We start from the raw sequence: 71,863 nt of genomic DNA, 5'->3' as shown, positions 1-71,863 counted from the left end.
AGACTGGGGTCACTGACTGAAATTTAGTATACAATCTTGCTGATGTAACGGAGAGTTTTTCTGAAATGTCCCTGAAGCACTTGAATAAAACACAGTCGAAGTTTGTGTGGATAAAAGGGAGGAATAGGAGTAAATATGTACAAGGAACTGATGTGTTCAGTAGAAAGGGTTTTTCATCTGTTTTTTAGGGGGCTGCACTTTGGAAAGAGAGGATGTAGCAAATCCTCATTTCTTATATTGTTGCTTTGCTAGAAAATTGTAACAGGCGACTCTGATAGGTTCAAACCCATTCTTGAGTTCATTACTCTGGGGGGGAACAGGTCAAAAATATCACTCCCTTAGAGACCTTGGCTTTGTAGGGGTCTTTACCTAAAAGGCAGTTCTCTGCCAAAGAGACAGTTGCTGCCTGTGTTCATGGTACAAGCTGCTGAATATCTGGATCTTTGATAGCAACGTTTCTTTGAATGACAGCTCAAAACAATAGCACAGAGAGACAGCCAAAATAAAGCACTACCTGCAACGATCCCAGCTCTTTCACTTGACAATCTTACGCGCTTTACTGCTCCTCTCCCTCATGCGATTTCTTGCTCCCTGCGTCAGACCACTTACACTGCAATTTCCCGCGTGTTTCACCGAACACGGAGGGAGATGACATACCCTGGGAAACGCCCGTAGGGTCAGAGCCTTTTCCTATAAGCTATAGTAAGGGCCTTAATACTTGTTCCTAGGGTCAGCACACACCTAGGTAGGTCTTTAGGGCTGCTGCGAGGCTGAGCAGCGAGCACCATCACCCAGAGCAGAAAGGGCCACTGCTGGCCCTCAGCAGGTCACCAGCAGGGCTTTCTGCCTGCATAAAGCAAGGGGATGGGCGAGGAAAGGGGACTGGTGCAAACCCCGATGTCCCCTCAGTGTGGAGCCAGGAGAGGGCCAGCACCCAGAGCTGAGACCTCAGGCACACTCTTAGAGCTACTGGCCTAGAGTAATTGTAGTGTAGTCGGGAGAAAACTGTCTGTTAATCATAATCCAAATGACAAGGCTAGGGTTTTACAAGGCTCCAGCATGGTATGGGAACAGGACTTATAAAGGCTTCAATCTGTCTGTGCTGCAAGATTTAATCATACTTTTATTGCCTATTTTGTAAATGGTTTCTAGACAGTAGAGGTGAGACCTGGGAGATCCCCAAGAGCTTCTGCCTCCCTTCTCTAGCAGACCACTTTAAAGGAGAGGACTGTGTCTGGGACTGGAGGAAAAGGAAGAAAGCTCCTTTAAAGGTCCTGCCCTGTTGATCTGTGAGCAAGGAGGGGTGAGAGCAAAGGATCCCCCTGGGAGGCTGCCCTCAGCGGAGGAGCTCCCGACCCACCAGTGCCTGTGGGGTACATAAGCCCCTACATAAACTCTTCCCCCTCCAGTTCAATTTCCCCCCCACCAAGGCCCAAGTTCACAACTTTCCCCTCCCACCCTTGCAGTCAGAGTAAGCCCCAAGTATATTTTGGGCCTGGTTGCACAAGCAAAAGCTGCCTTTGTATGGGGAGCAAGGGTCCCTGCTCTTCTCTGGGTGGGTGCTCTCCTCCCCTTCCCCAGCAGCTGGGGACTGGCTCAGGAGAGCCAGGACTGACAGCGGTCGGGGGAGAGCTCTGGCAGGGCTGACTCACTCCCACAGAGGAACCTTTCCAAAATCAACCAGAATTTAAAGGTAGACCTACCAGTAGGAAGCCTCTAAAGGCAGTGAGGAGTGGGTTGGGGCACCTGGTATGTGACATCTGCCTGGTGCTTTGTGCAGCCTTTAATGCTCATCGCAAAGAAGGGCGGGGGGCCCAGCCATGGGCTGGGGGGGTCGGAGACTAAGGCGTCCCTCTGCCTTGTGGAGATGGTGATGAAATACTAGCGATCAGTACACTGCAAATAAGCTAAGGAAGCTGGAGCCTGATCACTCTGCGTTGCTTGTGTCGTGCCCCTCCGTTTCCCTGGGACCTCCATTTTGCTCTGTCCATGGCAGGATTTTTTCCTCTGACGACTTTGATTCTGAGCTACGTTCAATGCTTGCAGCATATTTTCCTAATGTGTCTGTAATGCAGCAGGGCTGTAGTAACACAGACAAGACCAAACCATTTTATACCTCGCTTAGCTCACTCTTACAGCTAAGCAAGACTCCTAACCGCAAGCGGCTCGGCAGCACGCCGGGAGCCAGCAGCTCACTTTTATACCCTGCTTGTAGTACTGGTTTTCAGTGAAAAAATACCCATACCAAACCACCTATTTCACCAATGCATTTTAAAACCTTAATAGAAGAAGCCCAGTGATAGCTGAGAGTGACCATCCTCTCTCCCTGCTTTCTGGAGAGCTCCCACTTGCTACAGCAGCACAGAGGCAGCAAACACTTCTGGCCCATACTGAGGCACTTTGGCAGTGATTTGTTTGACACCGAAAGGCGTATAAGCACTGCCTGGCAAGGTTTTACTAAAAGAGCTGCCTGTCTTGTGCAGTCGCTGGCTGCTAAAATGCCAGTGGAACAAACTACCCGCATGAATAGGTGAGAGCCTCTGCAACGACACCCCAATGCTTCAGCATTTTGTCACAAGAGGCTTTTCCACTCACTGTTCTTCCCTTCAGAAGGTCAGGACCTAAATCCATGGTGCTGACCACTTTGTTCTGCCGCCGAGAATTCAAAATATTTGTCTCCGGAACCGGCTGTTCTTTTGTTAAACTGATTTCAGTGCACCGGGACTACGGAAATCAGCAGTCAGCTTTTGAATGGCAGCGGTGCTCCGTCTTTAACTTCACTATTAAATGCTGATAGTATGGGTGTGGGGTTAAAAAAGTACAACAAGTAATTAAAATTAGAACCAAAATGCCTGGCGGGCCAGCATGGAAACTCCAGTTCCCTACACACCTGCAATTTAGGAAATGTAGGAATTGTAGGATTTGGTTGCTGCTGTTTGGGGTTAGGTCTAAGGAAAAAAAGTCAAAGCTTTGAAAAAGTTAGGCAGCTGAAAACAGAGAGGGTAAACACAGCTAAAAGAAGCAGAGAGCAAGTCCCCACAGATCTTCTCCTAGCACTCAGTCTGGAGGGTGTTGCCCTCCGACTCGGTCTCATCGCTGCAGGCATGAAACGCAGTCCCACCTCGGAAGGCGAAAGGTGCTTTCTTACTCACCGATCCCAGCAGATCCTCCGGCCAGCGACAGGGCAGAAAGCAGTGCGATGAGGTTTTGCTTTCGCATGTTACCTTGGCGGCGCTCCCACCCGAGGGGTGCTTCGGCTGGCTCCCTGCTTCACCCGAACATTTACATTTCCTGTTTCCTGCCGGGGTGCATCTGAGCTGCATTTCTTCAGGAGATGGACTCTCTTTGATGGGTTTTAGGAAGTGATGTAATTCCGTCTGGGCCTGTCAAGCAAGCAATGATTGCAAAAGAAAGAAGAAGAAAAAAAAAAGAAGTTGCTCTTCAAGCACTAACTCAGCTGAAGCACCTTTATGCTGTAGGTGAGCGAGCTCCTACTCTCCTCTACTTTTTTGACTCCCGACTTCACTACCACCTGTCTTCGTCTACCTGCAGTGTCATGGGGACAAACATCATACAAATACAAATCAGACACAAAATTTCATTTATGTGTGTTAGCAGGAAGGTTTTAAGTTGCTTTTCAGGGTGGTTGAGCAAGCAGATTTCAATAGTGCCTCCCCCCTGCCTTGGTTTTCAAGCTGCAATTCTCCCCCCCCAGCACGGTGGGACACTGCGTGCATTTATGACCCCAAAAGGCAACACCTAAGCGGGGCTGTCTCCAGCAAATGGGAAAAATGGCTGGTTCACTTGGCAGCCTGTAACTGAGTATTTTGGGCTGGTTTGAGCTGAGGAAGAGGAAAAAGCAGAAAACCACATCATTTTTTGTTAGGAGCAGGTGGCTTAGCTGGAAAGCACTCAGACACCAGTGTGACGATGGCTGTAGATGACAGGGGACAGAAGGTCTCGAGTCCCACCAGGATGCAGTGCCTGGCGTGGGGGTCCACGGTGCCATGGTTGATGGAGGTGGCGATGGGGCAGGTAACTCCTGCCTCCCTTCCTCCCTCCTCTTGATTTTCGCTCCTCCCCGGCGGTCTCTGGCTGGGTGTGCAGACCATGGGGCATGGCTGTGCCCCCCCACGCTGCCCCGTCCTCTGCCCCCACCGCCCCACCACTGCCCACTCACTCAGAAACACGCGAGGGTTGACAAGGGGCTTCCACGTATCGCCTGTCGCTGGATAAGAGCAACAGAGGAGCTCAACATTAAATGCAACATTTTCAGTCTTCTTGCTATACCGGGTGGGCCTAGCCAGGGCTCAGAATTTGGACCTGAATCTAAACCATACCTGTCCCCAAGCAGGGAGGGTGGTTGGACCATAGGTTTGGTTTGTTCCACTGTACAAATAAGTGCTAGGTCTAAAATTTATCCCTCTGAGTCCAGGAGAGTCTGCACCCCAGATTTTACTCTGGAGCATCCCAAGTTTGAGCCATTTTAAATACTTGCATAAATTTTTCCAGAAATAAACTAAGGAAGAAGAGACATATGCTGCCTGTGTAGCAGCTTCATGGTACTTCCCGGAGACATTAGTTTGTGTCAAAATGTGATTTCTGGTGGATTAGTTGAAGCTGGCATTGGTGAATCTTTCTGTTCAGATTGGTGGGAGCTGCTGAAGTGACCAATTATTGCTCTGCTTCTCCAGCTAATAATTTTTCTTAACACACTGATGCTTTTATAGGTCATCAGTTATAGTTTCTTAGCTTCAGTAGCTGAGAAATAGGTCAGTGATTCATTTAATGACCAGCTTGTTAATAGATTTAAAACACTTGAATGATTTAGTTAACTAAAAATCTGAACTGGTTGCTTAGTATCAGCAATGTATGTTTATACACTTCATAAGACAGTGGGGGGAAAAAGCAAAGCAAAGTTACAACATTGCAGCTACAAGAAGATAAAGAGGAGCTCTGAGTTATGAAACTGCTGACTGACTAATTAAATATTTCTAGGAGATATTCTTTAATATGATGTCATAGCGATACGTGATAACACCAGACAGAAGTGTCAGAGGTGAGACTTGCAAATGCTTTTAAGATTTTCCCATTAAAAAATTACAGAAGCTTCAAGTATTAGTAATAGTGTCTAATTGATATAGATGCTTTCAATTATGAAAGTCCAGAAATTGAGGCTACTCAGGCATCTCCTGTGTGCTCAGAGGCGCCGTGGCTTTGTCTAGTCCGCTGATAGGAAAACCGATAATAGGCCATCGGGCCAGCACGGGCAAAGACTGTCTGTGTTTTCATGAGCAGAGACTCAGGTCCTAAGGCTGTTACTATTGTCCAGCCTCAGCTTTTCTTTAACTTTAGTCAACAGTAGGCAAAGTCATACTTTTTAACAGTATTTTATTGCTTTAATGTATAAAGGATGTGCTATCCTCCTTTCCATTTCTTCCCCATCTCCTTCCCGAGTTTGCCACTCTCAGTCTTCCTAATACCATATGGGCTGCAAACGTGCTCTCCCACTTTATCCTGTCCTGCATATTTGGCTATTTTGCCCCATTCTGTAGACTTAGCCCAGCTCACTCATCCCTTACTAAAACATAAACCTAGATAGAAAGACTGGAAGGGAAAAGAGGAAAGGACTTGTTTTTGTTTTGTATCTTTGCTGCATTTTTATCTCATATTTCTAATGTACAAGACTATATCCTTTCCTCTTTTCCCTTCCAGTCTTTCTACATAGGTTGTAGCATTTCCCACTCGGATTCCCATCAACTATTTTTGACACACGTTTGGCTAACAATGTGTCGCTGCCCCTTGAGAGCAAGATAGCCACCCACTGGTGTGTACCCAATTAATGATTTCTAAGGCAAATTAAAGTTCAGGAAACGTGACTTTGTGCCACATTACATTTTAATTAAGACTTTAGAGTGATACAAAGGCAGCTTGGCACACATTTGACTATTTTTTTTTTTTTTTTTTTTTAAATTGTAGAGAAAGAGGAACGAGATATTTTGGATGCTGATGAATCGGACTGTCACAGAAGGGCAGTTACCTCGGTCCATCCCCACCAGCACCGCGATCGTGCTCCTCAGAAGCACTCCCAGCAGGCTCCCTTTTGCCTGCCTGGGAAGCAAGGTTTGTACCTTCACGTCAGTCATCGTCTTCAGCTGCGTGCTTCTCTTTTCACAGTAGAAATACGGAAACCAAAAGCTATAGTGACAACCTTGCTGCAAAACAAACTTGTGCATTTGGAAACCCAGGTGGCTTCAGCCACAGATGATTTTTGTTAGAGGGGTAGATTGTATCTGATCATTTCATAGGCCTTAGTGTATTTACTAGGATACACAGCGCACCTTAGCAAAAAGAAATGTCTTTTCACAGGTGAGACAACTAAGTTTCCTGGGTGTTTTCAACATATGTTACCCAGCTGGAAACATCTACGCATGCTTTTGGTACTATTTCATCAATTTTTACGTTATAAAGGGCATTTCTGAGCACCTAGCTAGGCTGTTTGTTAATGTTTTTCCCTAAGCAGAGAAGGGTTTGCATCACTGAGATTACAGGATGTCATCAGTGTGACATTTTCAGAAAAACAGAAATGTTTTGTAACACTGCAGCCACTTGACTCACGCTCTTGTTCCTTTTTCCTATGAAAACTCCAACAACAACAACAACAGCTAAACATTTGAGATGATAGATTGATGGAGCAAGTTGCTGGTTAGTTATAGGCCTTATATTATAAACTCCTGCTAGTGCAGCTTGTCTGCTGTAGATGTCAGCAGCTTGTCTGCCGTAGATGTCAGCAGCTAATCTGCCTGCTCTGAAGTGCAGGCAGGGGCTAGCGCCAGTCGAGTTCTGCTGGTCCCTTAATGACTTATTTCTGCCTCTGACATACGTTGGGAAAGGACAGATAAAATTTTCCCACAAGTCACTGTGAAAGAATGGGAAATTGCACTGTATTGCAATTCACTGCAACGTAAAAAAAATAAAAATAAAATCCCCAAAGCAAAGGAGGATGTGCAAAGCCCACAGGGATCTTCTCAAGCCAGCCTGAGCGCCGGCTGCAATGGTGCTTCTGCGGGCTGCCGAGGTAAGTAAGAGTTGCAGAATCAAGGCTAAAATCCACAGCATCCTTGTGTAGAAACCTCACGTGGATCTGGAACCGCATCCATGGTTGCACTTGTTTCAAAGCAAGCTTTGCCTGGGTGAGTTGCAGAAGATAGACCTCTCTCTCTGGTAAACTCTCTCAATTCTGGATTATATGAAAAGACAAGTTACATTTTATTTCAGCTGCAGAGGTGCTCAAGAAAAAGATTTATGCCTTTCTGAAACCAGTGCCACCAGGATAAATTAGAACAATGCTTAGAACAGTGAGATATTGTCCCTAACTGGGTATCATAAAATAACATAACTAAAATGCAAGTGACAATAAAAGCATAAAAACAAGTACCTGCCAGTTTTAAGTACCTCTTTGCTTAACTGGGCTTGTGAATTTCTGCTTTCTTTTATTGTCTTTTTCTTTATTTTCTTCCTTACGCACAACACAGGCTGTTAAATCATGGCTATAATATTTTGGAAACTTCAATAGGAACAGAAAGAAAATACAAAACTATACTTGAAAATATCCAAATGTTTGTATCTAAGTTTCCTTTAACAAAATGAAAAATGGATTCAAAGAGAGACTTCTAACATCGAAAAACTCCCCTGAAATGAAAAAGGCTGCAGGGTGCAGCTAGGGCACTGGCGGACTTACATTGAAGTGTAGCTGGACACTTTGTTTCTACTTGTTTTTGGAAAGGGGTACATGGATTATAAATTTTGCACGTGCCAAAAGCTTCCTAAGTTATTTGTAACTCGTGTAAAATCCTAAAATAGATGATGCCTGTATTCTGTTGTAGTACTGACTGTGTTTTGAAATTTGCTTCCCCCTGGGGGCTCAGCTTTACTTCGGGCAAAATGCACAGCTGAAGACTGCACTTCTGAAAGGGCGATGCCTGGTCAGCAAAGCCATCTTGTTATTTGACCGCCAGAGAAACACAGCGTCACTATGTGATGTAGGCAGACCCAAGCAGTGCCTCCATCTAGCCTAGTGCGGGGTTTGCCCATGAAATTCTTCACCCGTGATCTTCCAAGACTCCTACCATTGAAATCTCGGCAAGACTCCATGAGGTCCAGCTTTGTCTCAATGCAAGCTGGATAAAGGTGGGATGAACACCCCAAAGTACAGCTTCAGGGTCTGTTTTTCAGGAAAGCCTGCACTTATCTCGGTGCTACCAGCTTCACATTCCCTTCGGTGGCTAAATAATAAGGGCTCTGTCCTAACTTTGCAACTTCTGAGCGCTCCTGAGCTCCAGCAGCAGCAGCGCCCTTTTCTGCCCCCAAAACTGCCTGTCTTAACATGGAAAACCAAGGTGGTTGGGTCAGGAGGATGTGCCCCACTTGATTTCAAAACTATGCAGAGCACCCTCATAAGACATGAAGCCATGAGCATCTCAGACAAGCAGCCAAGGTCTGTGCAATGCAATTCTGAGAATCGAGTTTTCAGGCACTTTTATTAATTCTAACAGTATCGCTATTGTGACAGAAATTTACAATTTATTAATCTTTTCTATTTGGATCCTTCAAGGCCAGTGATGGAATGAAACTGAAATAAAATGCAGCAGTTTTTAAAAGGGGTTGGGTCACTTTCCTGATCTTTTATGTATGAATAAATCAGGTTTTCACTTCTTTGCGGAGCAGCACAGGGAATTATTAGCTAAAGGTTTGTCTCATTCTTTGAAAATAATTATGTAATTGTCGTATTACAATGCTTAGGGTCTAAGCTGGAATTAGAGACTGAAATGATTTAAATATAAATTTTCCGCAGGGTTGCAGTGTATCCCAAACTTGTATTGTAAGCGCACATTTGGTATAAACAGTCCAAGATAAACTAATTTAAGGAACAAGTGGTTCATCGGGGCACTGCAATTCTGTTGGCAGGAGAGGGTCCCCTTCCACTCCCCGTCAGAGGTTTGGGAAGACATCTGACCAGAAGTGGACCCCAAAAGTAGAGTCGCGTAATAAGCTAGGAGGAACAAATTGCTTGAGATGCCTCGCAGCGGGACGTGACTGTGCTCAAATGCCTGTTCAGAACAGGAGCTGACTGCAGTCTCCAGTATCAGGAATAAAGCCTTTTCGTATGGAAACGACTGTGCAGGGACAGGAGGGGAGCAGACCTCGCAGTACAGACAGGTACAGGATGGACAATACAATTGTAATGCTAAAAAGAGTATCTGTGCAATTTGGAAAAACACTTCAGAGAACAGAAATTCTCTGTGGCTGCTCCTGGGAGCAAGAGAAGAAACACTGCCTGGGTGTCCGGCGCAAGGATCAGAGCTTGTCTGGCCACAGGCTTTCATGTGCCAGCTCAGTTAATAGATGCGCAGTCAGCAACTTAAATGGGGGAAAAGCCGTCGGCTGGTGAATTATCTTTACATGAAACATCAGCACTGCGTGTCTTACACGGAGGTGCCTACTCATTAATCGTCACTTTCAAGTCAACGTTAGCTTAAGATCTGGCTTGAACAAAACCCACAGTGCTCTATAGAAATTGAAACGTTTCTCTTAAAGAGGTAATAAAAAGTGAGACTGATGAAGTAAAGGATTGAAAAACAAACATAAATCTGTCTCAGGTATAATCATTAGTGAATTTAGTAAAATGAAGAGTAGAGAAACAAGGTACTTGAGGGAAACAAAACTACATTTTTTAAACCCTTCTTATTTTTATTTCTAGGGTGCTTCAGCTGACTGTTTGAAAGTATTTTCTCAGCTGTGAAAAATTCATAGGAAGAGAATAAAATCTGAAAAGCACATTCCTTCTGTAATACTCAACCATAAAAAAACACACCAGCACATCCAAACTGTAATGTGAAATTTTTCCAGCCACACCTTAAGTATCTGAAGATAAACTTTGATGTCCTAAAATAATGCTGCTTAAATGTTGCTTGATACTTTTTCAGGCTGTGGCAGCTCTCATTTGATCCTCCCATCTAAGTCCCTTTCTCTATTCTTGAATTAAAACGTTCTCTTCTTTTTCCTTTGCATATTTTCACTGTAATTACTAAACTTTACTTCACAAATAGTTAATATAGAGTCCAGACTCTAAAGAAACATTAAAGACAAGCTTTTTTAAAGCTACTCAGGTACCTAAAGATGCAAATAAGCACTAACTACTTTCAAGAGTATGGATATCTGATCTGGGGCAAGTTTGGTTCCTAGATACTTGAAAAAGTGTATTTTCCTAGTTGATCGTTTAAATATCTTTAAAGGATCTAACCCAAGTGCCCAGTTCTAGTCTAGTGTTATGAGCCACCCTTTAAAATCATGGAGGCAGCCTCCAGTCCTGTCTTAGTCCAGCTCTGCAGAAGGTGTGCACATATTTAAGCATGTAAATAGTCCGAGTAGAATCAAAGAGATGGCGTCCGGCTGAAAACCAGACAGATATTAAAGGAAAAAAGTGTGACAGTCTGTAGAGAGATTGTATTTATAGTGTGTCTACAAGCAAGAGGCTAAATTAAGGCTGTTTGGATGGCTTTCAGCCTGCGTTTCAAGCATGTACCTTTTTAACTTCAGGCCCCTGTACAGAAAAGTGTCAATGCTCCTGAAGGCACTTTGCCCGCTCTTCTATGCCAGTGGAAACTAAGACTAAAGCATAGGTGGTTATTTTAAAATGGACCAAAGTATATTTTTGAAACATGATTTAAAAAAAAAATGCAATTAAAGTATTTTCTGTGGCACTATACTGTTAATACTGGTTTGACCGTCACAGATGCTAATATGTGATACGTCCCTTTGTCAGTGTGATCGATCATATTAAGCACACAGATTGCTAACTCTATGAGTTTTCTACAGTCTTTGCAATGCCAAGGACGCTATTTCAGGAATTTGTAAACTTCTGCCTAGTATCTGAAATCATTCGGACGCCATGCTGAAATGTGGAAAATCACGTACCTGCACCCTCATTTTCAGTAGGCAATGTGAGTAGTATCTTGCCTACAATTCTTATTTCTCTGAAAACAGTGTCCTGTCCCACCACGTGGTGTATTTAATCACTGACCAGGTCTTCATGCAGGTGACAATATTTTTTTTTTGTGATATTTTACTCATCCAAAATGTCATCAGTCACAACCCAGGGAGGGATATGCTGAGTGGAGTTATGGCAGAAAGCACCACTTCTCAGCACCCTGTGTTTAAATCTCACTTTCAGTTCAGTATAGCAGTCTGTAGTGCTGCAAGACTACCTGAAAAAAAAAAAAAATCAGAAATTTTGCCTTATGTCTTTTCTGGTACTTTATTTTTGGTTCTTTCTCTCTCAAATATGCCTTTCTTTATTCCCCATGAGAAACTATGCCAGTTTATTACATGGTTAAAAGTAAGTTTATGTGTTTATTCACTTCATTTTGTCTGAATATACAGAATGGCTTCCTATTTAAGTTGCGATATAGCTGTCACTTAGTGAAACCTTAAGAATTTGATAAAGTTGTGCAAGTCCTGAGCTTACCAAAATGTCACTTAGTGAAACCTCATGAATTTGGATAAATTGTAGAAATGTTGAGTTTGCCAAAATACAAGCAGCTGTCTATGTCCTCTTCCTCCTGCTTGAGTCTGGTATGGGGAGAAATCCTTTCCAAACAGCTGGGTGAGATGTGCTGTAGCTCATTTTCAGGTGGATCCATGTTTTGACCGGTATCTGTGACAGCAGTGCAAGTCAGCATACCTTCATTATTAGATTTTCTTTGGTTGCTGTAGAGAGCTGTGACAGTGAAATATACTTCAGTATGGGCTAGCAGCCCAATTACATATCCTAATAGCAGTATACAAACGGATACCCCTTGACTCTTATGGCTCCTTTTCTATGTACCTATCCATGCCACAGTCACACCTCCGTGCCAAAGTGTAGGTGCACCAAGTGTGGTGTGAAGTGAGAAGTTCCTGGGTCTGACAGGCTGCTACATTGCCTACATGCTGCTCTCTGAAGATTGATCTACTGTCAGAAGGTACCATTTTTATACTTAGGCGTACCCTGTGTACGAGGTAAGCAATATTAAAATTCTGCTAGAATTGGCATTCGTCCAGTTACAGGCAGAGGCGTCAAGAGTAAAAGACGTCAATGCTAATGGATGGTAATGAAACCCACGATGGAAAGAATTGTAGATATGATCCTATAGGAAACAGAGGCTTCCTGGAAGCGAATGTATAATTCCTCTTTTAATCTATTTTGGTTCCAAGTACTTAATTGTGAAGTTTTACGTCTTCTACCATGACTGTAAAGGTCAATCCACACACAGCCTGAGTCTACAACCCCCTTGAAAGTCAGTAAGGGCAGGTCTCCGCATGGTATAAATTCTTATAATTGTATCTCCACATGGAGAGAGAAACGTGGAGTTCATTTGAGGTCCACAACTCATTCTTTTCCCATTAGAGCTGGAAATGCTTTTAGAGAATGCAAATATCTGGTGCACAAAAAAAGCAAAAAGATGCCTGCCAAATATAGGAGCTATATTTAAAGCCTGTAAATCAGGCCGGTGGATGGCACAGAACTATCCCAGGTTTCCGAACTGGGGGACTGATCGGATCGGGCAGGCGGCTGACGGGGAATTTTTAATCCCTGAGGAACTGGAACGACAGACAGGAAGGAGAGTGCAGGATGAATGATGAAAAGCAAACCAGTACCTGCACTTCTGCTTTTGGAAGATGTAATCTCACAAATATGTGCCTGGGGAGTCGGCATCCTAGTCAGAGGCTGGCTCAACCCACTTGGGAGGCAGAGCAGCAGTTACACCTCCCGCTGGCTGGAGCATAAGGGCTGTTTTCCATATGTCGCAAAATTTCCTCCTAATTCTTGCTGACTAATATGCTGGCGAACACTAGCAGCCACAAAGAAGGCTGTTCAAAATGATCACACTACCCCCTGTGAGACTGCACCAGTGCAAGCCACTGGGTTCTCCCCTTTCTGAGATGAGGTGAGAGGATGAAGAAATCCAAAGGAAGTTTTAAATTCATAAAGCTCCCTAATCCTCATTCTAAATAATCCCTTAGGAAGCTTACATTAATGTAAATTTCATATAATCTCATTGTCCAGGATGCTATCTGCCATCCCAGTATTAGTCCTCAACAGATCAACACTGAGAATGCAGGCATTTAAAGAGGAATACAAGTTTGGAGTTGCACATGTGCATTAAGGCTGAGTATAGATAATGGTATAGGTATTGTTAGGGAATGATCAAATTCTTTTATTTTCCTAAAGCTATTTAACCATGAATATTTAAGATGAAATTGCAAGGTGGTTTCTAACCATTGAAGCATTAAGTTTGCCAAATGCTGTCCTGTTAGCTGTAGTGGGCAAGTTGCTCGCATTAAATTAGATTTTGACAAATCTTTGAAGGTGCTGTATGACTTAGGGCACCTAACTCTACATGGGCTGAGTGAAGGTCAGGTGAGAATGGGACATAAAAACCTACACGCTTCATTATGCATTACTTCAGCTTTACCTTTTGTAGTTCTGGTTTCTGCTGCCAAGTTCTACATGCTACAAGGGTATGAAGCACGACACTGCCAAATTGGCAAGAAATTATCAAATCTTAAATCTCTTTCAGTTCATAAGAGGATTTCTTTTGCTTTTTGACAAAATTGGGTTGGTAATGGGACATGTAGAGAAAGTCCTTCTGATGGGGCATAGGACGGTCCTTTGTAGTCATTCAACAAGCAGTGCCGAGAGCCTGTAGCTCTGTCTGCCTGTACCTGTCTTTTCTGTCTCGCTGTTGCATGTCTACAGTGTATACTACGTCTGCTCCTGCTTCTCTGCAGACGGTCACCATATAATGCACTGAGTCTGGTCACCCTCAGCTCTCACAGGGAATTAAGGGTTTGTCTCTGCTAGTATTTGCAATGTAATGTTTCTCTGTGCCATGTGTTGAATGTACGTGTAATGCTCTTTGCCACTTTTTCTCAGAGGAGTAAAATTGATATCCATCAAGCCAGCTTTTCAAAAATAGTTCAGTAGTTGTTGGGAACTGCACGTAATAAGTATCTCTCTAACTCAGATCCCAAGTCCGTACTACAAAGTGTCTCTCCATAACTTCTGAAATGCCATGCCAATTTTCAAGCTCATCTGACTCTTCCTGCGACTTCTAGACTCTACAGAAATACTGCCCTTTTACACAGAAATGCCGTTTCAGCGTTGCCTTGTCTCTAGGCAAATTTGTATTTGCTTACGGAACGCAGATGAGCCCTGGGCAGTGCAGTGACATACAATTTACGTAGATCATGTCTACGTAAACATTAGCTCGGGGAAAAAAAAAAAACGTTGTGTCAATTAATTTTGAAGTAGAGCTGAATTATGGGTGGCCATTTCTTGCCATCCTAAATTCGGACAACCTGCAGTGTTATCTCTCGTATCAATTTCTGTGGCTAATTTCTGTATGGATGTGGACTTTCAGAGGACTCTGAATATTGATTTTGAATAAAAAGTTCTGTTTAACCTGACTTACAAGTTGTCCTCAAGTTCCTGCAGGGGAATCTCAATGGACCAGGCCCTCGCCTTTTAACTCCTCCTTTTTTATGATCTACCTGCTTTTCTACACGATCTCAGGCCATATGGGCTGGCTACAAAGACAAACAGGGCATAAATACCTGAAATGTCACAAACAACTACTGAAATAATAGGAAAAATCAGAGTGAAAATAAACAACAAAAAATGTAAATTCAAATTAAAAACCTTGATAGAAACTAGCTAATGTCTGAGTTGGCTTTCAATCTGATTTATTTTATGCAACATTGTAACACGGTTAGCTATGTAAACAAATAGCCCCAAACTCTTTCTTTGTGCAGGTTTTGTTTGTGGGTTTATTTTTTTACAAGCTTAAAAAATGAATCAAATTCATGCTGGTTACCAGCAGTGCAAAAGAAAGGCTCAAACAAAGGAAAGACTTGAAAGTGCTAAGCATAAAGAATGGGAGAAAACAAAATGCAAGGAGGTAAATTTAGGGAAAATAACATATTTTTAATTCTTACATAATCTTTGATCCAAGGGTATCATGAAGACATGCCAAGTAAAATAGAAAGTAAAAAAATGGTTGTCTCTGGAAAGAGTTCTCTAGAATTTGTTTTTGGAGAAGAGAAACAGACATCAAATCATGGAAAGGAGGAAAAGGGAGTTTGAAATGTAGTTTAAACATTAGATGGGGCCAGTAAGGGAAGAAAGGAGGAGGAAGGAAGAAAGATCCAAAGAGCTGAGTTTAGGGGTATGATATTTAGAAATGGAAATGTAAAAGTGAACTGTGGCAAGGACGCTATACAGGCAGATAAGGGTAAGAGGTGAAAGAGAAAAGGGAATGGTTTAGATGAAGATACTAAATGTCAAATCGAGAATCTCAAAAGTACAGATCAGAAGGGACCACTGACAGAAGGAAAAAATGGAGACACCTGAAAGGAGAGAAAGATTACATGTTTTACTACCAATTCTCTCAGACATCCCAGGTGACTGCTGGAAAAAGCACTGCTCACCCTCCTGTACAAAAAGAAAAGATAAAAAGAAATATGGACATACTAAATGTTCTTGGCTAAATGAAGAAAGTTTTTGGGAAGGCCACTAAATACAGCAATGGAGAAATTAGGGCCTGAGCTCATGAGCACGTGTACCAAGAGGGTGATACTAGCTGATACATGAGATGATTCAAAAATACCACCTGCAAAAGATCATATTAGAAATAGGGAGAGGAAGGAGAAAAGCAGCTTGCCAGAAGGTTGTGCCAATGATCCTAACATTAACACTACAATTAGCAGGATATCAATGAATATAAAATGATAGAAAGCAATGGATGAAAAAAGGTGGAAGAGGAAATAAATATAATTTTGAATAGCAAAATATCATATTGCATTATTTATACAGCTTAGAAGTATGAGGCACCAACACCAGAAGAAAAGCAGTGGTTTCAGTAAGTTGTCTCCCTGTATGCGTGATACGGTGGCAGCCCCACAGCACATGTCTCAAGAGAAGTGGATGACTTCAGATGAGAAATCCAGCAACTAGTTATGACACGTTGAAGTAATCCTTCTTGAATAGCGAGTGTTTTGCAAGAACTTCTCCAGAGAGTAGAGCTCTTCAGCTTTGCTATTGAGCAGGGGCCAGGAGAGCTGAGACCTCTTACCGCCCTCCTGGGATGCCTCTATTGGCAATCCCGGGTCCTGCAGCGTTTTCAAACCGCCAATCAATATATTACGACTGGTGTTTCATTTGGCATTTGGGGTGAGGTTGCACCATCCCATCGGACCACAACTTTCTCAGACAGATGAGTCACTACCCCGGTGATTATAACCAAGCGCTCGCACAGGCACACAAAGCAACACAAACGCCAAAGTGGAGGATGCAAACCAACTCTGGAGCTCACCTCCCCGATGACGTGGCCGATGACCTGCGTGCAGGCTGACAATTCGCACAGATTGTAGCTACATGCGCGGTGAGGGGATTGACCTGTTCCCCTTGGTGCTATTCACACACAAGGCTGGAAAGTTGCGCCAGAGGTAGGATGGCATGAAAGCTTAGGAAGAACGTGGCTCTCAGCTGAAATATTGTAAAACACAGTAAGGCATTTTAAAAATTGTTGTAAATATGGCATCTTCTCACTCAGCAGAGCCGGTAATTCAGTGTGGTATTCGTTCACTTTTTACTGATCACAGTAATTTGTAATTTACACTTTTCCATTCCGCTCAAGGAGCAGAGGTGGCACAGCTATGAAAAAGTTAGCAAGACACGACTGGTTTTCCCACTCTGCCTTAACCCAGAACTTGTATGGTTTTAACTAGACCAATGCAGTTAAACAGCTACGCCTGTAAGAGAGAAAATACATCTCAAATGGAGTAACTGTACTAGCAAGAAGGGCAATGAGCTACACTTGAATTACTAATTGTATAAAACAATGATGTGGTTATACCACAGTGCGCTTCTATCAGTAAAAGGGAATCACGTGTCTATGCAACACTGCTTTACCAATATAAAAGCTATGTGTAAAAACAGGCTGTCAGACATAAAATTGTTGACGTAAACTTCCGTAAGTAAACTGATGTAAAATTATCTTTTCATCTGTTGCAAAGATTTTTCTATTGTTAATGAATGTATTCATAAAGTACACTGTCACTCATCACATGGCAAAAATTTCAATTAATTAGATTTGTTTGCTTATGAATTGACTGGGTTTGGTTCTGATTTTCAAGGAAGGAACCCCCAAAATAGGTGTATTAAAGCATCTAGGTACAAATACTGACTTCCTTGCTTAAATATAAAAACTCTTCTCTGGCGACAGCACCACTCAGTTCCCAATAAGAACTTTGCAAAGTCTTCCTTTAACAATTGCCTCCCCAAAATAGGAAGCACCAGCTTTTACTGATATTAAAGGAAGGAAATAATGTGAAACGCTGTCACTGCATGCCATGGTTGCCCAGTCACCCCACGTTTTACTTAAGTGTTGAGTAGGCCAATATTCACTCTACCATTTCAATGAACACAACCACCAAAAAAATCTTGAAGGTATTTTACTAATATTTTAATGTTATAATTTAATTTACATTTATGAAAATATTGCAGTTAAAATTTAAAATCACTGAAGATTCTGTGTGTTTGAGACTATTATTCTCAAGATTTACATAATAATGAGAAACCATCGACTTATTTACTCCCTCAATTACTTAGCTATGAAAATGTCATAAATCTTGGGTATACAGGCACGTATGGATTGCTCTTCTATAAATCCCCAACTGCTCCCTCTCTTCTGTTTTTGCCTAAGGATGCAAAAACTTGTTAAAGTAATTTCCTTTTACCATTAGCGTGAGTAATGTTCCTTTGAGTAACAGTTTTAAAAGGAGATGTAGTTTTATAGATCTGAAAGGTATCCAGAACTGCACACAACAGTAACACACACACAAAAATCAGAAACAGTGTAATATTTATTAAATTTTTCAAATGCAGATGTATTTTGAAAAGCATACTTAATTTTACATATGACTTGTCTCAAGAATGACTCCGAAGATGCTTTTGATTATTTCAAACATACTTTCCAAATATTTTTTTCTCTTTTGGCCTTGTTTGGAAGTCAGTTACATTTTTAAAACTTCATATTTTCAGTTCACACTTCTAGAAGTCACTTTGGGTTACTGAAAGTGACCTCACTGACTTGACGCCAAAGCACATAATTATTATCTAACCACAGCATAAAGTAGAAAAGCATACAGAAAAAAGCACACAGTTGTCCAAACTAATAGCTGAAGTATTAAAGCAAATGAGAGCCTTAGTAACCTGCCTTTTGTAGAAAAGGTTCTTCTTTTTCAATATGGTGCCGCCTAAAGCAACATTCTTCCTCTCCCTCCAAAAGATACCACCCCATACTTAAAAAGCCAGTGTGCTGGGGGTTTACCTAGACAATGCAAAAAAATCTCTAGCTCAAACTGTGTGCACAGGCTAAAATGACTAACATTTACATAGTGTACCACTTCCTTCTTCACTGCTAGCATTTCGGATCTGAGGAGCCTGCATCTGCCCGTGAACAAACACCTGAAATAGCAACAAGCTTCAAAATGGGTTTCATGTTCTCTGTTTGACTATAAATGTGACCAAAATCCAAGTGAAGAGAAATATTTAGGCTCCTAAATAATTCTGAAAGCTACAGTGTTAGAATATAAAGTGTCTGACCTAAAGAAACAGTTTCAGTGAGTGCATTTTAGCTTGGGTTCTCAGAATGAACTAGAAGGCTAGGAAAAAGTCATATATTCTCTAAAGAGATGGGATTTCAACGGGTTGTGTTTTTTAAAGCAAGCTCCACAATTCACCTTCAAAGTCCGGGCCAAATTAGTAAATCCTTCCTGTTGTTTTCATGAGGGAGTATGACAGCACTCTGTAATTTACCTCCTTCATTACCAGCTAATGACATTATTTCCTCTCTCCTGATTTTCTAAGCCTCATCTTGCAAAGATTACACTTCTTGTAGATCGAACCCTTGTTTAACCAAGATTTGCTGCTTACTTACGCAAGTCTTTCTCGCTCAGATCCAACACTTCTACACTCAGAATTCTCTTAGAAGGAAACAGAGAGTCTCCTTATCTGGATCCCAGGCCAATGAGGTCCACACGGAGTCCAATCTTAAAGAATATACACATTTACTATATGGATAACAGAAACTTTTTCCTACACTTGCCTTTAGCAGGAGAAGCTGTTGCAAAGAAAACCATAGATTTTAAATCAAAAGATTACTATAGGAAAATTATCCATAGGGCTCTGTGGGATTTATATGAACTTCAAATAAGCTTAGCCAAAGTAAAAAGTACTTTTCATAAGCTTGTTCTAAAGTATTTAAGAAAGCAAAATGTGTTGATTTATTTGACAGAGCTTCCGAATTTAAAAGACTTTGCATCTGTATTTTAAAATAATAAATAGTTAAAAGAGATAATGGAGAGGGGTAGCTCTTTCACAGAATCTATAAATCTCTGTGTGGGACTTAATTTATTGGAATCTCAAGAGAAATTTCTTATTTAATCAGAATATCCTTTGGATGGAATTCACATCAGCTATTTTATAACAAGAAACCAGAAGTTTGTGGGGTTTTTTTGTAGGGGTTCTAGTAAAACATTCATATAGTTTAGCCATAGGCATTTTCTCACCAACACCCGCCCCCCAATATTTTCACTGGCTTCCAACAATTTGATACATTTTCTGAAATGCTTTTAACAAATGGATAAACTGTCCTCCACCAGAAAGAACAGTAATCAAAGCTTTAGCCAAACTATTTATTGAAAACTGAAGATTCAAATAAGCAAGAGATTGTTTCTCATGGTTTAATTATAGGCACCATAATAATTCTTTATTACACAGGTTTCCTACAGGGCTTCCATAAAATATTTTCTTCTTCCTCTAAATTAGAAAAATTATCTCTAACTTTTGAAAAAATTATAATTGATAAATATGGAAAATACTTAAAACAGGTTTTCAAAAAAGACACAAGCAGTGTGTCTCCTATAAATGGAGATTTTTCACTCTGGTATGATTACATTGCTTGAAACACATACTTGAAGACGTGTAAATGTACTGTGATTTACTCAACTTCACACTGCATTCATGCAAACAGCACCCCTGTTAATGGTACTTATAATAATAAACCACATTGGTGCATTGAATCCTACAGCAAAGCCTTCAAGTATAGTAAATAAAACAAGAGTTCAGTAAGGTTTTGAGTGCAGATACTGCATAAGCTGATTTTTTTCTGTATTTACTGTAGAAATACATGGAGTTGCACAGAAGGACCTACATCAAATCCAAATACAAAAAAGGCAGAAAGGGAGAGAACGACGTTCCTTTTTGACCTCTTCAAAGACCAAGTAAAGGTTGGTTTGTCTTCTGACTCTCGGATAAATGATTATGCCATTCGTGTGTATCCACACATGAGCAGCTTTAAGAAAACAAAACACATCCAAAGCTGCTAACTTTCTGCTGTTTGTCATCTGCTGCAAGAATAAACTATGGCCAGAATTCCTGAACAAGGACAAAAAAGTTTTATTTTAAAACCCCCTTAGTTCTCAGAACTTAAGCATGTATTTTCTGTTATTCAATTTCTTGTTTAAGTATCAAAAGCACCAAGCTGATAAATATTTACTGTTCCGCTGTCAACAATACCAAAGACACCAGTGAAATTATCAATGTAAAGAAGTGCTAATCTCTTCTTGAAGAAAGAATTCCAAGTGGGCACCAGTTTATCCTGAGTGCACCAAACTGCTCAAAGAATTGCTTTTGCCTCCACTGTACTTACTAGAGTTATCATTTTAAAGGGTCAACTTATTTCCTCTCTCCACCCCAAATTTTGCGTTCTTTCCTCCTGATTTTGTGGAAAACTTCAGTTCACAGCCCTTTCTCATAATTTCCAATTTCTTTCATTATGTACATCTAGGCACCTGAGCAAGACACACTAGAGAACATTGCAGCAACACTTGTTATTAAACTGCCTATTTTTGTTTACTTATATAATTCCTTTTTTTCAATTACACGCTTTCACACTTTGCTGAAATACTTATTTACATGCTACATGTTGAATAAAATTCTCCAGGTCAGCTAGGGAATCGTGAAGAGAATCATTCGTGTCTTGACTTCTGAGAAACTTTCGAAGGGTATCTAAAGCACTCAAAGCCTCATTTTTTGATGGTAAAGGTTGTTCAGCTCCCTGAAATCGATCACCTTCATCCTCATCACCAACAAATGTCCCAGCCTTATCTGAGGCGCTTTCTTTGGCACACATCCTTTCGTTATTTGTGGGCATTTCGTAAGTTACCAAGCCATCATCTAGAGCTGCATATTCCTCCAAAGATAAACCTTCTGGAAACTCCACTCCAGCTGCCTGTGCATGTGCAATCAAATCAAAATCACTTTCAACCGCTGTGTCGTTACCATTTACCTTGGTTTCTAATTTGAATCCTGCTTCATTATAACTTTTTACAATAGTTTCTGCTGTTACTTCCCTCCAGCACAGGTACAACATTTCAATTGCATCAAGAAGAGTCAGCATGAACTCTTTATTACCTTCTACGCAGTCAACAAATCTCTTGATAAGACAGTGCCTATATTTAACCTTCAGACTTCTGATAACCCCTTGTTTTGTAGCGATACATGAAGAAGAGTCTGGAGGAGAGAACACTAATTTGACAGACTTCAGGTTCTTTACTTCTGTGTGAGCTGGGAGAGAATCAACAAGAATAACTACTCGTCGCTGCTGTGCTTGAAATCTGTCATCAAGTTTATGCATCCACTGTTCAAACACTTCCGAAGTCATCCATGCCATATCATTTGCTTCATAATCCACAGGTAGCGACTTCACATCTTTGAAAGAGGGTGGACTTTTGTTTTTTCCTATAACAAGCAAAGGAAGTTTCTCGGAGCCATCCATATTTGTACCCACCACTACGGTTATTCTCTCTTTGCTTAGTTTACCTACAGAACAAGTTTCCCCTTTAAATGCAAATGTGTTATGTGGTAACATCTGATACAACAATCCGGTCTCCTGTATATAAAACATGTTTTTTGGCTGATAATATTTTAAATAATAAGGAAGAACATTTTGGTACCAAACAGTTGGAGCATCCACTGCAGTAGCAGCAGCTGCTTCTACAGGCTGAGCTCTGAAAACTAAACCATACCTTGACTTGAAACGATCGAGCCAGCCATTACTGCATTTAAAATCACTATGTCCAAGCTTCTGGGCAAAATCATTAGCCTTGAGGCGCAACATAGGACCGTTTACCGGCACATTCAAGCACTGAGCAATTCTGTACCACTTCATCAATGCCTCCTCCAGGTCGGTATAAAAAGCAGTCCTTAGTCTTTTTCTTTTAGGATCAAATCGTAAAGATTCAAAGGCTTCCAAAACTTTTTCTTTATTCTTCATAATTGAAGACAAGGAATTCTTCTTTATGCCATACTTGGCTGCGACGTCTGCCTTTTTCTTGCCACTCTCCACAGCACTTATGATGTCAACTTTTTCCTCAATAGATATGCTTTTTTTCCTCCTCACTATGGGTTCGGGCGGAGGACTCCCCGAAGCCTCTGCCATGGTACTGAGCGCCGTCTTCCAGGCACGCACATCCACACCCGGGCGGGCACGCTCCTGCTCTGCCGCTTTCGGCTGCGGGCGCCTTCGATGAGGCCGGTTTTCAAGACCGCACTCTGATCTCACGGGCATGGCACTTGGCAGGGGCTGCAGCAGCCGCCCGATTGCAGCTGGCACACACACGCCAGGGCCGCAAGGCCTAATTCTGCGAACGCCTTGGCTGGGGAGCCGGCTCCACAGACTAGGGCCGCCGCCAACGCTGAGCAGCGGGCCCAGAAGCGCACCTCAGGCCTGACGAGGAGAGAGCCTGCCCGCACACACGCTGACGGCCGGACACGGCCGCCACCACCGCAGTGACCGGTGTACCCCCACACACCCACCCCCGTCACCGTGGTCGCCCCTGAGGGAAGCCGCCGCCTCCCCCCGCCCCGCCAGCGGAGGGGCGTGAGAAGCCCCTCGCCGCCGCCGCCACCTCCCCGCCTCTGGGCACCCCCTCGGCCCCCCCCCCCCCGACCCGGGCCGCCTTTCTAGAGGCCTCCGCCGGGCGGTAGTAAAATACAAGCGCCGGCAGAAGAGGAGGTGCGGGCAGGGCGGGCAGGGCGGGCGCCGCTGCCGGCGGGTGAGGAGCGGCGGCCCCGGCTCTGGTTGCTATGGCTACGGCTCGGCGGGGCAGCGACCATAGACACGCACGCCGCAGCCTAGAGCGGCCGCTGCCCGCCGCACCTCCCCGGCGAGGCCGCCGTCAGCCGCCTTTCCGGCCAAGCGCTTCCGGCCCCTGCTGGTACCGGAGAAGGAAGAGAATAAAGCTAGAGAGGGGGCACCGGCACCGGCGCCGCCCCGCTTTCTCCTTCCCCCCCCTCCCTCCCTCCCTCCCTCCGTCCTGTCCTCCCTCCCCCCTCAGCACGACGCCCCCGGGGCCGCAGCAGCGCCGCCGGCAGGTGAGGGACGGGCCAGGCCGGGGCGAGGCCGAATGCCGGGGCAGGCCTTTGGGCCCTGGGTTCGGGTCGGGCCCGGCCCGGCCCGGCCCAGCCCGGCGCCGGGGTCGCTGCGGCGGGGCGGGGAGGGCCGCATCTCACCTCCCGCTCCGTCCAGTCCTACGTGTCGCACCGCGGGAGCGGCCTCCGCTTCTCCGGCCTCCCTGGTAGCCCGTGGGTGCCGGCAGCGGGCGGCTGGGCCTGTCGGCGGCGTGGGGGGAGCCTGCAGCCCCTAGCGGGGCCCACCTGGGGGGCTGCCCCCGCCCGCTTCGTCCCGCCCGCCGCCCCAGGTGCCGGCGGCTAGACGGGTGCCCTATGCCGTAGGGGTCGGGAGTGCGGTGCGGGTTGGGGTCTGCCCATCTCCTCGCCTGTCTGCGGGGTTCACGGCAGGGTCCCCGCTCCGGGGGGTGGTGGGCACCCGGAGGGGGCGGGCAGAGCCTGAGCTTGGTAGAAGGCGGGTTTCACGAGAGAGGAAGGGAACCTGTTTGTTGGCGGAGGAAGAAAACTCTAGATGCTGCATAAATTTCGTGCCCCTGGGACTTATTCCACGCCCCGACAATTATTTTCTTAAGTGTTCCAATTTGTCTTTTGCAGCTGGCTTACTATTCTTAAAACATGGAAACACACTGGTGTTGTGTGACAAGCAGGTGTTGCATCTGGTATTGTTACAAACTATAAGCAATTCTTCTAGTATTGCTTATAGTACATCTCTGATCTATCGTTTTTAGCTGAAACCCCCTCATAGCCTTTCATGTTGCATAGCCTGAACTGGATGTAGTTTCAGTGTCTAATGTGTGCTTTTTATGCATGGTGGAACCGGTAACAAGTAGTTAGCACTTGCAGTTAGTGGCTTCGTTATCTAAGTGTTGATTCTCTAGAAAAGATAACAGAAGGGTTCTTTTGCAGGGCTGGAGAAGGATGTCATTTGATCAGTGCGACTCCAAAACTGAACGGCTGTCTGAATCATGTATATGTTTATGTGTATATGTATGTACACATAGACAGTTCAAATGTAAGGAATAAGTAATACAGAAGAACATTAGATTGGAAACATTGGAAGCTGAGGCAATATCTTGATCAGCTGCTTCTTTCTGTTTTGGTAGAAGTTGCAACCATAATGGGAGCCCATGTCTTAGCTAATCTGGAGAGGAGCAGAGCATTAAAGCACTTAGGGGCAGGTTGACCTAGAGTAGGGAGCGTGGAAGTTAGTGGCAGCTCTGTTCTCCAGTCCTTATCTCCATCATGTCTTGTAACTTTCAAGCATAATTAGATCTTGCAAGTGGAGCAGCCGAGGAATTCAAGAGCATAAAGAGGAAACTATGGTTTGACTGCAGCAGAAAATGTTTAATACAGTTCTTTAAATTCTTTTTGAAAAGCAATTGATCTTGATCTTGACAAGAATTAGTGATAGTGTTCTTAGAAATTGAAATTAAGAAAATATGCATTAAATCATTATTTTCCACCAGCATTTGTGTTTTCTGCAGTCTTACAAAAACTTTTATTGCTTATCTATGCAGTGCAGTAATGAGATAACAATAAAAGCGTGTAATAAACTTTATTTGGACAGAAGATATCTTGCTTTTACCTATTGGCAATTAATTTAAGAGAAAAACTTAAGTGAAGGAGCTGGTGCATTCTGCTTAGAAAAGCAGATGTAATTGTTGAGAATCCCATGGTTCTTGTTTCTGAGACCATAAGTCATTTACTTAAGTAATGTAACTATGTTAAGAATAAACCCCTTATTCAAAATGAATTTATTGTTGATGATGTTTAATTCATATTTGCATGAATAAGCAAATACGAATTTGCCTTTTTAATGAAAAGTCCATAAGCATGCTCTTACAACCACTAATTATAATTGGTTAAATGTCTCTGAAGTCTTCATCCTAGAGGAAGCTTAGTATGTTGTTTATAAGTTTTTGCTTTGCTTTTTACTTTGCCAGTTGAAGAAATAATATATAAATCCCCAGGACTTAAAAATTGTGCGGTGTTATTTGTGGTGAGCAGAACTTAAAATGACTGAGGTTGTAATCTGATACGCATTTAAGGTGGCTTTGCCATGGGGCGAAGATTCTCAGTCTACTCTGTCTCTTGTATTCTACTCTGGTGCAGTAGTTGTGTGGATTTGCAGAATTGGTCTAGTGGGGAAAAAAAAAAGAAAATCCAGAGGGGCAGGAGTGATGAGGGCAGGGTTTTGGGCTTAAATTCATGTCAGAATATGGATCACGCATGTATTTCCAAGTAGAACATCTCTGAATTGTAATTGCAGCTGATGGTAACAAATGTCCTGGTACACTGAACAGGCACCTAGCATGTTCTAAAGTCGTGGCTGCTTTAATGAAAAAATAATCGATAATGCAGAATTCATACTGTACTGAAGATTAGCAAGCTCTTATAGAGAACATCCCTTTCTCTGACACCTGCAAGAGGAAACCGGGAACTACTGAGATACAAAAGTCTATATGCATTTCTGTAATGGAACCTTAAATATAAGTAATATATGTATGTAAGTGCCATGTTTGCCATAATTTCACATGAATGTCTTAACTTATGAACCTTTGTAAACATGTAGAAAGTTTTCATCCTTACATCTAGCATTTGATGTTTACATCCCCGTTTTTTTTACTATAGAAGCAGTCATCAGGGAATTCTGTAGTTAAACTAGAAAGTGCAGTTAACCTTTTTACAAAAACCACCTTTAATGTACAGTTTTCCCCTTCTCATGTTTTAAAGTTGGTCAGTGTGATCGTGCAGAGCTGTGTTGAAAGTGTTGATACTGCTTGCAGGAAAAGAGTACTATACAAAAAATTGGTGATGGGGGAGGTTGTAACACAAATGGTGAATTAATTTGGATTTTTAAAAATTAATTATTTGTCTTTGCGCAGTGTCTTCTACATGAGTTTGTGAGATGGTTCGTGCCTCTAGATTAGGTCATTAAGAGTTCTTAAGCCTATCAAGAAATTATTTTTGCTGCTTATAGCGTTTAATAGTTTTAAACAGTGTTACCGCAGTATGTAAGTATGTATGTGAGGTACAAACATAACTCCAGGATCACTAATGTGGTAAAACTGAGGTACAGATTGTCTTAACCAAGACTGCACTACAAGATGAATTTAGCTTCTTGTTTAACCAGGAGAGCAAAGAAATCACACTTATTCTTCTAGTCCATAATGGAAATTTTTTATATACTCAGAAATAGGCTGTTGAGCAGGGAGATTGTTTTCAACCACAAGCAGAGTTTGGACAGGACTTTGTGGGAAAACAGCGCCTCTGCTGTACGGTCTTTCATATTCAAAAGAATTATAGAAAATTAAGAAAGTTATATAAAGAAGTTATACTTTCTTAATTACTTTGAAAGGAATTTTGTATTGGTTGGAGAAAAATCCAACTTCATTCAGTGATAGCCCTGAATGAATTGTTTTTCTGGAGAAAATCTCTTATTTTACGTGTTTGGTTTTCCAAAGTAAAGTAATAGGTTATCCAGTGTAATATGATCTAGATGATTCAGTTTCTCAGCCTTTGTGTCCTTATTTTATTTCCTTTGTCATGCAAGCTGCTTACCTTATTAATTATTTGCTTTAATTAAAATGTTTTATAGCTTGGGAAATTGAAATGCAATATAAATATAAATAGTGATCTCTGTAATTTTTCTTCATCTGGTATGTGGCTGAACATGTATAAAATGGTGCAAGACTAAATGAACTGAAGTCATGTGTGATTATATTCAATACTGACAGACTCTGTTTAATTTTTGATGATTGGTTGTCTCCTGCTTTCAAACAGCTGAGTGAATTGCAGTGTCACCTGTAGTTACCAGCTATTTGAAATCAAACTTAGATACTTTTCTTATTTAAACTATGTTAGGTATGTAACTTATCTTTCATGATCACTGTACTCACAGAGCTGATTTCTTGTGCATGTGCTCAGTGTTATCAACTTTCTTTGCCTTTGTAGGTGAGGCTTTTTGAGAATAAAATGAAAGGGATTCTGTTTCTAGTTAGGCATAACAGACTGAACAGCTTACTAGGTTCCAGTGGCTTAGCATCAATATAAACTTGCAACATGTGGATAAATCTCACATCTTAACAAAATTGTGATCTTTGCAATGGTAGGATACAGTCAGTGTATTCTTGCAGGTGACAGTAAATATCAGCTGAAGAACCTTGTTTGACTTCCTGAGTTTTACGTTGCAAGCTTAGCCGTCTGTGTGGGGAAGGTTGCTTTGGCAATGGAAGCTTATGCTAGACTGTATTTCTAATCTTGGTTAGATTTTGGAGAGCTAAAGACCTGATTATCATCAAAAAAGGGAGGTTTCTCTTTGCTTTAGCAGAATAATGTTTTCTGAATGTAAAATAAATGTTTTCTGAAAGCCTACTTAGGTTTCTGTAAGGTGCAACATCCAGCTCCTTTCACATCCATTAATGCATGCCAAACCTATTTTATTTTCAGGTATGTCAGAACACAGCAATGAATCCACAGCACTTGATGAATCTCATCCAGCTGCAGAAGAGGTCCAGTCTGACTCTGAGGTGATTGGGTGATAGTTATATTAGTGTAAAATCAACCAATCCCAGCAACAGTTTCAGACTGCCAAAAATTCTGTTATACATAGCACAGTGAAGTTAGTATGGGGATATGAGTTCATGCACATTATCTTGAATGGGTGGGGTTGGTTTCGAGACACTATTAAGAACAATCCAATTAATTCATAACAAAAGATTACTTCAACCAGTAGTTTATTGCTGTGCTGTGGTATTTCTTTTGGAACTTGAATAGATTTAGGCATGGTAGAGTCTGAAATGTGTAAGTACTGCAGGAAGAAAGGGTTGATATTTAAAAGGCAGCAATCTTTGTGTAACCTCACTATAACAAGGCATTCTGTCTGCTGCTGGAGTGGTGAATTTTTTTTTTCCTGGGAGCAGATACAGCTTTTACCTTCTTTGTGGAGAAGTCTGTGACTTTTTAAAATTATGAAAAAATTCCTAAGGTTCCCAATAATATTTAGTCAATCAGATGTGTTTGGGAGGCTGTTTCAGAAATGTAAAGAGTAAACGTTTCCCTGACTGTTCTAGAGTAAGAATGAAAAAAGGTGATGCTGACTTTATCACTATTAGAGTTTCAGTGCCAGTGAATTGTTTTTAAACTTTTTATAAAAACAGAATAGTGATTCCACAGATATTTAGCGTATCTCCAAATCTGATATTTGTAAACAGAGATATGTGAAGAAAATAGTGATTAAGTTACTAAAGGATGACTATATTTTTTTCTAAATAAAATGTCCAGCAGAAACTTCATGATTTTCTGTAGTGCTTATGTCATTCATGCCTAATACAGAAATACAAATTTAGGAACTTCTTTAGATTTACTTTAGGCTATTCCTACATATGATAAATTTTCTTCTGAGGATTCAATTTCTTTATATACTTAGGTTAAATCAGCTGTGGGCTGCACTTGCGAAAGGGACACTTAATTCAGCAATCATACTCACTGTTTCAACAGAAATAGTGTTGTGGTTTGGTGGTTTAGTTTTCTCTCAGATCGGTAAGCTTACCATGATTGTGTGAGGTTGCAGGAACATGCATCCAGAGATAAAGAGAAATGGCTGCTGGTTTTGACAGTAGCCTACAGTTGGAGTAAGTATTTTGAGATGCTGCACTGCTGAGTAAGCTGATGCTGTGGCTGAGAGCATTCCTTCATTCTCAGTAGTTTCTTACTGCATTATTACCCCCTCTGTTTCATCAGCAGAAGTGTTGGAGCTGTGTGATGAACTGTTTTGGAGAACCAATTTGAGTGGAAAAATTACCCATCCCCTTTTTGGGCATAGGTCACCTTCTTTTAACCTGCAGTGTTTCCGCAATCTTGTTTGCTGTACAAATACATTGTTCTGGCCCAGGAAAGAGGTGGGGGAATGGGGAAAGCTGATGGGGGGAAGAGTTAGGGGTAAAGGGCAGAAAAAAGGGCAAGGACTTGTTCTTGGCAGCAGTGCTAGCTTAGACTGTTGACTAAAATGCAGGCGGTGATTTCTTGTTATGGCTGAGCAAAATTAGCAGTTTATCCCACTTCCAGTTTTCAGCTGCTCATTTCATATCTTTGGTGCTCGTCTGACCTCCTGGCAAACTGAGTCAACTCACTGAAACTGGAAAATTAACCTGGTGAAAAGGTCTATTGCCAGGCTAGTGAGTTCAGTGTGTTTACTGTGCAGTCAGGTGAGTGGTTGGGAAATGGGACACTGTGTGGCTCACAGTAGGGACTGGAAAAGCAGAGCGGTGAAACGTCCTCCTTTCAGCAATGGAAAATGGTGTTTTAGTTCAGATGTAACATGAAACTGAAGTTATCAAGTCATTTTTTTGCTTTCTCTGAACTTGATACATAGGTTTGACTCAAGTAGGAATGCCTAAAAAATAGATTAATTGCTTCTAGGTCATCTTAGATTTCAAAAGTTGTCCAGAGAAGCTGATGAATTTTTGTTTTCTAATACATGTATTTACTAGAGACATGTATGCATATGCGTGAGTGTGTATATCTCTGAATAAATGCATAAACATATATCAATGTACAATATTAGCAAAACTATTTGAGATTCTTGATGAAAAGCATCCAAGCCAAGTATTTGTTTTGCCTTTAATTAAATTTGGAGATGCGGTTTTTGCAATCCCTGCCAAACAAAGTGTATCCCTTATGGTACAGGACTTCCCCTTGACACTGCATTTTCTGACAATTTGCAGAAAGAAGACCGAAAATAGCTATGTTAGCCTATGCTAACATTGCAGTATTGTGCAGGTAGCTGTGACAGGCCAAGCAATTTGAAAAATACCTCACTTTACCATGTCAAGTAGCAGTTTAGTTCCTAGCAGTCTTGGAGTTAAGCAGATGCGAGATTTGAGCAAGCTTAAGAAGCTCGAGCTATTGGACAGGTACGGCAGGTAACTAGAACGTTTGATCTAACGGTGTTGTATAGCAGCTCCGTGCGAGGAGCAAGGAGTTGGACTCAGTGATCCTTATGGGTCCCTTCCAACTCGAGATATTCTATATTCTATGAAATTAAACAAATTACTGTTTTAAAAGTACTCTTAAAATAAACAGAGACCTTTTGGTGTGCTTCAATATTTTCATTTACTTAAAGGCTACAAGTTTTGAGTTTGTTCTGTTGTATGAAGAATGACCCAAAAAAAAGCTGTTCTGTATTCTAGTTGTGTTTGAAGACTGGACCATATGGAGAATTTGGTGTGCTAGACCAATGTGAATATATGGCATGTGAGCTACTCCTTCCCAGTGCTGAAAGAAGGCACTTACTGGTTCCTAAATGAGAGGAATTGATGGGGTAAGTTAGTGTGTTATAAAGTCACTTTTTCTTGAATTTATAGCACACTGACTTTTTCTTAAATTATTTGAAATCTGTTCTCCATGTATTTAGAATTTTTTCAAAAGCTGTGCCTAAATGTTTAGCTTCTCATTTTAGAGAAGTGTTTCATAAAGCACTATTTTTGAAAGAGCAGCTTTCAATTCAGTTTTGCTAAGTTAGTTGCAGAGAAAGTCTTGATCCTCAAAAGGGGAAAATGTATCACCTCAGATGGTATTTTATGGGTGTACATCCACGGACCATAGTTCACACATACGGTTATTAGAGTAGCTTGTCCTTTACCTTTTTCTTTCTCTTCTCCGTATGGGTAAAAGGCAGCATTTACTCAGAACTTGATGGACTTCTGGTGGTGTTTTATGCTGCTAATTGAAGAAGCTTATTAAATTTTCAGAAATGTAAATCAGATTTTATAGATACCAAATAAAGTTTGAGTAGTGAGCTCTGCTTCAAAAGACCAACAGTGGTGAAGTCTCAGTAATTCAGAATCTTTGGAAGAAGTTATGGTAACATAGCTTTGAAAGCGATCTGGAGTGAGAGGAGCGTGTTTATTGGACCCCACAGACAGTGACTAGTTAGAAAAAAAACTTGGGAGGCCTCAAAGCTTACTAAGGAAATCAAACTCACTAATGTAAACGAAGTGGTGATAGGTAAAAGTGGGGGACATATTAGCAATGGGGTATGACAGAAGATGTTGCTAGTTAAGAATGATGCAGGTGATCCTGAGTCAGTACCAGTAAAATCTTTGTGTTACATGGATATCCTGTGAAAGCTTCACGTGTGGTTGGAGAAGCTGCTGGTACATCAGCCTGATCTCAGACTGGGCCTCTTCCTGACCCTTTGACTGAAAAGAGCTGGTTCAGTTTGATGATGTAGGAGCTTTACAGGAAGAAAGCACCTATTCTCAAGTACCCATTGATGGTGTACCATGTCTTGCCAGTCTTGTACAGGTGCATGGACTGGTTTGAAGACTTTAGACAACTTTTATGTAAGTAATTGAACAAACACTGCTTTGGTTGTGTGTTGATTTCTCTACTGTTTGCGCTTTAGTTGACTAATGAAGCTGTCTTGCAGAGTTAGGGGTAGCTTTTTGGGAGGGCCGAAACTTTCAGTTTCTCTTAGTTTTGGAGAGTGTTAGGGTGCCATTCCCTTTTCAGGTGCTTGTAAACGATGTGCATTTCTTCTGGAAATGTCTCTTCTAGGTTATACCTTAGGTCATTCTTGAAAGCAGTGGTTTCACAGCTGCTGCTACTGTTCATAACGCAGCTGCATTTTGAAATTAACTTTGGTTCTTGAATTGCATTAGGGCTTTTAAGTTCTTGTTTCTGCATTTCACTTTAGATTTACTGCTGTTGACTGAATGAGAGTTGCATACCAACAGTTTAGTCAGAAGGTGGCACTATATTATGATAAAATAAGAAGCAAGTTAAACTATTTAAAGTTTGGAATCATTACTTTTCTTTTTCTAACACATGATTAAACTCATTGCACTTCTCTAATATTTCTTGCTTATCGTTAGCTAGTACAATTTTTTTTTTAGTCAAGCTCACCTTTTTTATAGTTTGAGATACATAAACTACTCTAAGGGTCAAATGTGCATAGAAAATATTTGTCTGGCCCCATATGTCTCATTTGTGTCTGACACCCCCCCATCCCCCATATCAATGGGTTAAATTTTAGTGTTTCTTTTCTCTTAGATCTCGAAGCTTTAAATTACTTCTGTCTGAGCTGTGCTAGCATATTAATGTGATTTGGGTATGTGATTAAATGAATGTATACAGACCTAGTATATCAGATTATTACCAATAGGAGTTTAAAATAAAATCAACTGTTATGAAACCTGTACGTCAAGTATTTTCATATAGATCACTCTATGGAAATTTAAGACAAATGCTAACCTGTTTCTTCTTGTACTATAGGAAGGTGCAATGGCTCAAGAGTCTCCCAAAAATTCAGCAGCAGAAATTCCTGTGACTAGCAATGGACAGCTGGAAGATTCTCACGAGCATAGCTTTAACAGGGTAAGAATTTTCTTTGCTGTCTAACAAGGTACCATTATCAGAAATGCTAAAGTTACAATGCAATGCATAGCAGACTTCACTTGACATAGTTTTCTAGAGCTTTAATGGGAAAAACTCCTTTGAAGCTCATAAATTATTGTTAAAGCTGACATAACATAATGTGATTCCACATTGCAGTAACCTTTTTGTATAAAAGGCATGTTAGTAGTGGCAAATATTTCTGAACAAGAAACAGTGTAAAGAATTGGGTGCTCTGTAATGCACAGTCAAGTGTATATGCTTCTACATTCTTGTCTGTGATCCTTGAGGATACTGATTTTTAATCTGACAATTTTATTCATAAAACAGGACAACAAGCATTTTTAAAATATGAGACTTAACAAGTCGTGTGAATTCAGGCTACCAAATCCTAAATTTTTTTATGAAGAAGGATCAAATTGTTCAAGGCAAGCTACTTCTAAGGGGTATTAACTTTGGAGGCAACATGCCTGAAAGTAAAGATAGTCATGTTCTGATTTGAAGTTGTAAACAGGAGAGAAGTAATTTTTCTTGTGTTGAAACTGAAAAATTACTACTGTATTGCTGTATGCTATATAGATGAAATTATCAGAATCCATCTTATTTTTTGTATGTTGAAAAAAAGTTATACTTCCATAATCATCTGTATCCAATTTTGAGTTCTTTCCCTTAACCTTGATATATTTTACTATCTGTTCGTCTTGTGTTTGGCTGTCCAGCAGAGGGTGCTATGGTATAGTTTATGGAATTTGGGGTTGGTTTTCTTTACTTTTATTTTTATTTTGCTTTTCAGTTGGAAATATGAAGCCTAGTTAATTATCCACATGTATTTGATATCTGTTGAGACTTAGATTTTAAGGAAATCTCTAAGCGTTAACAGTCCCATGCTGACTTGCAGTGCAGGATTATTTCTAAAAGAAATACTGAGCAGAACTTCAACATTTTATTCTGTCCTACTAAAATGCTGATTAGAGGGGGGAACCTTCATAAGTTTAAAAACAAATTACATGTACATCCTGTATATTGGTAAAATAAGCATCTATCTAATTTTGTCTTCTGATTTTAGCTTTAATGGAAAAACTTCTTCAAAGCTGATAAACTATTGTTAAAGTTGACTAAAAAACCAAAGCAGATACTGCACATTGCAATAACTTTTTTGTATGAAAGATATATTAGTAGTGGCAATTTTTTTTCTGAATGTTAAATAGTGTAAAGTATTGGGTGCTCTGTAATGTACAATCAAGTGTATACATTTCTAATTATTGATTCTAAGCCTTGAGGATACTGATTTTTAATCCAGCAATTTTATTCATAAAACAGGAAAACAGGCATTTAAATATATATTAAAAGTATAATTTTAAACATGTATTTATTATATTATCATTATAAATAAAATGTTATTTAAATATGGAAAAATATGTATTTTTTAAAATATTAAAAAATAAAATACATCCTGAAAACAACATCTGAGACCATTTGACTATGATTGCAGGGTAGCTGTATAGTGAGCATGGCTGTCAAAAAAAGTATAAAACTTTATGAGATGGAAATGCATCCATATTAGAGCTCCTGTTAAAAAATACTGCACTTATTACTGGGCATTTTTTCTACTTCTGCTGAAAGGGCCATGATTTTTTTTTTATGAATAGCGCTGCAATGAGGGAAGGCTTATGTTTCTTAAGATTTGTCATTCAACTAAGATCTACCAGTAACATAATGTAAAAATTAGGATGATGTTTAATGAAATAAAGTTAAAACTAAATTTCAATAAAGATGTACCTATGTTTAGGGGGGACAACAAAAATACACCTTGAAGTGGTAATGAATTTGGGTTCACCTGGAAGTAGAGAAACAGATTTACTATTTTTTAAGCCTGATGACCTTGATGCTGTTGTGACTTGACTGCTGTCTAAGTTCTCTTTTCCTTACGTAATAATTGCTTCTTCAGTGTAGTGCATCCAATACTTATTTATTAGTTACAGTAAATGGAACTTGCACTCTTGTTGACTGGGTTAGAGCCCTTGTTCAGTCAAAATATAATCATTTTCTATGGAATGTTGAAATGTTAAAGTAGTTTTTGTCTTTGGCCATATACAAAAGTTGAAGTAGGTTTTTGCTGGCATGCTAATTATTTTGCTGGCTTGGAGTCAACTATATTTCAAAACTTCCACAAAAATGGGTCAAATATTTGGTTGAGTTGCAGAAAATTTATACTATGCAAGCATAGTTGACTTTGCTGCTGTAATTATTTTCACAATGCTTATTCTGAGATCAATGAAGATGAAGTGCACTTCAAATATTTTTTTGAACTGTCTTGCACAAGTTAACACCTGTCTGTGTGACCTAAACTCAGAATAAGTGATAATCGGGGCTTGTTATAAACAAAACAAAGAAAACAAACTTCTTGGAATTAACATCTAGGTCTGTTTACTAATCTGTTAGTCTCAAATTCTAATATTTAGCTTCTATTCATCTTGCTTTGTGTTTGTTATTTCTAATGCTTAATGCTATGCTTTCTCTTTTTTTCCTTGCCAGGTAATTTTTTGTTTTAACCTAAAGCAATATGCATTGCATCACAGAATTTCTGTGCCAACTTTTCAGGGGTCTTTTTTCCTATTGACTTACGGAAATGACAAGCCAAGTACTGACTTCTAGGAGGTCGCTTAAGAAAGGGACAAGAAACCATTACCACTTTAAGTTGTAATGTTACCACAGTGCTTGGTAAGAGTATGTGACCACAGTAGAGTTTAGAGTACTCAAACTCCATTATACTGATTTCAATTACGCCTTGTTGGGAAGCTAGGGAACAAGGTTATTTTAGTTTCTTGTTTTCTTGTTGTTATGATCAGGGAACCGTTCATCTAGATGTTGTACAATTCAGATGTAAACAATAAAACATCATTTATCCTGCATTTTTTATTTGGTCTTGTGCAGCTATTTTGCGACAAACACTTGACTGAGTAAAGAGGTAGTTGTACAACCTTTTCTTCATGGTTCTTTAATTACAAAACTAAACTTTCTTCTAGACTCGCATTCTATTTAGCATTTCCATCAGACCTCATCCATAAGCTGCTCAGGCATGAAAATGCACATTTATTTTCCACCAAATGCAGTATTTGTATGTACTCAAGCATGAGAAGTATTTCATTTTGCAAGGCAATGCAGTGCAAATGTATTTACCTGGAAATGGCAAGTAGGGTTGCTCCTTCTTTGAAGAAAAAAAGCCATTAGTTTTGCAGAACATCAGACAGCATAGATTGCCATAATATCACTTCAGAAGGAAGCATATTAGTTCCAGTCTTGTGGGAATGTGATATAGCACTACTTGATGCATCTTCTTGGTTCCTTTTTTTTTAAGAAAAAGAATGAAAAGCATATTTATAAAGTAACTTAAATGTTTGCCTAACTGTAAAGTCTCATTCAGAAATATGCTGCTACATTCTAATTCTGTCTTGTTTGTAATAATAAGAGATGCCTGTGGAATTCTGACAAGTTTTGTCCTGCCTGTATGATGGATGGGAACTTTTTTTAACTAAAAGAGAGTGCAGCTTCAGTCATCATTGGATGAAATATCTAATGTCCTTTCATTACGAAAAAGCTTGACCCAGTGCTTTTCAGCTCTCCAAGCTCTGTTGGAACTCAGTTAAGCTTTAAGAACTTGGTGTATAGAACTGTTTGCCAATGTTTGGATGTTTGTTAGTCTGTCTTAATAACAGAGGACTTCAGCATTTCCTAATCAAACATGTTTTTCTTACTACTTTGTACAAGAAAACTCAACATATAAGAAAGCCTTGCCGGTTTATATTCTTCACTAGTTTATTTCACTTATCCCTGACTTCTAGAACACAGTTTTCCTCCCATGCTATTATAATTATGTGATTAGAATAGTGGTGTTTTAACATCACTGAGGGGATTGGGAGCTGAGGACTGTGGGAAGGAGTGAGGAAGTATATTATTCCTAATTCAATAACATGCCATATAGTGTGAAAGCTGCATAGGAATAAATTAAATTAATCAAAAAGCCGTTTGGACTGCCTGTAAAGGTATTCAGGCAGCTGTAAGCTATTTGTTATGTTTAAACTATTGTACAAAATCTGTATGAAGTTTTTATCAGTCTTAGTCTATGAAATTGTTGTTCCAATTGTTTCCTTTCATTTTCAGTATAGACTCTCTTCTCCTGGCTGTTTTTGTACTCTTATGGGGACAAAACCGTTATTAAACATGTGTATATAATACCAATAATAAACTTTAGGCTGCAAAAGATAAATTAACTTTGTTGTGAGTCTTCAATTTATCTTATTAGAATTAAGAAATAAGCTCTGGGATCTGATGAATCTGAGTGCATGTGTTCAGTATCTTGTTCTGTAATTCTATTGCAAAACTGCACAAATAGATAAGGTCAATTCTTTTTTGTCTTTTGCCTTCTGAAAAAAATGCCAGCCTTGTCACTCCCATTCTACCTGAAACATCTGAGTTCATCTCTCAGGTTTTGCTATGTTGACTGGCATAGTTAGATTTTACTTTGGGCAATTATATTTTAATTAATGTAGACTGATTTAAAATATATTTCTGTGTGTCAGTTCTAGAAAACTGTTTTTAGGAGATGAAACAAAAAAGACCAGTTTTTCTTTTTGTTGCCAAGTGGTCTGCTTCATACAGTTTTAAAAACCAAAAATATGAATGTTAATGATAAGAGTAGAAGGGAAACTAATTTAAAACTGGATTGTAGTATGACATTAGGTAAGTCAAAAGGGATGTAGTAGAAGAAAGGGTCTTCTGAGTGAAGAGCAACGTATTGGAGAACAGAAGAAATGTGTCAGTCCATGTTGTTTGCCACTTCAGCATAGATTAAAGTCTTCAGCTCTCCTCCCGTTTATTTTTGTGCTTGAATTTATATTGGTGTGAGTATCTAGTGGCTTAATTCATGGAAAACAGGAGCCAAGTGATACAATACACAAATTAGGGTAAGAAGTTAAAGCTCAGACCCAGTTATCTTACTGGATAGATGTTATGTCTATCTATGTAACATTTTGTTTCATGGGACTTGTAATCTTTAAAACTTTGAACTGTGAACTTTACAATAAGATATGTTGCAAATTTTTCCTGAAGGTAACTTGAGTAGTTTTATTTAAAATGTCATCCATCATTAAAAAATAAACGAGCATGTGATTGTTCCCAGTTTAGTTGCTCCACTTTTAATGGACTCCTTGAACTATCTAATAATGTAGAGGTTTTAAAATACCTTTATTCAAGGTAAAGGCAAGTAAAACCGTATCTGTTAAACTTACTGTTGGTACTAAGCAAAAGATAATGCTTAGTCATGCATTAATAATGGACTGACATAACTAAGAAGTTAATACAACTAATACTTGCTCCTTAGTTTCGAGCAAGCTTGTACTGAGTGAGCTGGTTTCGACTGGTGGAGAAACAATACAGTTCTGGTATCTTTCCTCTCTTCATTTTAGATTATTATGGATGGGAAGTATCTTTTTGGAAATAGTCTTGTAATTCAGCCAACGTTTCTTCATGAAGATGCAGTGAGTGACTGCTGTGTCTACTGTCTCAACAGAATTGATATGTCAAAAATTCATACTGGTTCATCTGGATGATCTGTATAATAAATTGATGAATATCCCTGTTAGTCACGTAAATAAGGCTAACCTTACTAAAATGTTTAGTTTAATATGGTGATTTGAACTAATTAAAATGGGATTTTAACAAAGGGTTAAAGTGGTTTAAATGCTCTATACAATATAGGTTTGCACTGTCTTGACTAGACCTAATTAAGCTGGTGCAGCTGTTCTGTGTACCTGTATTTCATGCTTTTGCTTCTTTGAGCCTTTAGCATGCTAAATGGCTGAGAATGGGATAGGTAATCCAACCTTTTGACTTCTTGGGAATCTTCTGATATGTAGGGGTTTTATACCTCTAGCTCTGGGTCGCAGTGAAGTTACAATATTAAAATACTTCTGCTAGATGATAATTGCATAAACATGCAATGGTTTTCAGCCTCATACAATTGAAAATTATGAATGAAGCATCTTTTTTTTTTTTGTGATGGTGATCCCTTAACAGATTTGTTGTTTTGAAATGTATCAACAAATTTTGATGAATTCTAAAGACTTGATTTCCCTTTTACGAAGAAGGGGGGGAATCACTTATGAGTTTGAAAGCAGATCTTCTGATCATCAAAATCTTCCTCTTAGCTAGAAGAGCAATATGTAGTCAAAATATAATCACCTTATGGTAGTACGGGAATCTGTCCTTACTTCCCATGTTGTAACAGCAAACCTACATTTGGTGGGAACAAAAATGCAAGTGATTTATGTTGCCTTCTTACCACTCCAAAATCTCCTTAAGTACTGTCATACCTTCTCTTAAATGTGAAGTTTTGTGCATGTCTTTTCGTACTCTAAGGCTGTTTCTAAATTATCCTTCTTTGTAAATTGTTGAAGGGATAAATTGCTTTGTCAGAATGATTACAGATTTTTGGGTAGCTTTTTTGTTTATCAACACTTGTGTAAAAAATAAAAAAGCAAGCACAGTCGGTTGCAAGAATGACATGTTAAAAATTGAAGTTTACATGCAGAAGTGTGTCTCCATTGAACAGTAATTTTCATGTTTATAAACAACAAAAAGGTAGTGTTTTGATGATCACTGACTTTTTGATGACAATTCTGATCATGTATAAATCAACAAATGGTAAATCTTTCTTTTAAATTCATATGCAAGGATATCTTTCTTCAGCAGGATATATTTCAACTGGTTAATATAGGTGTTTAAAAACAGGTGTGAATGCAGTTCTTTACACTGAACTTTGCCTTTTTGCTAATGAAAAAAGTGTAGATATCTTCAAACAAATATGTGTTTGTGTACATATACGTACATATGTATATATTTATGTAAAAAAAACCTGATGGGTATATATGCACAATTGTAGATCTTAAGAATTTTCATGATCCAAATATCAGGTTTTTATTTAAGAGAAGGATGTGTTGTAATATTCTGATTTATTTAACTCTGTAGTTTGTTCAGCCTGTGTTTACCTTCAAATTAGAATTAAGTTGAATGTACAGAGGTAGTACAATTGCTTAAGTTTAGATATAAACTTTTGTCTTTACAAAGCAGATGTTCTGCATTTTAACCTTAAATACAGATGATTGCTTAGATTCCTATTGCAAACATGCTTAAGCAGGTTAGCTGTCTACATTTGTTTGGCTACAGATTCAGATATTTCTGAAAACTATACAACGTGCCAAGGTGCCTTCAGGAAGAAAAAAATTGATGCCGTGTCCTTTTTGTTAAATCAGTGCATCTTCTCCTCTGCAATCTGGTTATCCTTTTTCAAGTCTCTCTGCTTTTTCAGCTCCTAGTGACTTGCTACATTTTGAGTTAAATGGACTCTGTCTATTAGCTAAACTAAGTTGAAGCAAAGGCTTTCCAGAATACCACCAACTGCGAGTACTTAAATGGAAGCACCAATGTTAAGTCAGTTGTGAAGACTGAAAACAGTATGTATCCAATGTTGTGATATGCTTAATTTGTGAGATCAGGTTCTGCATGTGACTACTATTTGTTGTTCATGCTGTTTATTTTTCCTTTTTTTTTTTTTTGGTATAATGCTTCAGATATACACAAATATAGCATAATCTGTTATTAAATAGCTAGTTCATGTGAGTGAAAGTATGGCTATAGGAATTGGTTACTCTGACTGCAGTAACATCCTGGGTTTTCGATGTCAACAAGGTTTCTGTTCTGCTGAAATTCATATGTTTGTAGCTCTTCCGTTTTTCCTCCTCCCAGGAGTTTGTCTTAAACTAAGGGCAACTACCTAAATCTGTGGGGACATGATCCAAAGCCACTTCTTGGCATTCTGAGCCTCTAGGCAGTATCATTCTTATGTGCTAGCTTGCTTCTGGTTTGTGGATTGAGCGACTACAGTAATATGTTAAACATGGATTGGATTTTAAAGGTTGTGTTTTCTTTGTAATCAGAAGCATTGCATGTGTCATGAATAGTTACTGCACATGTCCAGACACTGACATCTTAAAGCTATGTATAGTTTTTCTCTGCAAATTTCACTATTGCTCCTCTATACTTTTTCATCTTTTTTGCCTCTCTATGGAAGCAGAGGGGATGCAAAAGAGTACCTGACTCCAGAAACTGCCAGTTTTCCAATTTCTTGATGCTTAATTTTTTGTAAGTGTATTTTACCTTTTTGCTTTCACTTCCAGAGTAGCTTTTCACCCACTTTTTACGAATTAGTTGTTTTAAATTGCTTTGAATACCTGAACTTTTTTTAAAGCACTAAGTATATTCCATAACACCAGAGGCTTAAACTTCAATCAGATGGCTGGACGTATAGTCCAGGAAACCTTTGGGAGCTATTTGTAGAGATGGGTAAGATAGCAAAAATGGACAGTAGGATGGTATGTGAATTATGGTGTATGAATTCATAGTTCAGTAATAGGCCTGTATTGGGTTTCTGTGAAGACTTCAGATGCCTGAAAGTTGATTGTAGTAGTTAATCTAGCTCTCAGAAGTTATACAAGGTGATCTCAGGCAATTTTAAATCAATGAGTTTCAAAAGCAAACAGAAGTAAATGGCAACTTTGTTCTGTGAGCACTTGTGATGTAGAGTAAGTGCTCAGAAGGAAGTTGTTGAAGTGATGCCTTTCTGGATGTTTCTCCCATGTCAAATATTAGAGATTTCATGTGCTATTTGTAGAAATTAAGGATGCTGTGACTTTTAAAGCTATTTCTTGCTTAGAGTGAAATATTTTTTGTTTTATCTTTAACATTATGATAGTTGCTTCCACATCTTTCGTTTGTAAAATGTTGTCTGCTCTTAGTCTTAGATCATTCTGTACCCCTTGTTGTCTGCTCTTAGTCTTAGATCGTTCTGTACCCCTGTCAGTTTTTAACTGGAAACATTATTAAACTGATATGGTTGCTTGAACCAGCTTCAGACCACATAACATGATGTTGCAGGCCACATTTTGGTAACTGCTGCTCTAAGAGATGGCATTTGAGTTGTTCATCAATATAAAAAAAAATCTAGAACAAATACACAGGCTATACTTGCAGTGTTTCTCATTCACTTATGTTTTATTTGTGCATCGCAGTAGAATGCTGTGACACCAGCGAAGACATTCCAGGCTAAAGGCACAATTGCCTGTGTAAGAGCTGCTGAAATTGCATTATAATACTTTTGAGTCACTTTTATCTTTTTTTAAACATTAACTTTCCATTTTTATTCAAATATTTCCAAGGACTTGAAACGTGCGTTGCCAGTTGGACTTGGACTTTCTGAAACCAAAATAACGTCTCATGGCTTTGACAGCACCAAAGAGGGAGTTGTTGAGGCAGGACCATTTCCAGGTAAAGGTAACTGCTTTTTTGTCTTTATTTCTCAATTTAAAAATCTTCAGGCATATTTTTGTATGGTCAGGAATACAATGTTCTGTAGCTGCTTTGAGCATTTTGGTGTAAATGTACAGATTGAGATGTGCATTAGTGACAACCTGTTTATCTTCTCTGGTAGCTGGGTTGTTAAAATAGAGTATATATGCTACACTTGTTGTATCTGTCAAGGGACTAGTGGAAACTACTTAGTGTTAAATTGGTCTGCCTTTACAGGAAGGGTAGTCCTTGAGCACCTTGAAATGGTGTCAGACTGAAGAATTTTACTACTATATTGCACTGAAGTTTTCTTTAAATGTTGTAGGTATTGTTCTGATTTGAAACATAGCTGGAGAGTTATTTATTTCTTGATACACAGTTCAGTTACCTGGAGCAGATTAATGAGTGGAATTCTTCTTTGTTGCCCCTGAGACTTGTCTCTCCTTTTTTTGTTATAGTGCATATATTACTTTAATGTATTGTTGTTAGGAGTCATAATGCTTTGGGTCTCTTTTTCCAGGTACTACCTAATGAAAAAGTATCTGTTCTCATATTTTCTCAGCACAGAGTTGCAGTTGTTTATAGCAGAAGAATTTTATTAATTAATATTTAATTCACTATGCAAGTATTAATCTATGTTTTAGAGAATCTAAGCTAGTATTAAACAATGAGAAATACCAGGAGATAAACAAGCCAGTAACATCAGTGTTTCCCATCTATCTAAAAACAAGAGTGCCACGATATAGTATGTGAAAGTGATATTTTAATGAATTATGTAACTTCGACAATTTTTGAATTTGAAAGGTTTGAAGTGATCTCAAATGAGCAGCTGTGAAAATAAGTCTCTTTGTAGTCATAGATTTAATTTACGTTTTGCTTCATTTCCTGTTCGGTAAAATTCTGTACTTATGAAAACAGTGATTTACATGCTGTACTTTACATATATTACAAAGTGAATGCTGTGGTTTCTTTAAGTCTTTGAAATTAGCAAATTATCTAGCTAAAAACTGGGCAGATGGCAAACTGCTCACCATTCTTGCCTTTTTGTATTCTATTAGCAGGATAACTGTTGCAGCTGTTAAGTGCATTAGCCTGTAAGGGAAAAAGTGTCTAAGATGTGTTTCAAGCTGCACTAATATGTTTGAAATCCAAATGTTCTGTAGAAAGTTATGTATACAAATGATGAACTTTGGACATGTAACTTTTAACACTTTAGATATCGCAGTTTTCCTCCAAGTATATTTTCTTCAGATTTTTCCTAATGCTCTAACCAAATCAGAGAGAGAGAAGTGGTAGAAACTAAGGCTTCTTATGAAACTATGGACAAAAGTAGAATGATTGCCCTGTTTCTAAAAATTCTATTTTCTGTTTGAGTGTCCTTATTAGGGCTTCATTTTTTAATGCAAAGTAAACAATACTGGAGGGGAACAGTTTTTAGGATTTGGGGGATGTTGAATGATGAAGAATGCATAAGGCTGCATTAACACTCTGTCAAATGATAAGGATTTTTTTAACTGCTTGTCTTGGCTCACTTGCTGAAGTGATTCAGTCTTTAGGCCTTTAGCAGGATCTTGCAGGCAAACTTTTATGCCTGGATGAATCCAGTTGCAGCTCTTATGCAATGTATTGCTACAGAAGGACACAGCAAGTGTGCTATCTTTCCATCTCGTCTTTTCTGTGCAATTGGATCCAAATCATTGAATTCACGTACCCCATGTTAGTAGTGCTGTGTAGTATGTTTAAAAGGCAAAAGCTGGTTGTTGATTCAGTTACGTTGAGTGATATTTTTGGTGTTACTGATGACTAAATTTTGTTGAAACTGCTAAAGTTTAGGTTTGATTTCCTTTCCCCCCAGCACACTGTCAGCCCTGAAGATTCTCAGAATTTCTCAGCAAAAGCAATGAAAGCTCCCCCCCAATATGATGGTTACTCATCACTACAGAGAAGAAGCTAATTTGTTTGTTTGGGTTTTAAATCCTGAAAATTTCATAAGAATGCCACTTCACATTTTTGTGATATGAAAGAGTGGCAAAGCTCTGAAAAGCATAATCCTAAAACAGCGTAGAGAACACAAACGGTGCAGGTCATTTAAAGCTGGGTTTGTTTTTTTTTAAAGAGAACAAGCAAGTGCTGTAAAATCTTTCTTTTGGGAAGGAGATTACACACCTTAACAGCTAATGGCTCATATGATCTTCTGGATAGCTTATTGCTGTGTGTTTACACAGACTTAGGAGCAGATGTTAATCAAGTATATCTGAAATTGGCACAGATTTCGGAGCTTACTTCACCCCTTAATGCTGTGAGTACCATTCAGTGACAGTGCAGAATGAAATCTACCTAGGCCTGAAAAAGGAGGTTTCAGTTGTGGAAGCTGTATGTAACAATCTTTGATGGAATTTTCTGTTGATAGTGTATACTTTACTGATGAAGCTGTCGGTTGTATTTTGATTACTCTTACAAAAATAAAAAAAGTTTGGCATCATGACCTAGAGAAAAAGATTAAATCATGAAAACTTGGAGTAGTTCACATGAACAGCTGCACCTCTTAAAAAGCATTTCCATCAGAAATTCCAGCAACTTTTCTGTGAATGCTTCTATTTAGTGTGTTGCTGAAGCAAATGTTCTTTGTTTTGAAAAAAAACCTATCTGTGTAAAAGTGCACATTGCCTTCTAAGGAAGATGATGGGTTTTCATGGTTAAATATGTCCCCTCTTCAGGTTCCTCAGCATCACCCAAATCATCTGTTATATCTCCTAGCAGTGCAGCAGCTAGCAGACTGGCTGGACAAGGTTGTGATTTAATTATTCCCACAGGTATATAGCACTGAATGGATAACGCCCTTGTCTCTGCTGACACTGTACTAACTCCTCCATGTCTCTCATAATTTGATTTACTGTTAGTTGGAAATATAACTTCTGGGGTTTTCTGGTGGCTCTCATTTCTGGCTTTCAACAGTTCACAAAGTAACCTCTGCTTTCCTTTTTGTATGCTGCTTTTTGCTCCATAAAATTTAGAAAATAATTACCAAATACTAATGATAACAAACAGTAGCTAAAATGGCAGTAACCAAAATCTTTTATTTAGGTTAAAGCTGAAACTTTTTGCATTTTTTGCCAAAATGATCACATACTCCAGGAGAACAGAGTATGAGGTGGCCATTAGGAATTCACAACACCCAAACTAGGCTTTGCCACTTGACTCATTTTCTGCCTATGGGCAAATTACTTAATATCTTTGTCTGTTTCCTCCTATATAAAAGGAGAAAACCTATTCAGTTACCTCATAAGGGTGTTGAGAGGATTAATTACTTAATGTTTGCGCAGCATTTTGAAGACGTAAAGAACATAGTAGAGCTTCATGCTAAAGGAGTATCTTGAGGCATCTGTATAGACTTTTTTCCAAACTCTTATTTACATAAATAACCTAGCAAGGCTAAGGTGACTGTAAGTAATAGTAGGGATTAGAGGCAGGAGTAGTCAAAATTGTACATGAATAAATAAAAGTGTTGCTTAAAAAGTGGTAGTGCTTTGCAGTTCTTACTATTTAGGACACTAGGAAATATTTTTGCAAAATTAAACCTTAGAATCCACATGATATCCCATACTAGCTTGAAAATGCTAAGTATTGGCAATTAATATGTGGTGATTGGCCCTAGATATTTTAATTTATTGCTTTAAATCTTTTCTTTGTTGCTATTTTTATACTGGTGGTTTGTAGAATTAGTTATTCCTAATACAATGAGCTAACAAAGCTAAAATAATAAAGTTAAATATTGGGTGAACACATCTTCTGGAAAGGATGACATTCATTGGAAAAGATAAAAAGTCTGTTTTGAAATTTATTAGTTGTATTCTGACAACAGTTTTTATATGCCGCTAATTTTCATTTAATGGTCTGCAGGTTGTAAACAGACTTTTAGATTGGCTAGATCCAAGAGGGTGTTCAACTGTTGGAATTTTAAAACATAGATTAAGTAATAAACATGTCTCAAAAGCTGTTTTAAGGTTGGTTAGTAAAACTCCATGCATTCAGGTAAGATTTATTCAGCCTATTCCTACATGAAACACTGAGATATATACATGCTTTATATCAGTTTTAAAATAATTCTTTCTTTCTGGAATTGATTTTGAAAATCTGCATATTTGTCTTAAGTTCTTACTGTCACCTTGCTCTGCTTTTGCATGTGCAATTGCACAAATCTTCCATACCTGCTATTAATCCTTTAAAACAAAAAAACCCAAGGCCTTGAAGATTTGCTTTGTGTCTGACAGGGGGCAGAGCTCAGCAGAAGAGTGGACCTGTTGTGTTAGCAGATGAAGTAAAGAGTCCAGCAATGGAGAAATTGGAATTGGTGAGAAAGTGGAGCCTAAACACTTACAAGGTATGCAGACATATATTTGTGTGTGCGTATGTATGTATTCTAGAAATGAGTTTGCTACTAGATTGGACTAAAGTTTTCAAAGTATTGTGCTACTGTGTGAACGTAGTCTGTTGTTGCAGTGAGCATAAGCAAGAATGCATAGGGAAGGCTTAGTTTTCTTCCAAGTGTAGCATTCTTTGTAAGCCTTTTTAAATCCCAGGTTTTAAGTGGAAAATCTTTCATAGTTATCACTGATTTAACAAGGTAAAGAATGTTCCATTTCTAATGTCCCCTTCAACATACACAATGTACAGATTTCAGCACTAATGCTTGTAATTAAATCTTTTGGCTATCTTTGAGTTGATTGCTGATACAATAAAATTTTAGCTGATGGGAAAAAGTCAGGCCTATCTACAAGTTCCAAACTTGTTAATCACTATTCTGATGTTTTTGTTCTGTCTGGGCTGATTGTTTTTTCTTAGTGTTGGAATTGTTGCTTCGGTTCATGTGTGTTTTACTCTTATATGATGATGCTTTGTGATCAATTGGGATTTGATGAAATTAAAATAATAACAAAAGAATAAAGAAAAGGTGCTTAAAGCACACCAGTTTGCCAGAAGTGACTCTCATTAAAAAGCCGTAAGGTAAGGCACAATTGTCAGGGAATACATTACTGTCAGGAGTTTTAAACAAAGACCAGTTTTGAAAAATAGCTTTTATTTATGCCTGCAACTTAAATGACAGAAGTGTGGGCAGGTGGGTTGTGCATCAGTGGGATCTACATCAAACTGAAGAAATGAAGAATCTGTGGAAAGAAGTTCACTTGTAAAACACAGGTCGGAATCTGTCCAGTGTTCTTAAGTCCAGATAAGGACTTCCTCCCCAGTGAGGACGAGAGGCAGGGGTGGAGACATTCTACCCACTAGTAAACGCTTATACTGTTCTTTGTGTTAGAATCAGAAGTTTGCATCTTTTTTAGTCTAATGAAATAGCTTTTAGAATTTCCACTTTTCTTGTAATCTAAATTTTGTAGCAACTGCAGAAGTCTGCCAGCTGCTCCTGCAGCGTGCTGTGGTCCAATCAGAATATGTGCTATTCAGCTTAAGCCATTCTTTAAAATTCTCTGTTTGTTTAAGAAACATTGACTTCTGCGATTGAATCTCCTATACCACAACTAAATAGGAGAGGACCTTATTCGCTCTTTTTGGTGCCTTGATTTAGAAAACAAAACAAAAAAAATCCCCATGTCTCAATTGCAGAATGGTTGCAAACCCACTTAGGTGAAGCAGTAGCCAGAGGACTAGTGAAAAATGCTGGGAAAAGTGGTCTCAGATCCTTACTTAGAAATTTCTTTGAGTGTAGTCTTTGCAAAGTCTGGATTTTTAGATTTCTTTCTTGGCTTAATCCTTCCCCTCCCTGAAATCCAGAATCCCACCAGTTATGGCATAGCAAACAAAGACAGCACTTTCAGAAAACTAAATTAATTTGTTTTCTTGAAATCTATAAGCTTGAAGTTGTTTCCCAAATATGCCTAAGGAGATAGGTCAGTTATGATCTTTCTAGAGTCCCATACTGACTTCTTGTATGGCTCTTTTGGAGGAATAGGATTGTTCAGAGAGAGCTTATGAATTCATTCTGAGTTGAGGGAGCATTATGCAAATGTCCCTGGAGATGCCATACATTTGAAAACACTTTATATGTAGGCTACATACAAAAAGCGTATTTAATTTGATTAAGGACAGTATTTCAATTTGTGGACACACTGGCTTACTTTGGTTCCCATTAGGAAGGTTGTGGGAAGAAGTCTCCTTATCTCGTAATAGCTAACTGATCATAGGTTAGAAGATGCAGAAATAAAGGGCAGGAGTAAATGATTTAGTGGAGGGAAGCCAGCAGTTGAACCCCTCTGAGCTGAAATCCATGCTATTCAATGTACCAGACATTAATCTGCAAGTGGAGTTAGTGGTAAAACTTGCTGTTAGAAGTTCCTTAGGAATCTGACATGAGTAGTTCCTCTGTCACAGTGTCTGTATCAGGAGTTGTGAAATCTAAATTATTGGATATGTTCAGAAGTCATACCCATCTGTGAAGAGATGATTAAGTATGCCTTCATGTATTTTGAGTACCTTGCTTTTTGTCCTGTATGCCTTTCTGTGAATGAGAGACAATTGCTTTTGTTATCTCCCACTTTTATTTCTGTTTTAAGAAACTGTTTCCAAGTGAAAATCACAGGAGGTTAAAGCTGCTCTTCTCTCTAGCCTAACCATGAATTTTCATAGACTGTTTTTAACTTCTTCCCGTAATTTGTAACTTGATAAGATTATTCTGTTGCCTTTGCAACTACTGTCCCTGTTCACTCTCTCCAATCTTATGCCCCCTAGTAATCATGAGTTAGCATCAAAAGAAATTGCCCTTCTTTCCATAATCTAGTAGCAAGAGCTTTTGCTGTTCTTTCTCCTTCCCGTGCCTCCCCCTTTGGATGAGAAAGGCGTTTTCAGTTTAGCAAAAAGACATAGGCACAAGAAAGTTGTGACTCTTCTTGACTTTCAGTAATTCTAATAAAAAGCTTATCTTTTTGTTTTTCATACAACTTAAACTTTGAGGGGAAAAAAACAATATACCTGTTCTACAAGCCTCTCTTTAATACTGGGCTACTAGTGGAACATTTATTTCTGAGACACGTCCAGTAATGTCTCTGTTCATCTTTTAACATATGCAATTTAAAATATATTTCTCTTAAATGTATTTTGGTGGGTTTTTTCTTTAAGAGAGTTCTTTTTCTTAACTTTGCCCTGTGTGACTTCTTTTTGAGGAGCGTGGTCTTATTCAGGACAGTGTTCTTTATAGATACTTTTTCAGAACAAAGCAAAATGGAATTAATGTGTGGAATTTTCTCCGTTTGCTGGTGAGAATATTCAGCAACTTTTGTGTCTGTACTAGTCTGCTTAGAACCGGAGTAAATCAAAATAGATAGGTGCATCTTCTTTCTCAATTATTCTTGTTCAGTCTTAGCATTCAACTTTATCTCTACCTACATCTTAGCTTAACAAAGTGTGCAGTTTAAGTCTTTCCAATTACTAGTTTTTCCTCACCTGCTGGGGTGTTTTAGGTTTTCTGCTGTAACTTTTTGAAGCAAATACTCCTTGGTTGAAAATAATTCCTTCCTTTGTAATTTATTCTTGCTTCCAAAAGTTTTGCCTTCCATGATTCAGATTTTTCTCTTGCATTTGTGGGGGTGGGGGGGTATCTCAGCTTTTTTAGAAAATAGCCAAAATAGCCATCAATTCCATAGTTCCTAGTCAAATGCTTATTTATACTCTGATCACACTCATTCATTGCTAAGCTGTATTTTGCAATTTTTGTTGCAGACTTTGGTAATAAAGTTGCATTCTGCATTGATATGACTTGTTACGCTCTCCCAAATTTCCGATTCTTGACAGGCATTTGTCTCCTAGATTTGCTGTGCTCTTTCTTGTTAATTGGTTGAATCTAATGAGGTAGCCTAAATAGTCTGTACCTTCCAATCTAAAGCTTATCAGTTATGACCAACTTGTTCTGTTTGATCATTCTTGAGTCTTTCCTGTGTTTGTCTATTAAATTTAGAAAGGACATAAAAGTTCTAGCAGGTTAAATGTGTGTCTCCTTTGGATGTAAGTAAAGACTGGATTAAACTAAAGTCCTTGAATTTGGAAACTCTGGGAAATCCAGTGCTGTAATGTATTTGGGGAATGTGGTATAAGATAGGCTTGGGCATTATTTCACCTAACAAAATAGCAGCTTTGCACTTAGGTTAAGTCCCTTCAGAGTAGCTGTGTCATTGACTACTAAGTTCGTTTCCTTGTAATTCTGTTTCTAGCAGTAATTCTTCATATGTGTAAGCTGGTTATCTCTTCACCTCTTGGGACCACAGGTTAACTTCAAGTAACTTACTGTAACAGTCAATAATTCCTGCTTTCCATAGAGAAATTGTATGCCTTTGCTACACATCTGCTTTGCAAATGGCTTCTCCTATGTCTTAGTCAAGGGAAACCCCAATGTGCATCATGGGAGGCTCACTGCTGAGTTGGGCTCAAATCTCTGGCAGAGGAGGTGTCACAGATAAGTGGAACGTGGTAGCAGCCTGAGCTGTCACAGCCGTTGGCTGGGTGAAAGTGTCTACAGCCTTGTAAGAGCATGTTTTCTGCTCACTGTGTTAATGAACTGCAAATCTGTTAAGATTTTTCCTTGTGACAGAAAAGAAATAGTAAGTCTTTCTGAGACAATCAGCTCCATTTTATAGATGTGTAAATAATGAGAAATGCATTTTAGTAGTTTTACATATTTCTCAGTAGGAGTTCCCAGTTTCCCAGTCAGCTTTAAAAAACATGCTGAAAAACCACCACCTCCTTACCTCCCCCCCCAAATCCCCCAAAAGTAACATTTTTGGAAAACATAACATGGATGATCTGGAATTGGATGGTTGGTAGACAAAGCCCAAAAGATCACTAACTAGATATTTTTATGTAGAACTAGTAGTACTCCCATTAACTGACTTCAATGCAGTGGACTAAATTGCTTCTTTTAACTTAATGAGATTCACCAAACCTGAAGAGATAAGTGTTCTTTTACTTGAGAAACAATTAGTTATGCTCTTGATTTGCTAACTTGAATATTCATCTTAGTAGGAGTTGAGACTTGTCCAACTGTTCTTGCTGAGTCCTGATAAACTTCTAAAGAGTGTGTTGTTTTTTCAGTTTGTTGTGCAAACTTATATTGGGAGGGGTGATTGTGAAAGAATTGTGCGTAATTATACGTCCCTTGAAGCTGAAAATGGGTGTATGCTGTGTTGTCTTGAATATACTTGATTCTTTATAATTTAAATTTTTTTTCCCCAGTGTACACGTCAGATCATCTCTGAAAAATTGGGTCGTGGCTCAAGAACAGTAGATCTGGAACTAGAAGCTCAAATAGATATATTGAGAGATAACAAAAAAAAATATGAAAATATCTTGAGACTGGCACAGACGCTGTCCACACAACTCTTCCAGATGGTACATACCCAAAGGCAACTTGGAGATGCATTTGCTGACCTGAGTTTGAAGTCATTGGAACTTCATGTAAGACTTTTATAGTGTTAAAAAATAAAATGGCAGAGATGAAGATAAGCCTAATTGACTCGTGCAGGGTATATGGTAGTTAGCAGCTACTTTTCTAAACATTGTAGTTAACAGTATATTACATGCTTATTGTGTTAAAAGCTTATGTAATTCATTTAAAACTATAGGAAATTATTAAAATTACTGTAGTTCTTTATTGTTTCTTAAATGTTTGCCTTTAGTTGATGGTTGGACTCAAGAACTGACAACTTTCCTTTGTATAGAAAATGCATTTTACTATTAATTTTGCTTCTAATGAAATGTCATCAAAGTGTTCCAGTGTTACGTCGTTTCAATTACAGGATGTCTTTGGGGAATATGCCTGGGATTAAGTAGAATAGGGCACATTACTTCACTTGTGCACATTGAATATGAGTAAATTATTTTTCTGTAGCATATTTAAGCATTGAGATTTCATCTCAAAGTCCTTTTTTAATCAGAATTTTGCCTCTCTTGCTCAGAAACTCCAAACGTAAGAATACAGATTAGTCCTATTAGTAGCAATCTTTAGATCTCTGCATTTGGGTTGTCATGATTCTTTGGTTTAGAAGTTTATGTAACACTGGCACTTTTTGTTGCCAATAATAAAACTGTCTGCTGTAAAGAGAGATAAGGTAGATGTTGCATACGAAACATAGTAGCTGGTTTGCTTCTACATTGATTGTTCTGTACTTCCAAAGTTAAAGCAATTTGATACTGCTACTGATCCTTTGGAAAACCAGTATTAAGGGGCTCAATGAGTCTCTAAAACATAGCTGCTGAAACAGCCCAAATTATCTTTGTGATTATTAAACTTAAAACCTCTGTCTGTTTATTTTTTCCCTTTTCACGATTGTCTATTCCCATTGAGTTTTAAGGGAGGAGGAGGAGTTCATGCTTGCACAGAGGAACCTGAACTGATAGCTAGCTGAAAAAAATTGAAACTCTTGCACTAGAGTACAGGAATCTTTAATATTACAGTCTGACAGATGAAAATCTGTGAAAGCAGAGCACTTCTAGCAGCTAAGAAATTAAATAATCTGCTAAAAGAAGAGTTTTTAATATCATCGGTTTACTCTTGACACAAATATGGGCATGTGGTTTGTGGCAGAACTTAGTGATTGCTATGAAGTATGTGCTGAAGCTGGATGTTTCTTCTGAAACTTGGATTAAATCTGGCATCATGCTTTTGTTTAATGAATGGGTGGTTTTTCCATGAATAGCTTGTAACTTCTAATGGGAATACTGTTCTTCCAGGTTCTTTCAGCACCTTGTACTGGTCTTGGAATTTGTTTCAGTCATTCATCTCTTGTGTAGCTTATTGAATGGGGCTGTTGATGAAAATCAAATAAAGGTTTCTGCTGCTGTAATAAAAGTTATCTAACCTTGCCTCTTGGAGACTTGCCTGATGTTTGTCTCTTTCCTCTTTGTGTTTCCCCTTTGTTTAATCTCTACTGTATTACCATCTGTAGCCTGGCCTGTTCTTCTTGGATGTTTGGATAGCATTGTTGCCTCTAAAACTTGTGCAAGACTAAAAGTAAAATTTCTGAACAGTCTGTCTTTAGGGCTTTTAAGTTTAAACAAAAACAAAACCCACACCACTTATTTTATACATGATAACAAAATGAGATCTCATTTTGTTATCTGCAGAGGTATTACTTAATGTGAATGTTTTGCTATTTCTCTTTTGGATACAAAGATAACTCCTGGTTCCAGGCTCATGTGCCTCCAATTATATAGACAGATGAATTCCAATTTTAATTGACCTGTGCATAGAGTATGAACTGAGTGTAAGCTCTTGATACAGAAAGGATTTCCTGTCTGTTTCGTAAGAGGTATCTGCAGAGGTCATGGACAAAACTCAGAAGTTTTTATATGAAACTGTATGAACCAGTAGAAGGACAGTTTTGATGGCTAGCATGTTTCTTAGTACTGCTGGCCACTGCAGTCCCATCCCTCTTACCCCCCTCCTTTGAATTGGTAGTGTTGCTCATTTGGGTCTGTGATGATCTGGGTCAGAGGACCAGCTGGAAAACTAATTGGAGTCTTGCCTGCAGGAGGGAAAAGAGATGGGATGAAACACTGCTGAAAGGGGCAGTCCTACTGCTGTTGTCTTTGCATGTATGATCCTGTTTCTTCCCTGTGCTAGTGCTTGTGTTACTGTGTAGCTGGCAATGTTAGAGCAAAACCAGGTGAAAAAGACTATTTTTTTATTTCTGCAACATCTGTAGTGATTTGGCTGACTGCTTTTGCCACCCAAGCAGCTGTGCAAAGCAAAGGTGACAGATCTTTAGCAGTGTTTACAGGGCTTAGCTCATGAAAACTTGCCCTAAGTTCTCTTTCTTTTTTCTTCTCCTTCAAATTGCTCACTTCCACTGCACCTCCTTTTCTAGAGGATTCTTCCTTTACTGTTGCCCATTACCCTTACCCTCATGAAGTTGTTAATGTTAACATGAAATACCATTTGGCTTCGGTGTTTGTGTTCTAGACAGATGAAAGGAAACTGGGAGAATACAGCACTTCTGAGTCAGTTGTTGGCAGTGTGCAAGCCTAAAAAGACCAAGTTCCAAATATGAACCTAGTGTGTTTTACAGCCACTACAACCAGAGATTGTACTCTCTTGTGAGAACGCCCATCTGCAGAATATGAAGATGCCATATGGATGACATAAATATAATAATTGGACTCGTTTGGCATCCATGCGTTAGGAAAATCTTTGCAGCCTTGGTCAGGGCTTACACTGCTGTTAACAAAAAGACATGAGCGAACATATATCCAAATGTGACTGAAATGCTGTGGAAATAACTTCACCCTTGTCCCTTTAAAATTTATGGCTGAGCTACATTATAATTTTTATTTGCTATCCGTTATAATGCTCTGCTCTTCAATTATTTACAGCCTATTAAACTGTGATAGATGTTGGGTTTTTTTGCAGTGCTCTTTTCCAGAATGTAAGAATAAAACTTAATAGCTAATTAATGCTGTGTGCCCTTGTGAATTTAGTTATATTACTGTATTTAATGTAGTGGTGTCTCTGTTGGTATTAAAGCATTACCTAGTCAACCACATGAGAGATGCTGGATTAAAACCCTGCTGAATGACAATGTAAAGATTACATTAGCACTTACTTTTAAGTAACATTCAAGACTTCAGAGTGCAGAAAAATCACGTTATAAAATAGGATTTAACATCACACGTGGTAACAAAATTATAAACCATGGTTTACTGATGTTAGAGAGATTTCATAAAAACTGTGAACTGACTATTGTATTGAAATCATATCTGTTTAATCATAACCATACACAAACAGAAGTGAAAGAACTGCCACATCTGTGTGTTTGTATTTTTTTATATAGTTGCTGATGAATGTTATGTTTTTAAATGATCTACAGTTTTGTTTTCTCTGCTCTTTGTTTATAGGAGGAGTTTGGCTACAATGCAGATACGCAGAAACTTCTAGCTAAAAATGGAGAAACTCTTCTTGGGGCTATTAACTTTTTTATTGCCAGTGTGAATACATTGGTGAATAAAACAATTGAAGATACATTATTGACTGTGAAACAGTATGAAAGTGCCAGGTAGCTATTCTGTGTCTAGCTATTTTCATTACAAACTAATCTTCAGGAAACAGACTTTGTATCAGCTTAGTCCTTGTATTTGAGTGACTAACCTGTCAGATAAAAACCTTATAACACAACTCATATAATTAGGATTTACAGTTAACTGCCTTATTGCACATATCCTCAAATGTTTTGTAAATGTTCTGTCGTAGACTTAATTTTACTTGTTAGCTCTAGGAATAATTATAGCTATTTTTTCCTGCGTGCTAGATTAAGGTGGCTTTCTAAGCAGCATGACAGTGCAAGATTAACCCTTTTATCCAGCTACATTGTAATAGGTAAAATAATCTCTTTGACTGAAAAACATTTAATCTTGTGCTTCTGTTGATGCACAATGTGTGCAAGTCACACTTCAATTTTTATGCAGAAGTTGCAGACTTGGTCAGAAAGAGGAAAATAAAAAAGAAATTTCTTAGTGAGTGAATAACATCTAGCAGTAGGTAATGGGTTTCCTGCTCTGGAGAAGGTTACTTTCGGATGTGGCACAGTACTCTAAAGCCAGGTTCCCTTCTCCTGCCAGGGTTTGGACTTGTGGTCCTTTCTGATGCTTGGTTCCATTCTGACTTTCTTTCACTTATTGGATAAAGGGTGTTTCTTTTAATTTGTCAAAGGATGTAATTTATGCATATAATATTTTGATTTTTTTTTTTAGGTCAAAAATTGCAAACCGCTTGAGTTTGGAAGTTCTTTCCCCCCTTTTTAATTGTTCTGTTCTAATGCTTATTTATAAGCAAAATAGTAAGTTATTGTTTTGATATTTAGGTAAACTTTCAAAGGCATGAAAGGCAGCATTAATATGAATATAACATATTGCTTTATTTTTGACACTAAAGTATTAAAAAAAAAAAAAATCAGTTCACACATTTTCCAGGTATCCCCTTGAAAATTTATACAAAATATGTGCTATGATTGTTCTTGCCAGTCCTTTTCAATATATGGTTCTTGCCTCCTGAAATACCTTCATTACTTTCCCTTTCTGTTCATTGAAGAAATCATGCATTTTGCTATTTCAGTAAGGCAAATAAATTACAAAGGTTCTTCACTTACATAGCCAGTCCATCATTTTGCAATGTGAAAATAGGTCACACTTATTTCTGTGCCTCTTCTTCCCTGTCCCCAGTTGCACTTCAGCATTCATCTGTTCCCCTCTTCTATGAGCTCTCTATTGGCTTGTTTCCTTTTTGGAATTAAGTCATAAACTCTTTAAATAAAGCCTGAATCATAGTGGCAATGAGAATCAGGAAGAGCCCTGTGAATGTTACTCCTTTTACCTCTGAAAATGTTGTATTTTATTTTGGAGCAGTTATACCAACTGAAAAGTTGTTTTTCCCAACCATTTTTTAATCCTGATTTGTTTCCAGTTTTAGAAATGTCTGTGAGAGAGCATATTTGAAAAGCCAGAAATAGGTTGGTTTGTTCCATTAAAATTGGCATCTATCACATGCTGATATGCTAGGTTCCATTATTTGAAAGCTACAGAGCAGTATGGAAGGAAGAGTGAGGCTTTGGGTAGGGCTGCTCATGACCTTGGAGTGATTTCTGGCTATTGTCTGTCGCTTTACCTGGTCAAGTGCTAGATGGCTGTGAAAAAGGGAGCACGTGTTGCATACGAGGAGGAAGAAAAAAGTTAGAGGCTGTTACTACATTTGTCTCATCCACTTGCAATAATGTTTTAAAATATAAAAATAGTTTATCTGGCAAGGATCCAGTGTTCGGTAGACTTGTATGTAACGCTGGAAAAGAGAAGATTAATTTAGTGATACAGTCTTTAAACTACTAACATTCCATAGGTGCTTTTCCCACTTATAAATGCTATGTGTTGATGAATAGAAAGCTTAACTTAAATAAACTTTCTTGGGGGGGGAAAAAATTATTTAATGTTTTTGAAGACAAAACTGAATATTCAAACTTCTGTATTAAAAAATACTTTTAAGACATTTTGATTTTTTCCATTAAAATGAGAAAGAAGGTATGAATGGTTCATCTCTATTCAGGTAATAAAATGGTACAGTCTAATATGGAAGGATATCAAGGAGGTTTATAACTTTTTTAATCAATAGTGGTATATGAAGACTAACTGGTTCAATTAAAACGTTGTCAGGTATCTGCAGGCAAGAGCCTATACCATAACATGAATTCTGTTTTTGCTAGCAGTATCCAGGATAGGTAATTTGAAGAGAACAAGAGTAAATTGGAAAATACTTTTCATCTGTCATATCTAGAAGTGGGTGCAGAGTTAGCTTAAATACTTACCTGGCTGTTAGTCTTAATCTTCTGTCTTTCTCTTCCCTTATCTCCTTCAGTGGTGGTATTGATCCAGAGAGTCTGACTTCCCTAGGAAAATAAGATAGGCCCTCAGCAGAGTATAAATAATGCATCATCTCTTTGCAGCCTGTTTATCCATAGTGCAGACAAGTTCTCACAAAACTATTTGTGGAAGAACTATAAAACTGTTCCAATTAATGCATACAGAGAAGCCTAGAGCATGCTGAAAAAGCCTTGGGGCAGAGTTCAGTAAAAGTGAGCCATTGCTCAGACATCTGCTTAAAGGGGATGTCCTGCTCTTGGTGCTTCTCTTGCTCTCAACACAAACTCTTCACTGAACTGATTCAACAGCAGAAAAATAAGCTGAAAAAAAATTTACTAGCTTTATCTGGGTTAATAAGCTGAGATGTCCCAGGAAAGGCTTTGACCACTGAAGCCAGCACAAAGCAGAGGGTTGGAAGCATGTGGCTGAGACAGGAACAGAAGAGGGAGGATGCTTGTTGAGGCAGCTTTATACAAGGTACTTAAGGGTGGTTTTGCTTGATGAATAGGAGAAGGGAGAAAAAAACTTGCCCGGGTTTTTTTATTTTTTCTGTACTTGACTGTTTTGTTCATCTTCTATTGTACTTGGCCCTATATGTGAGGTCTGTTTTGAGACACTTTGCCTTTAGATTTTTTTTTTTTCCTCCTCCTCTTTCTTCTCAGGATTGAATATGATGCCTATCGAACAGACCTAGAAGAGCTGAATCTTGGCCCTCGTGATGCAAACACTCTGCCAAAGATTGAGCAATCACAACAACTGTTTCAAGTGCATAAAGAGAAATATGACAAAATGCGTAATGATGTATCTATCAAATTGAAATTTTTGGAAGAAAATAAGGTAAGCTACAACTTCTGATGTTATGTTTAGGAGTTTTGTCCTGTAAGTTTCTGCTTTGCTGGAAATACTTCAGTAGTTAGATGTTAAAATATATCTTAATTTAAAAGTAGAGCGAGCGAAGAAAATAAGCTGAATTTTCTGAGTTCTTGCTATATCACTGGAGGACACACTTTTAGAACAGGCAACCTTACAAGTCCCTAATCAAGCTGCTCCAGCTACAAATGGCAAACATTATGGCAGTAAGTTTCTTGTTGATATGGGAGGTTTCAAGTTTGGAAAAGCATTACTTTTCCAGTTTATCGCATTTAATGGTTAAATGAGTCATATAACTACTGAATTAAAATTCAAAGTAATAGTTATGTTTGACAACACTGTCATGGAGGATATGCACAAAGGAAGTGAGAGAACTGTGAAGAGGCTTCTTCAAAATTAAGCTTTCTTTAAACGAATAACTTGAACTGAGAAATACAACTTTCTGTAATTAATGCCCTTATAGTTTCTTAATTCTAAACAGGGCTCTTGAACTGTTGGTTGGAAGGGGTTTTTTTCCCATATGTGTTTATTCCAACCATACCATTTCATCTATACCCTCTTAATGATGGGATTCTCACCCCTCTTATTCTGTCTACCAGGCAAAAATAGAATTGCCATACAGAACACACTTTTAAACTGTGCTTTCTTTGATAAACAAGTCCTTCTAAATTGTTTCTAATTAGATATAAAAATGATGGTCTTTCAGGATTTGATTTTTGTTCATACTCATAGTAAATGAAATGGTTATAATAATCTGTGACTATATTTCCTATGTCTTCAGAGGGAGGAAAATATGGTCAAAACTTACATAAAAGATAGTAGTTTGTCAGTTTGTCCATGTCTAGCAGTGGATTAACATTTTCAGTATGGGTTAATTCATATATTTTAAAGATCTGAATGTAGGTAACAACTGCTTGTCAGAGAATACAGGAGTGGCCCCAAATGACAACAGTAGGAAACCATGTTCCTTACATGGAAGGAGGAAACTTGAAGGGAAAATCATGGGGACAAGCTAAACCAATTAAAACTAATTATTATTCTGAATTCTTGAGTATATTATCACATAAGCATTTGCATCAGCTACTTAGAATAAAGATGGAAGACAGGGAAGAAACATGAACCATCAACAGATGAGAAGAAGAAAAAAGTGGAGAAAATCAACAAACCTTTTGGTTTCCAAAACAATATATGCTAAAAATGTAGCTCCTGAGCACTGTTACTTCATATAGGCATTTGCATTAGGCCCAGGGGTCTGGAATCACATAGCCATTAAGAGTTGATGAACCAGATCATCAGATGAATAAAAACTGGTATTGCCCTGACTTTCATTTGTTGTTCTTGCTGAACTTGTAGCCCATTAACTTTCAAATTGAAAAAATCCATATTGAAATTAATTTTCTTGAACAAGCTGAAGTCTAATCTAAATGCTTAAATTAGAAAACACTCATAAAAACTGAGGTTTAAAACTATGCTAGGTTGAAAAAGAGTATACTGAAGGTGTCTTCCCCCCCCCCCTTTGTTTTCATCTTCCAGTAAGTTGTTTGCTACTAATATAGTGTACTTCTGTTTAAATTGTTTGATCCTTCCAGCTCATATCTGTACAGGAATTCTGATGCTTAAGTTCAGATTGGTTGAAAATAGCACTTACCCTGCTTCCTCTTGGTTTGCATTAACTATACAGCAGACTGATCAATTTATGTTTATACAGATAGGAAAGCTTCAGAGTGAAAGCATTTTATTTCCATCTTGTACAATAAAGTTTCCATATTTTTTTTTTAAATAAATTAGATAATTTAGGGAACACTAATGAAGTTGTCGTCCTAGTGAGTCTTGAATTAGATCAAGCATCCTGTTAGCAGTCAGAGCCTACGGATTTTGTTTCTGAAAGAGATTGTTTTTTCCTTCCTGCCTTTTCTTTTAGATTAACACAGAGGGAACTTTCACATGCTTAAGCCTTTTTATCACTGGTTCACATTTCTCAGTTTTGACGCTAGAGATGTCAAAATATTTACTAAAGGGTGTATGTAATTTTGTTCCCAAATAATCCATAGAAAGGACTTCCTTTACAGTCAAATACTGGCTTAAATGTAATTATCTACTGAGAGGTTTACTCAGGTAAGCTTTACTTTGGTGTCTTCTATTTATTGTATAGGATTCTCCATAGTAAACAATATGTAATCTTAATCCTAATCCTAAATTTTCATTTCAGGAGCACTTTTTTTTTCCAGCTTGCATCTGTCTCTGATAATTTTTGTTCTTCTGTTGCCCAGAATGCTTCCTGGGGTGTAGTGGGAGGCAGTAGTTGTCTGAGAGATGATGTTCTTACCAGTCTGAAGTCTTTATTCCTTTTTCTGGTGTCGGCCACTTTTTTATTAATTTCAATGGAGGGGAGCTCCTGTTAGACCTCATATTGTCCTGCAGCTAGTATTAAGAAATTGGAATGCACAATTGATTTGCCAGACAACCATTATAAACTTTACTTTTAATTTTTAGCTGTATACAAAGTGTACGTGGCTGCTCTTAAGTCAATTACTTTTTATATTTTAAAGGATTAACTCAATAAGTATAGGATCAGTAAGTATAGGAACTAGATTTTAATTTCAGTTAGATTTAATAATCTCAGATGTTCTACTTTTTCCAGAGGTACATGGTAACAGTTGCTATGATCATCATAATTTAAACATCCATAAATACAGCATGTGCCTAACACAAAGGAGAAGAAAGAAAGGAGGAGGAGCACAATGGGTGCAGCTGTATGAGTGTGTCTGTAACACAGTCGTTTCAGCTGTGAGAGTAGTGCACTGTTTAGGAGATGGCTTAAACTGAAGACCATATATGATGCTGAACTCCCAAGTCGAAGGGCGATTTTGATATTCTTAAACTGTTACAGTAGTCCCGGGGAGGGAATTATATTGATTATACCAATACTATATTCTTAGTAACAGGAACTTGCCATTTTTGCGTGTCTATCCCCAGGACCATGTTGGTGCCCATTTAATAGAATGGAAGATCAAAATAAAGGAAGCTCAGACTAACAAAATACTGGTTTTACTCAGTCTCTCACAAAGGGCCTTTTTGTAGCCTGTTTTAGAAAGCCTCTGTTGTTGGAGGCGCGTTGCATACAAGGTAAATGAGGGGTAGTATTTGAGCAGCTGTATCAAGGCATGGCATTGCCAGACTCGTGTTACGATATACTAGAACATGCAAATCTCTAATCATCAACTTTATTAATATGTATTGTCATGGTGCTGAATCCAGATGTGAATTAATATTTGTTCTGAGTCTAATTAGAGAAGTCTTTTTAGGTAAGAAAATGGTACGGTAGCCATATAATTTTTCTATTGTAGATTGTAAACCTTTGGGCTTCAAGTCTTGTATACTATACAAGATGTAGTACAGTGTAGTCTCAAGCTTAGTGGTTACTATCACTTCTGTGTTGAAAACAATTGTGTAATGAAACCTTGCCATTGCAAAGCAATTAAGCAATTTAGGGTTTAATTTTAGATTAGATAAATCAATTCATGATTATCTCCCAATAAATATGTTTTTACAGTCTGACCAATATTAAACATTTAAAAAAAATTGTATATTTTTTGCCTGACAAGTTAATGTCAGAACAGAATCCTAGATGTTCTTTTGTAAATGTACTTCCAATAAATGCACTCAGTTATGTTCCCACTCAGAAGTTTTGTCCTGTGTTTGGTTAAGCATGACATATGAGGAGAGGAGGGAAAACTGGGAGGTGATTCAAGCTGTTACTGCAAAGGAACTATAAAGCCAGTTTAACTGGCTGGTGGGCTCTGGTTGCTCTGTGTTGCTGCGAATGTCACCAAACAGCCATAATCTAGCTGGCCCTATGTTTAGGGGGAAAAAAGGCATCACGTGGTTGCAGTCTCTTTATGCCTGTTTTCCTGGGTTCGTATGTTAACATATCAATTAAAAGCCCCCAAAAGTTCAGAGAACTGCATTACAGTAAAGCTGAGATTGCAAGTTTCTGTCTGTAAAACCAAGATATACAAGATTTCTATCCACTTTCATTGTAGCATTTGATCTTGAAGTTAGAACTGTTTTTTTTTTAATGTTGCTGCAAAGTTGGTGCTATCCCCAGCTGGCAGAGTTCTGTAGAAGTTTGTGGCATTGGGTAATGAGTATAAGAATAGCTGCAATCAAAATCTGTAGCTTACAAATGGTTAATCTTCTGTTGTTGTTGTTGTTGTTCCAATAAGGATGGTGGGCTGTTCTTAGCTTAAAGATTTCTGCCACTGAAAAATTTTTGAAAAGGAGTTGTCTTTTTGAGAAACGAAAAGCTGTTATTCAGGTATGCACTTGAGATGTCAAGTATCATTCTGTGTAGAGAAAGAAATTGAATGCACTTCTGAGAGTTGTACTTCAGGAGTTTGATGTTTAAATGCTTGCTTCTACAAATGAAAGCAATATGCAATCTAATGGAAACCCAGATGATGTAACTGTTTAAACCAAATAACTTCAAATAAAGATAGCTAGGGGAAAGGATTATGATAGTTGTGAGGAGGTACAAACTGACAGAAAGATTAGAATGGGAGTAGTCTTTTTGGTCGTTGAGATGGCTGAAACAGTCTGAATGAGGAGGAAGTAAAGAAATCTGTATTTACTGTGCAATGGAAAATACGGTGTTCAGAGGGAGGTGGGGGGAAGAGGACAATATTTAAAAAGAAATGAAATGTTAAGAGCATCCAGAGGAAATGTGACAACTCAAATCCAACCTATAGTATCTTCTGTATATGAAACTTAAGTCTTCTGTTTAGGGCATGCCCATTTTTTTATGCTTATCCACAAAGTTCAGTTTTGGTTTGAGACTTAAGTATGCCAAGTCTATTCTGGAGTGCTTACTCTGCTCGTAATTAGGAACAAATAGGTGTGTGTAGGTAATTAACAAGGAACAATGATTTTAAATTATGTTCAACCGTAAAACGTGATGGCTTTTGACAGGCATGCTAGTCATACATTGGAACCTGTATTTTAGCAACATACCATTAAGATTCTTTGATTGAAAGGCAAATCTCCAAATGCTCCTTTACTGGAATAGGTGCTACAGCTTAGTGCTCAAGAGTTGGCCTTTAGCACTGTAGTCCGACAGTCACTTTGCTTTGCTTTGCTGCAAAAAAAAAAAAAAGAGTGGTCCCTTCATCCTCTATCCCCCTTCCCCCACATTGTCTTCTCAGTTGTGTTTACAAAAGTGTTTTTGCAGCTGTGCAGAGAATCAGATTGGGGAACTGATCCAGGTTAAAGCAAATATATTGTTGTCTGGTTAGTTTTAATCTAGATCTGTTCCCTGATCCAACTGACTACATAACTGCATGAATGTTTTGCCAACAGAGGGCTAAGGTGAAGTATAGTGTGGAAGTAAGAATCAATGGCTGGATAGAGGAGTGGGTAAGGCTGAGATTCTTTCATGGGAAAACTGATTAGGTTTGAACTTGGCTTTAAGTGAATACTTGTCATCCAGTTCTTAGCTGTGATTGCAGGTATTTTTGCAGTGGACATCAGGTGATTTGAGATGTTACAGCTTTTTCTCTTTTCTCTTAGCTGGCTGCTGCTTCATAGTAGAGCTCATAGTAGAGCTTCTTTGTACAGTGTCAGACAGTTTAATTGGTCTTTTTCTAGAAATTTAAAGTTACCTGAATGAAACTATGGATAAGAAGATCCCACCATCACTTTTGGGATTCGCTTAGTAATCAGCTTCTGAAGGAGGAGAGCAGAAGTTGTAGCACCTTGAACCTCTGCAACCAGTTTGATAACGATCACAAAATTTACACCACAATGATCTCGCTTGGGGATAGAACCTCATACAATGAGGTAGCTCTGGTAGTTCAAAAAGCCCCACCAAAATAAAACATATTTTTTCAGTCCGAATCACCTGCCTCTACATTGTCAGTTCCTGCCTCTGTGTGTGGGTGCATGCATACTTGAGCCTAGGCCTGACTGAATTTATAAAATTATCAGAAGACTTCAGGGCAGTTCACAGAAGCTTTGTGTTAAAAGCTACCCTAACAAAGTACTAACTTTGGTCTCAAATTGATGAACTTGGGCTGGGAGGGTGGGTTAATTACCGTTGTTTTATTTGAGTTCCTGTAAACAGTATGAATAAAACTCCTGTAGCATTTTAATAATATGCTAGAACAGTGAGGGTACTTCTGTGTAGAATTCCTAGCTTGGATCGTGTGAAGTCTTGCATGTCAATGGTGAAAGAATCTGCTCAAGAAAAAGACTGTACCTGCTAAATTTTTTGCTCTCTAAACTTTTAAAAGCAAACCCTTTATGTTGTTGTGACATTTTCCACTTGTGTGATGTGATATTTTTGGGATGAAAATTTTTATAGGTTAAAAGAGTATGTGTATTTATATACATATATTCCCACACAAACTGAAAAAGAGGCCATCTTTTATGACTCGGAAAAGCTGAACTGTGTGTGTTCAACAAGTGTAGTTAGCTAAATTCTGTATCGCCTAAATGTTAAAACATCTGTACATGATGAATTTTGTGAAGTCTATTGTAAATGAAAATAACATTGTCTCAAGATATGATGTGCACGGTGAACTCCTTTCTAACAATACACACCTCATGTTTTTTCTTGGAGAGCCTTTTGATGGAATAACCTACCATTTTACACCCTTAATGAGGCAAAAAGCCTATTCTTTGACATGTATTTAGTTAAATTAGCCTGAATTATTAGGGGAGAAAACAGAGGAATACCAGTTTTCAAATTGTCAGATCAACTTAGACCAAAATTTGGGCCAGCAAAGAGACATTATCACTTAAGTAGGATACTAAGGTCTGTAGAGTTGTCAGTTTATGGGCAAAACTTAATTCGTCAAATGACACTATTCAGTAAAAAAAAAAAAAATTGTTGTACACTCATAAAAGAAATTTCAACTTTTAGTGCTGAAACTTTTGTATACACGTGCATGCATGCACACACACATGCTCAGTCCTTTTTTTCTCAAAGTATTTTATTTTAAAAGTATATCATTACATTTCTGTGTAATAGTGTAAATGTTACGCTCTTCTAGTGTAATAGCATGTCTAATGTATGTTGGATTTTTTAAATTTGAGATCTTTTCTTAAATGAAGGCAATAAAGTATTTCTGTATTGTTGCATGCATTTCAGAAAAGCATGTTAGCCAAATAACCTGTTAAAACAGGCATGGCCAACTGGTAGGCATAGGCCAAACCTGGCCCAAGGACATTTTTGCTTCCCAGCATGACAGTAGTAGACTGTCCCTTGTGGATTGTGCTGAGAGATGAGGCAATGATCCAAAATTTGAGTAGAGAACGTTTAATCTGCTACCTATCACATCCTCCCTTTGGGCTCCGTCAGCCACCCTGTTCCTCCATTCTCTTCTATGTTGGCTAAATGCTATTGGGCTCAAGGTCTTGTAGGCTGAAAACAGGCACAGGGCCACCACCGTAGGGATTTGGGCTCTGACACAAGAGTAAGGTTGTGCTGGGCCGAGAGTACTCTCAAGAACAGAAAGGACAGGTTTTGGCTGCAGGAGAAACTGCAGAAAGACAGATGCCTTTTCAGCATACTACTGTTCATCATTCACAACTTCAGGTTTACTGGTGTGCTAGGATGAAAATGTAACGTTTGTCTAACTTTGACTTCATCAGTGCTATAGCTTGTCATCATAGACTAGACTGGAAGAGAAAAACAGTGATGCCCTCCAGCTGCTCTTGTGCTCTTCTCCCCAAGTTTTGATTACTGTTATGACCTGTATATTTCATGACTACTTTGCACAAATGTTATAGTCAAGATATTGACCAAGTGCTGTAAATAATCCTGTGTTACAGGAGATGGGCAAGAAATGTCGCTGGAAAAAACATCAGTTTCATTTGACTTAGGTATACGTGAGGTGGAAAACAGCAACTCTCTGCAAGGGGGGGGCAAATAAATGAACTGTATACTTAGATAATGCATTTGTCATGTACTATCTCAGGGAAGTCCATTTGGCCTGCAGGTACGTATCTTAAACAGGTTTGGCATCTAATTTCAAGGAATCAAGTACTTGTAATCAAGTGTTTGATATTTGATAACATTATGCTGTTTAGTGAATTGCTTTTGGTCCACGCATGCTGAGTTGGTACTGACTTAAGCATACTTTATGAAAGCTCTAAATCGCTTTAATGTTAAAGAATTTTGTATTTGCATTTTGTATTTGTATTTTTAAACTTTTATTCAATAAACCTGTATGAAGTCTAAGCATCTCAAATACACCTATTTTTTTTATAACTGACCTGTGATGATGTTAACATCTGCCACCTCCTCTTAACCTGTCTCTACCCTTGCCTGCAGGTTAAGGTGTTGCACAATCAGCTTGTTCTGTTCCACAATGCCATTGCAGCGTACTTTGCTGGGAATCAAAAGCAGCTTGAACAGACACTTAAACAGTTCCACATCAAATTGAAAACTCCTGGAGCAGATGCCCCATCCTGGCTTGAAGAACAGTAATCGGATCAGAGAAGAGGACCCAATGTTAACCTAAAATCTGTAAATCTGATAATAATTAAGGGTTGGGGTTGAAGGACTGTTGTAGTGATTCTTGCACAGACAGCTTTAATTTTTTTTCCCCTTTTATAATACTGTAAAACTGAATTTGGTGGGAAAGTGGGTGACTTAAAGGTAACCAAACATAATTTCTGTCATTTCAAATATAGAGCACTCCTTTTGTATGTAAAGGTTGGTGGTTATTTCTGTAACTGGGATGGGGGAGGGAGGGAGGAAGGGAGGGAGGGGAAACAAAACTATTATAGATTTGCACTGACAAATGATGTTTGTGGTTTCTGGTCATTTTGGTGGCTAGTCAAAATATTTCCAAATGGAGGTTTACATGATTTGTACCAACATCTGGTATTTTATAGATGAATATAGAAAACATCTTTAGTAATTTTCATATGACTTTTAAAAAGGAGAGAGTTAAAAGACTATTTTGCAGATTAATAATATAAGACCTATATGCGATATCTGCATATAAGGCAACAGTAACAGATGGCTCATTGACTAGTGGAATTGTAGCAAATGCCTTTTTAAAAGATGTACTTTTCCATCATAGGTTCAAAAAAAAAAAAAAAAAGAAACACTAAAGCAAGAATCGCTGTCAGTCTGAGGCTTCTAAGCACACATTTTTGCTTTGCACCAAGTGGTTTGCTGAGTGAGGCCAACCACGCAATGTACTAATTTCATTTAAAATTTTACTTTCTCTATGAAACAAATACTGTACTAGCCTTAAATCACAGGTATGTGCCTTTTTATAAGATAATATTTTCCACCAGTGTACATAATCCAAGAACCCTTTCACATAATAGTTTGTCAGTTCCCAACAAGGGGAAGGAGACTGTGTAAGTGCTGTTTCATTGTACACTTAGAGCAAGTTAAAGCTTTAGTTAACCTTCATGGACAGATATGATTTTGAGAGAGGAAATCAGGCCAGTATGGTTTTTCTATTTAATTGAAAAACATACTTTGGTAATGGGAGTAACATGGAGGATACTTTTTTAATTTCTCCATCAATCATGTAGTCCTTAAATGTAAAATTCTATGTCAATTTTATCATAGACATTTTAAATTCAATATATTGGAGTCCTCATTTGCACATGTTATGTTGCTTTGTGTTCTATTAAGTAAAATGAAATACTTCAAATCTGTTATTTACAACGGTGTGGATTGTATGATTTATGTACTGTATGTTCAAATGCCTTTCAGCTGACATTCTTAAAGTTTTCAGTGCTTAACACAACTGTAATGTAACTGTAAATCAAACTTTTTAATCATTCCTCATTAAATTCTTGGCCTGACAGAGCCTTCTTTATGTTTTTGTTCTGTCAGAATATCTTGTAATAGTTCATTTATGTTTCCCAGAATGTGTATCCTATGTGAATTTTGTATTCATATTAAAGGTGTTTGCAGTCAAACCTCCTTGACTTGTGATGGTTAAGAGTAGAACTTAGCTTCTGCAGTGAAAGCTTAGTCCTGTTTTTCTGAGTTGCCACCCCTGCCCAAGAATTTCTGGTAAAGCAGTACTAGGTGGTAACACTGATGCTGTTTTATTTCAGGGTGACTTAATAGTGTGCAAGTTCAACTTGAATGTAAACTCATAGTGAAACAAATCTTTCAGTATATGTAATTCTTGACTTAAACTTTTAAAGGAAATTTCATTACATCTGCAACTCTTATGAAGCCGTCGACTTCCACTGTCTCTGAATCTTGACATGCATATGGTCGTATGATGGTGCAAGAAAGGTTAGCTGTGTAAGTGTACAGCTGAGCTAGGAAATGCAGATAGCAGCATTATAGCAGGGATGAAGAATGCAAACCTACTGACTACAGTTGAAATACCGGCTTTCAGAATACTATAGGAAAAGGATACATATGGAAAATGTGCTATTGGTTTCTATCTCAGATTCACGCATCTCCTGCTGAGGATAGTGCCTGCCCAGAAGGAACTGATCCGTCAGAAACGGTAAGAGTGAACTTGAATCTGAAATTGCCTTATGCAGGAATGACCCATGTGGCACTGTGTAACCCTCAAACTTTTGCAATGGCTTAAAACTGCTAGAGTCTCTTCACCTGGAAGAAAAGGTTGGACAAAAGAGATTACTCGCTAAAATCTGTCTGTGTATTGTTTAATAGCAGGGGGAAGGAAGAATGACTTCCATGTTGCTCACTGAAGCAACTGTTCTGATTGATAGTCTCAGTGAGCAGGGTTCTGTGTTTAGCTGATCGATAGGATATTAAACTGCCTTTTGTAGTACTTCAACTTTCTTTCTTTGACCCCCTTCAAATATATGTGCTTATGAAATAATTCAAGCTCATGTCTTATATTCAAAGTTAGTTCTTTACATCTAACCAAATTTAGAAATTTTTGCTTCTGGAGATCATATGAGGAAGACACTTCTGAAGTTTCTAATGTAATTACAGTTGTCAGACTTTCTGATGCTAACAAAAAAGCTGTATAAATATCTTGAGGTTGGAATGCTGGCACTTATCTAGGTAGACAGTTGTCAGGATGGATTTTTTTTGTTTGTTTGAAGAGGGGGCCATACCCACTTAGTAGAGTCTTGTCTGTGAAAGATTTCATCTCTGTTACAAGTTATCACATCAGTGCTTCTAGTGTTGCATGAGGTTTCTCAGGAAGAAGAATTTAAAGCAGTTAATAGTGTTTCAGATATGCTGTTGTAGCTGCTCTACCAAACAGAGACCCAGGGAGCTGTTCCATTTCTCAGTGACCATACTGTAAGTTATCTGCACTCCTGGCTCGTTTGAAACTTGTAGCTCCTGTTATTTTGTTTGTATGAATTCTACAAACAGCTTTTCTGCTCTAAAAATGCTCTTTGGCATACTTCATGCTTTGACAGAGAACCTTTCTGGTTATGAAATGTATCTATAGTTATATTGGAAGAGAGTTCTATGCAAGTAGAGTACAGTAATGCACCAGTATCATTAAAGTAACAGCTTGATTTCAATCTTCTGTCAACTGTTTTTCCCAGCAACCTTATCTCTGTTCTGTCTCTGCTTCAATAAATGATCAAAGTAATTTAAAAGGAAAGCTAAATGTTCCCCTCAACTCTGTTTTGAACTGAACGGGGGACATGTTCAGTTTGTATTCTTATCTGCTTTTGTTCCTTGGTTACAAGAATAATAAGGTATTGTAATTATTTAGCATTCCTCATCTGCAATTATCTTTAGGGTTTTTTTTAGTCTGGTTATCTTTTCCATGCTGCATGCTTGATGTGGGGGTTGTACTAGTCACAGATTTTTTAATTAGTCATTAATCTTCTCATATTTTGTGATTGGCCCCACCCCAAACTTATCCAACTGCTGGCAGCTAAGTTGTGTCAAATTGAAAGTTGGTTTGTTTTTTTTTTTTTTTTTATGAGAAGATCCACAGAGGAGTTGACTGTCGCTTGGTTTATATTTTTCTCTGTTCTCCTTGTTCCTTGGCCTTGTTAGCAGCTCTTTGACATCTTTGTGTTCTTTCAGGTTGTTTTGGTGCTGAAGCTAGTGATGCATAGAAAGCACAGCTCTGTGTCTGTGACAGCAGTCTTGTTCACCTCACTGCACCTATTTTCACCAAGGTCCTTTCTCTTCATTTCTGTCAGTCTTATATGGAAACCAAGCGGCCAGGTAGATGGGGTGTTTACGCATTTCTGTCACCATGGCAATAGTTTGAAGTGAATTAAAGAAGTACCTTACCCTGTAGCATAAGAGTAGCAAGTAGGATGGCTTGTGCCTGCCTTGGAGAAGGGCATAAATTGATAGAGAAGCAGTGGAAAGGGAAAGTGATGTGTTGCTGTTTCATCAGAGTCCCTATACTGAAATGCAGAGAAGCAGTGTATGAACCTTGCAGAGCAATGGCTTTGGACATAAAAGCTCAATATATGGTTCGCAAATCTTTTGATTCCTACGGCTGAGAGTGCTGGCACAAATGCATTACTACTTACACTTCAGCTGCCTTTGTAAAAAAAATTTTTTTTAAGAAGGAGGCAGGAGCAGTAACAATTCTGTGCTGTCCACTATCGGTAGTGTATTTCTGTTAAGTACTTATCAGCAAAATGCATGTTCAACTTGTTATAATCGCTGTAGGTGAAAAAAACTTTGTTTTCTGAGCAAATAAACTCTGTCTCATCTCTTTATGAGAAACCATTTCAAAGATAATAGCTATTGGAAGAATGGAAATATTTGATATTCCAGGAGAAGCAGAAAAAGAGATCAAGAGTATCTTTCCAGAGTTCCCTTGCATCATCAGCTGGTAGAACTTAGATGGGCACCAGTGTGGCTGTATGATAACATTTCTTAATTAAGCGTGGAGATGAGATATAGAACAGAGTAAACCTGAAACAAATATTTAGTTCGGGTTTGCCCTGTTGTTACTGTTCATGCCAGCGTAACTCCATTGGTTTAGTCAGGAGCAGTTCAGCTATCAGCAATGTGTTCCTAGTAAATGGTACTTAACAAATGGTATGTCCTACTGCGCTAATTAAAAAAATAATTATACACCTTGCTGCCTTTTAAAGAATTCTGAAGGCTGTAAATTCAAGCACTTAAGAGTTAAATAATGCTAAAAACTAGTGTTGCCTGTTCAGTCTTGATTTGCCTTACATATGGGTATGCATCATGCTAGTTTTATGTGATAGTGGTAATTAATTGCAGGGTTTTGTTTCGAGAGGTTAACTACCACA

At 38.5% G+C, this 71,863-nt stretch overlaps 3 protein-coding genes across 8 annotated transcripts in view; 1 reads left to right on the top strand and 2 right to left on the bottom strand.

The window, feature by feature from the left end:
• The window catches only part of TMEM154 (transmembrane protein 154), a 13,510-nt gene extending 10,291 nt beyond the window's left edge, over positions 1-3,219 (bottom strand). The window contains exon 1 of the mRNA XM_050895602.1: positions 3,153-3,219. Within this exon, the coding sequence (XP_050751559.1) occupies positions 3,153-3,219 (67 nt within the window). The remainder of the gene's footprint in view (positions 1-3,152) is intronic.
• Positions 3,220-21,074: 17,855 nt separating this feature from the next.
• Positions 21,075-22,736, bottom strand: TIGD4 (tigger transposable element derived 4). The gene has a single exon (XM_050895601.1). It carries the CDS (start codon positions 22,734-22,736, stop codon positions 21,075-21,077), a length of 1,662 nt encoding a protein of 553 aa, XP_050751558.1.
• Positions 22,737-23,484: 748 nt separating this feature from the next.
• ARFIP1 (ADP ribosylation factor interacting protein 1) lies at positions 23,485-67,384 on the top strand. Of its 6 annotated transcripts, none has more exons than XM_050896349.1 (10): positions 23,485-23,542; positions 28,028-28,107; positions 32,855-32,956; positions 42,247-42,355; positions 45,094-45,189; positions 46,648-46,757; positions 51,611-51,832; positions 55,271-55,428; positions 58,441-58,615; positions 66,981-67,384. In XM_050896349.1, exons 2-10 carry the CDS (start codon positions 28,030-28,032, stop codon positions 67,134-67,136), a joined length of 1,206 nt encoding a protein of 401 aa, XP_050752306.1. In that variant the 5' UTR covers positions 23,485-23,542; positions 28,028-28,029; the 3' UTR covers positions 67,137-67,384. The 6 variants fall into 6 exon arrangements, with proteins under 6 accessions (XP_050752306.1, XP_050752307.1, XP_050752305.1 ...); XM_050896350.1 differs by having other exon boundaries at positions 42,247-42,361; positions 45,094-45,165; XM_050896348.1 differs by having other exon boundaries at positions 42,247-42,361.
• The last annotated feature ends 4,479 nt before the right edge of the window (positions 67,385-71,863 follow it).

Source organism: Gymnogyps californianus, chromosome 4 (assembly GCF_018139145.2).
Source record: "Gymnogyps californianus isolate 813 chromosome 4, ASM1813914v2, whole genome shotgun sequence".
Classification (NCBI taxonomy): Eukaryota; Metazoa; Chordata; class Aves; order Accipitriformes; family Cathartidae; genus Gymnogyps; species Gymnogyps californianus.
The sequence above is the reverse complement of the archived record's forward strand: the minus strand, read 5'-3'. Positions and strand labels throughout refer to the sequence as shown.

Coding starts and splice junctions, on each gene's coding strand:
- TIGD4 (XM_050895601.1), bottom strand. CDS start 22,736: ATGCCCGTGAGATCAGAGTGCGGTCTTGAAAACCGGCCTCATCGAAGG.
- ARFIP1 (XM_050896348.1), top strand. CDS start 28,030: ATGTCAGAACACAGCAATGAATCCACAGCACTTGATGAATCTCATCCA. Junction 45,190..46,647: donor TGATTTAATTATTCCCACAG/GTATATAGCACT, acceptor TGTGTCTGACAG/GGGGCAGAGCTCAGCAGAAG. Junction 55,429..58,440: donor AAACAGTATGAAAGTGCCAG/GTAGCTATTCTG, acceptor CTTTCTTCTCAG/GATTGAATATGATGCCTATC.